General features: G+C 56.3%; 5 protein-coding genes, 1 non-coding gene and 1 pseudogene across 9 annotated transcripts; 3 read left to right on the top strand and 4 right to left on the bottom strand.

Moving 5' to 3' along the window:
• Positions 1 to 213: 213 nt before the first annotated feature.
• Positions 214 to 347, bottom strand: LOC138996492 (U11 spliceosomal RNA). Its single transcript, XR_011468786.1, has one exon. It is a non-coding gene; the product is annotated as a U11 spliceosomal RNA (small nuclear RNA).
• Positions 348 to 1,621: 1,274 nt separating this feature from the next.
• On the bottom strand, positions 1,622 to 8,886 carry GNAT2 (G protein subunit alpha transducin 2). 2 transcript variants are annotated; one of them, XM_070397698.1, is made up of 8 exons: positions 8,769 to 8,886; positions 7,288 to 7,330; positions 6,224 to 6,347; positions 5,144 to 5,316; positions 3,754 to 3,882; positions 3,432 to 3,561; positions 2,456 to 2,609; positions 1,622 to 1,812 (listed from the first exon to the last, which is right to left on the bottom strand). In XM_070397698.1, exons 1-8 carry the CDS (start codon positions 8,884 to 8,886, stop codon positions 1,622 to 1,624), a joined length of 1,062 nt encoding a protein of 353 aa, XP_070253799.1. The 2 variants fall into 2 exon arrangements, with proteins under 2 accessions (XP_070253799.1, XP_070253798.1); XM_070397697.1 differs by having other exon boundaries at positions 5,144 to 5,301; positions 6,206 to 6,347.
• Positions 8,887 to 19,768: 10,882 nt separating this feature from the next.
• On the top strand, positions 19,769 to 34,129 carry AMPD2 (adenosine monophosphate deaminase 2). Of its 2 annotated transcripts, none has more exons than XM_070395983.1 (18): positions 19,769 to 20,162; positions 24,782 to 24,912; positions 25,094 to 25,224; positions 25,925 to 25,993; positions 26,083 to 26,194; positions 26,412 to 26,598; positions 26,834 to 26,975; positions 27,089 to 27,178; positions 27,352 to 27,481; positions 27,624 to 27,818; positions 27,900 to 28,031; positions 28,234 to 28,397; positions 28,665 to 28,791; positions 28,880 to 29,043; positions 29,293 to 29,413; positions 29,648 to 29,821; positions 29,981 to 30,091; positions 30,191 to 34,128. In XM_070395983.1, the coding sequence occupies exons 1-18, from the start codon at positions 20,153 to 20,155 to the stop codon at positions 30,398 to 30,400; spliced, it is 2,400 nt and encodes a 799-aa protein (XP_070252084.1). In that variant the 5' UTR covers positions 19,769 to 20,152; the 3' UTR covers positions 30,401 to 34,128. The 2 variants fall into 2 exon arrangements, with proteins under 2 accessions (XP_070252084.1, XP_070252085.1); XM_070395984.1 differs by lacking the exon at positions 19,769 to 20,162 and adding an exon at positions 20,968 to 21,097 and having other exon boundaries at positions 30,191 to 34,129.
• Positions 34,130 to 36,451: 2,322 nt separating this feature from the next.
• On the top strand, positions 36,452 to 42,735 carry LOC138995773 (glutathione S-transferase Mu 1). Its single transcript, XM_070396473.1, has 8 exons — positions 36,452 to 36,547; positions 36,840 to 36,915; positions 37,333 to 37,397; positions 37,675 to 37,756; positions 37,852 to 37,952; positions 38,737 to 38,832; positions 38,917 to 39,027; positions 41,639 to 42,735. Exons 1-8 carry the CDS (start codon positions 36,512 to 36,514, stop codon positions 41,726 to 41,728), a joined length of 657 nt encoding a protein of 218 aa, XP_070252574.1. The 5' UTR covers positions 36,452 to 36,511; the 3' UTR covers positions 41,729 to 42,735.
• A 731-nt stretch (positions 42,736 to 43,466) lies between these two features.
• Positions 43,467 to 49,292, top strand: LOC138995507 (glutathione S-transferase Mu 1-like). Of its 2 annotated transcripts, XM_070396000.1 has the most exons (9): positions 43,467 to 43,575; positions 43,827 to 43,905; positions 44,322 to 44,386; positions 44,666 to 44,747; positions 44,843 to 44,943; positions 46,003 to 46,098; positions 46,183 to 46,293; positions 48,636 to 48,730; positions 49,086 to 49,292. In XM_070396000.1, exons 1-8 carry the CDS (start codon positions 43,540 to 43,542, stop codon positions 48,723 to 48,725), a joined length of 660 nt encoding a protein of 219 aa, XP_070252101.1. In that variant the 5' UTR covers positions 43,467 to 43,539; the 3' UTR covers positions 48,726 to 48,730; positions 49,086 to 49,292. The 2 variants fall into 2 exon arrangements, with proteins under 2 accessions (XP_070252101.1, XP_070252100.1); XM_070395999.1 differs by having other exon boundaries at positions 48,636 to 49,292.
• Positions 49,293 to 55,607: 6,315 nt separating this feature from the next.
• On the bottom strand, positions 55,608 to 57,697 carry LOC138995537 (U4/U6 small nuclear ribonucleoprotein Prp3 pseudogene; annotated as a pseudogene).
• Positions 57,698 to 60,559: 2,862 nt separating this feature from the next.
• On the bottom strand, positions 60,560 to 63,408 carry LOC138995851 (glutathione S-transferase Mu 5). Its single transcript, XM_070396603.1, has 8 exons — positions 63,316 to 63,408; positions 62,912 to 62,987; positions 62,583 to 62,647; positions 61,842 to 61,923; positions 61,650 to 61,750; positions 61,225 to 61,320; positions 61,026 to 61,136; positions 60,560 to 60,757 (listed from the first exon to the last, which is right to left on the bottom strand). Exons 1-8 carry the CDS (start codon positions 63,361 to 63,363, stop codon positions 60,659 to 60,661), a joined length of 678 nt encoding a protein of 225 aa, XP_070252704.1. The 5' UTR covers positions 63,364 to 63,408; the 3' UTR covers positions 60,560 to 60,658.
• Between the last annotated feature and the right edge of the window lie 1,727 nt (positions 63,409 to 65,135).

Here is a 65,135-nt window from a genome sequence, read left to right on the forward strand (position 1 = left end):
TTGATTTGGGAGAGAGAGAGACAGAAACATCAATGATGAGAGAGAATCTTTGATCGGCTGCCAGTGTGGGGGATCGAGCCTGCACCTGGGCATGTGCTCTGACCCGGAATCAAACCGTGATCTCCGGGTTCATAGATGGACGCTCAGCCACTGAGCCACGCCAGCCAGGCTTTGGCTCAAGTTTTTTTGTTTTGTTTTGTTTTGTTTTTTTTTGCGGACGCCAGGACCAGCGATCACCAGCTGCCCAAGTACCAAAAAATTATGCTCCCAAAATCTCTCAATGTCGATTCCGCGCGTAGCCCAATCAGGCTGCTCTACGTGTGCCACTCACGACAAAAGCTCTTTTTTTTTTTTTTGGCTTAAGTTTTTAAGTGGCAGTAGGCAGAGTAGTTTTCCTTCATTCCCCCAAGTTGGTTTCTTTTCAAGGATTCAGACTAGTGAATGAATCCAATTTTAACAGCTGCAGTGTCGTCTTCAGTGTGTTTCAAGCTCATATGGTTCCCTAGTATCAACATTGCTGGTAGCAGCCTCAGTGTGAATGTGTGCTTCTGGCAAAGAGTGTATTTTCATTTTAATTGACACGTTCTTCGAGATACTAAATCTTGCTGCCAAGAGCCTTCCTCACTGGTGGTTGTAAGAATGCTAAATCCATCCTTCACCGCTCCTGTCAAGACAAATGCAAGCTTCGCCTCCCCTCAAAGGAGTTCAGAGGAATAATTTGCTTAGTGGTCTGTTTGGGAAGATGTTTTCAGCCAGACGTTACATGGACCCACCCAACTGCAAAGATGTTTATTGTCTAAAGCAAGATCCGCTGCCTTTTTTATTATGAAACAAATAGCAGTTGAAATGAGAATTTTAGGATTGCTCACTTGTTCTAGATTCTATGGTAGAGGAGTAGCAGCAATAAAATTATTAATACTCCAAGCTTACTTAGAAAGTGCCCTGAATAGCTGAGAAACAGTTACCTATAGATAAAGGGAACTCGGTCTTTTGGGGGGCAGAGGGGTAGTCTGGTTAATAAAATGATTGTTCCTCTATATGTGCCTTCAAAACTAACACCTCTACTCAGTGATCTGGATGTCTGAGCTAAGGCACATAGAGGTCTGTTAGTGAAAAGGGGTGGTAGGGTTATAAGGTTTTGTTTTTCATTGATTTTTGCTGTTTTGCTGGGGCTAGTTCATCAAAAAACCTGGTATTGATTGTCATAAATGGCAGCGTTCACATAGGATTTCTTTCTGTGACTCTAACCACAGAGCCTTCTGTGCCTTCCCTGCAGTTAGGTCTGTGATCATCAGGAGAGCCCCGTGAAGTAGTAGAGGAGTTCCCTTCACTTTACAGGTGAGGGACTGAGGCCTGAGAAATGAAATGTTTACGTTTTGCAGTGAGTTGCAGAACCGGTCCCGGAGCCTGGGTCTTCTGGCTCCTGGCCTCGGGCTCTTTAAACTCACTGGCTACCCTGCTTTGAAAAGAATGTGAGAGACCGTCCAGGCATGTATACCTCACCTCCAAGGGAGCACGCATTCATTCCCCATCTCATGGTGTCGTGACCGGACATTTTCTGCTCAAAATCGCCCAGATTCCAAGCCTGTTCGTGGAAGATACACGTGGGAAATGATGGAGATCAGAAGAGCCCGCAGTCCTTGAGGTTTTCTTTGATGATAATATCTGTAACTGCGTCAAAGACAAATTTGACGTTTTGCGTGTCCGTAGCGCAGGTCATGTGACTGTAGATTTCTTTGACATCTTTTCGCATGTTGAGGTCAAGGAACTGGCTCTTGATATAATTCCCTGCATCCTCATAAGAGTTGTTCCCTGATTTTCCAGAAAAACAGTGAAGAAATGGGATAAATTAACCCTTAGTTGCTCACTTGCTTTTTAGGTGACTGACCCTCAGAGTGTTACGAGTGAAAACAAACGCCGTTTTGAAGGCAAGGCCCCTCCTGTACTGCACTCCCGTGTTTCTCACTCAAGTTGAGCAAAGAAATCGAGGTGAGAGGTGCCTGTGTCTCCACCCTAGGTTTCTGGTAGATTCCGTTGGGATAGGCAGTCGGTGGCTCTCCTGCATCTGACATCTGCTCTGTTCCAGAGACACCTGAATGTAAACCTAGCTCTATCCACTGAGCTAACCAGCTAGGGCGACGATTCTTTCTCGTCATTGAGGTTTCTAACTCTCCCTCCCTCTCCCTTCCTCTCTCAAAGCAATAAAAAATAAACTTGAACAACCTGGAACTGGATGCCCAAGTGTCTCAGCCGAGACAGCCAAGTGTCACTTGGACATCACAGAGCTCCCAAGAGGAAGGAGAGCTAAGGGAGAAGGAGTCATCAAGTTGGCACAGGCCGGGGGTTTACTGAGTGCGCCTCAGAGACAAGTTCCTCCCTGTCTCCTTGGTGTGGGGAATGGCACCACCAGTCATCACTGGGAAAGCCTTACCCTGTCCCCAGCCCTGACACTTACCATCATACTCTGGGAAGCAAATGCTGAGATGCACCTTCTTGATTTTCTCCTCAAAGAGGTCCTTCTTGTTGAGAAAGAGGACAATGGACGTGGCCGCGAAGAACTTGTGGTTGCAGATGCTGTTGAACAGGTGCAAGGACTCATGCATACGGTTCTAGGGGAGGAAATACAGCAGAGACAGCAGGCTGGGCTTATGGGATGGGTGTGTGCCTCCTGCTCTGGGAGACACGAGTGCCACAGGCCAAAAGCAAGATAGGGAACAGCTTCTCTCTCTAGAACAGCCAACAGACTCTGGCTTCCTCCTGCTCTTCCTATCGTGGCCGTGTGACGGGAAGGATCATCGCGCTTTTCTGGGTCTGTCTCCCTATCTCGTAGGGTTATTACACAGGTTAAACGAGGTCATGTATGGAACGTGCCCGTGATCGTGAAGGCCAAGAATGTCACACAGGTCTTTGGGAGCCAGGGCACACTAAGGATTGTGACATCCACACACGCTACTGACCCAGGGTTGAGACTGGGCCCTTGTTAGCGTGTGCCCATTTGCGTCTCCAGGGTGGTTTTGATGGGCTTCTGTGATGGGGTCCCGGGTCTCAGTTTGGGCAGGAATGTAAATGGTGCCGAATGCTGAGGGCGGGAGAGCCCGGTGCCACACCACAAGCACTTATGCCATTTCCTTCTCTGAGCGGGCCCGGGCCAGCCTGGTCTCGGGGAGCAGGCCATTGGGGTCTTGAAGGATGCTCTTAGCTAACTTGGCTCCATCTTTTCATCTAATGAGAAATAAAACAAACGTAATGTGCAGCCTTTTGTCATTGCTAAGACTCCTGCAAAACCCTGTCAGACCTCGTAGACTTGAAGAGGTCTTGGGAAATGAGCGGCCCCGTGAGACGTTTCGCTAGAAGGTATCTAGGGTGCCCGGATGGAACGTGATCTAAGGAGAAGGGAGAGAACCTGGAGCAGGGGCTAGGAGGCCACTCACCACCTCGTCGTCTTCCACCAGCACCATGTCGTAGGCGCTGAGGGCCGCACAGAAAATGATGCACGTGACTCCCTCAAAGCAGTGGATCCACTTCTTCCTCTCCGACCTCTGCCCTCCCACATCGAACATCCTGAGGGCGGAAAGCTGTCCTCCAGGCATGTGCGGGGATGGCCCCCAGGTCTGGTGTCCACCCCCAGGGAGGCGGCCGGTGGCAGTGAGAGGGCCAGGGAAGGACACTGATTCAGGTGGGCTTTAGTGAAGGTCAGGACGCACGCCCATGCCCTCTGATGTCAGAGGTGCTTTCAGGGTACCACGTTCTCACCTGAAGTTCAAGTCTTTGACGGAAAACTTGGTCTCGATGATGCCTGTGGTTTTGACTCTGGATCGTAGCACATCTTGCTCATTGGGGAGGTAGTCGGGGGCCGTAATCCGGTCTAATTGGTTCAGGTAGCTAGAGAAAAGTGGTTGGCATCGGTGACATTACATTTTCACAGCGAAGGCCAAGAAAGGTCAAGAATCTTACCCAAAGGCATACAACTGACTTGGCGGTAGAACCAGGACTAGAATCCAGATTGTTAAAGCCAGGGTTCTTCCCTTCAGGTCCTCGGTCTCCTCACAAGAGACAGTGTGGCGTGGGCTGGGGGCCACGTCCGTTTGAGGCAGCGGTTCCGCCCCATTGAAGTCACGTCAGGTAACTTCCATGCATTTCCCCTGGCTAAAGGGTTTTCTAGACTCCCGAATGAGGTTTGGCGGTTTTAAAGGTGCCAGGAGTTCCATCAAAAACATAGGAGTGGGTTAAGAAACTAGCACACGTGAGACGCGAGTCACTGCAACGTTTATATCCTGAATCGAGTTGGGGGAACCGTTGACATATTGGGGAAACTTGAATGAACACTGACTTGGCTACTTGATGACATTAAGGAATTTTAAATATTTAGTTGTAGTGATTATGTTGTGATTTGTTTTTAAAAAGAGCCCTTATTTTTAGAGATACATAATGAAATGTTTAGGATGAAATGATAGGATATCTGGGATTTACTTCAATATAATCCAGTGGGGGATGAAGATAAAATGAAAAAAGAGTGGCCATGAGTTGATAACAGTGAAAGCCTGGTGATGCAGTGTATATTCTACTTTTGTATATGTTTGCCAGTTACCATTTTTTTTAAAGTTCAAAAAAGAAGGTGGTGGCAGGAGGAAGGCAGATGTGAAGTGAAGGGACCGAGAGAAAGAGAGAAGGAAAGTTAACACCGGTTCCTACTGTATGCCAGGAATTTCACATTCTCATTTGAACCTGACTGGCGTGGCTCAGTAGTTGAGTGTTGACCTATGAACCAGAGGTCATGGTTTGATTCCTGGTCAGGACACATGCCTGGGTTGGGGGTTTGATCTCCAGTGTGGGGCGTGCAGAAGGCAGCCGATCCATGCTTCTCTCTCATCATTGATGTTCTATCTCTCCCTCTGCCTTCCTCTCTGAAATCAGTAATAAATAAATAAATTAAGCAGTAGGGAGCGTGGGAGCTGTGGCCCATGTCCTGACCTAAAGGCATTCAGTTCCGAGCACAAGTAAAATACCACTGAGGCCCAACAGGCAACAGGCCAGCTTCAGTCCCTGGGTCTCCCAGCTTTCAGTGCCTGGAACTTCAGGCCAGTGTGATGTCTCCTAGAAGGTGACGGACGCCTCATCCCGCCCCGTCCCCCGCGAGCCTTACTAGGCCGCCGAGTCGTTGAGCTGGTACTCTGCCGCTCTGTCGAAGCAGGCTTGCACCCCGCCGTCCTGCCACAGCCTCCTGATTACCTCCACCAGCTCGGGGGGCATGGTGCCCTCCTCCAGGGAGTCGGCCAGGTTGTTGAGCTGCCGCCCGTCATCCTGTAAGGCAGAACCCTGGCTGAGAACCACAGGGAGTCCTGGCTTCCCAGGAGGCCTCTGGGAATTCTGCTGGAAGGGCAGCACTTGGCATCGCTCCCAAAGCCTCCTGAGCCGGAGGCAGTGTCCAGGGGAGAGTCCACCTAAGAAAACACTAATTTCTGAGTGGGCTTCCGAGATGCAGAGGGTGGCCACGCACCCAGTCCTGGGGTGCCCGGCAGAGGGCCCTGGGGCTTTCTCTGGGTGTCTCCATCCTCCACCCTTAGGCCAGAGCATGCGCCCCAGCACGTGCCCTCTGCTTCATGGAGACCGCGAGTTCGCAGAGCAGACTGACGGAGAGGTGGGCATGACGGAAGGCAGCGACCTGTCACCTTTGTGAGGTGTAGGAAAAGGCCAACCCTGGAACGAGGGATCGAGCTTGTCACAGTCCCACGGCCGGGCGAGGAGCCCAAGGAGCTATTTAAATGGTAAAGTAAGGCAGAGAAAACATTACAGTAAAGGTAGGGCTTGCAGCCCAGCTGGCGTGGCTCAGGGATTGAGTGTTGACCTAGGAACCATGAGGTCACGGTTCGATTCCCGGTCACGGCACATGCCCGGGTGGTGGGCTCAATCCCCAATGTGAGGCCTGCAGGAGGCAGCCAATCAATCATTCTCATCATGGATGTTTCTCTCTCTCTCCCTTACCCTCTGAAATCAATAAAAACACATTTTTAAAAAAGGCAGAATTGCATGCTTCTCCAGATGTGCACCCGCCTTCCGAACTAAAAAGATTGGAAACTCAGCAGGTGGGATTCTAGTTACACCAACTTTTCGGACCTGTGGTTTCTCCCAGCCTGTTGGCCGCTGGTCTGCTCCTTGTTAGCCTACCTCTCCCTCCAGGCTTACCCCCATCCCGTCAGGCACGTACCGCACAGCTCAGCTGGGCATAGTCGATGCCCAAGGTGGACATGGCGCGGACGATGGCCAGGATGGACTGCAGCACGTTGCCGTAGATGACAGACTTGTACTCCAGGCATTCCTCCGGCGAGTAGCCGTCCTGGTGAATGATCCTGCAGGGAGTGCTCCCGGTCCTCAGCGGGGCCTGAGCAGCCAGGCCTAGGGGCTGCGGATCTGGGAGGCTCTACAGCAGTGGTTCCCAGTGTGGGCACACGCCCCACAGCGGGGCAATTCGAGAATGGGGTATTCACAGTGAATTTTTCATTTCTTATGGTTCTAGGGGCCTCATATACAGTATATAAATATATATATATTGTGCCCTGGCCGGTTTGGCTCAGTGGATAGAGTGTCAGCCTGCAGACTGAAGGGTCCCAGGTTTGATTCTGGTCAAGGCCACATGCCTGGGTTGCGGGCTCGATCCCCAGTAAGGGGCGTGCAGGAGGCAGCCAATCAGTGATTCTCTCTCATCATTGATGTTTCTATCTCTCTCCCTTCCTCTCTAAAATCAATAAAAATATATAAAATATATGTATATATAGTATTGTGATATATTTATGCATTTCAGTTCTCTATTATATGTTTTGAAACTTTGCTATTTTTTCAAATCACTTCATATTTTTTTAAACAATTTTTAGGGCTTTCTTCCTCAGTACTTCAGCTGTCCTTTTGTTTTTTTATTTTTGTCTTTCATGGGTGTCATGTTCTTTGGAAGCTTGTTTAGACCAAGTGAATGACCTTTTAGGCTTCCTCCACATGAGTAGGATTCACTTTTTGAATAGTAAGAATTGTATGTCGGGGTGGGGGGGCATCAGGGTTTTAGAGATGATTAGGTGGGGCGTGGCCAGAAAAGGCTTGGAACCACTGCTCTAAAGGTTCATAAGAACCTGATCTCTGTTCCAAAGTGGAGAGTTAGAGGCAAGGGGTGCAGAGGAGGGGCGTGGGTCCCTTCTATTCTTGACATCAGGGTTCCTTAAGGCCCAGGCGCCCCTCCTCCCCTCTGCCTGCTCTGCCACTCCCTCGCCCACCCGGTCCTTCAGGGCTTCCCTCACTCACTTCATCTGCTTGACGATGGTGCTCTTCCCCGACTCCCCGGCCCCTGCGGGAGAAGTGCTCTTGCTCCAGATGTGCACCCGGCCCCCCCCCCCATCCCCCCCCACACACACACACACAGGGCACAGCACGGGGAGGAGGGCCTGCCAGCCTGAGCTCAGGCCATGCACAGCGGGGTCCTCAGCTCTGCATGGTGGGCGTCTGGGCTGGGGCTTCTTGGTTGGGGAGGGGTCTCCCGCGCATTGAGAGTGTCCAGCAGGGTTCCTGGCCACCACCCGCTGGCCGTCAGTGGCACTCCATGCTGACAGTCGTGACAGCCACACGTGCCACCAGACATTTCCAGATGTCTCCATGGGTGTGGGCTGGGGTGGGGGCAGCCTCCTTGAACCCGGAGAATCGGGGAATTCCTTGACCACCCTCTTCTCTCCCACCCTTTCACTCAGGAGCGAGAACTCGGGCAGGATTGGAGGGAGCTGGATCTCTTCACTGAAATGCTGTTTTTTTTCCATCGTGGTGTTTCCTTTATTGACAAAAATGCCCTAATATCCTCCTTCACGCTCCGCTCTCCCTCCATCGACACCCACAACCCTCTGGCCCTCCCCCAGCCTGGGCTGCTCGCTCTAGTCTAAGCGGCTTATCCTGAAGGTGGAAGAAACTGATTAGGCTTAAAAGATCCCAGCTGGCCACGCTCTTCCCCTGCCTCCCTCCTCGGGGCCCAGGGACAGAGGTGTGCTCCTCCAGGGTGGCCCCAGGGCCAGGCCACACGCCCGCAGGGTGGGGCGGGCCTGGGCTTGCACACCCGCCCAGCTCCCTCCGCACAGCCCCACCCGCCGGCGGCCACTGTGGTTTTCCTGAGCCAGGTGGCCGAGCTCTACTGTCTTGGTTCTATTTACAGCCGAGACTAGTGTCTGACTGACCACCCAGGTGCTGTCTCTCCAGCCCAAACCCCTCATCTGCTTAGGAGCTCTTCAGGGTAGGAGCCTCCAGCTGAAGGCCCAGCCTCCCCTCGGGGCGCCTGCTTCTGCTGTTTTTACCAAGAGCGAGAAGGAGCCGGGCCTCGGCCACGTCCCTGCACCTACATGACACCGATGGTACACAAGGCAGGCCTTGCACGTCCGCCATCCTCTGGAGTCCTGGACTCCGAGTCCTCTGGCTGCGTGTGGGGCCCCGTCCGCAAGCCCCGGGTGCATGGTATGGCCAAGCCCCGAGGTGTTGGGTTCGGTTAGGTTCAGAGATGGGCGGGGCCATCCTGGCCCTGGTTCTGCTCCTGGTCCAAGGACTAGCAGAACCATCCCAGTGGAGCTTTGGCACTTGCATCTAGAGCTCCTGACCCCCCAGCCCGAGACTGGAATGGGAGCGGGACAGGGACCTGCCTGTCCTCCCCCCGCCTGTGGGCTGGGCTGGAGCCCATCTCCGCCCAGACTCCGGCTAAGCTGGACGGAGCGGGCCTTCTCCTTCCCCGGATCATCTCCCCACCGCCTCACCCAACAGCAGCAGCTTGACGGTCTTGGCCTCCTTGTCTGCGTCCTCCTGCAGCTTCCGTTCTAGCTCCTTGGACCGCTTGGCCAGCTGTCTGTCCTCAGCACTGACTCCGCTCCCCATCGCCCGCTGTCTCCTCTGGCGGCTTCTCCTCTAGGGTCTCCGGGTCTGGGAGGAGGAAGGTAAGGGAGCAGTAAACTGGGGTGGAGTGTCAGATCCACAGGCCTGAGAGGCGGGTCTGCAGGGGCCTGGGGAGGGAGCCCGCTCCACGTCTCGTCCCTGCCCCAGCTGGAGAGCTGCTTAGTCTGGGGATTGCGGCCTTTACATCCAGCGCTGTGATGGCCAAGCCAATTAAGAGCTCAGTATGACAAAGGGCAAAGACTCCCTGTTTCTGTGACCAGGGAGGTGGCCTGCTGGGTTCGGACACAGGAGAACAGGGTGTGGGTGCTGGGGATCTGGAGTGAGATAGCGACTGCCCCTCCTTTTCAGGGGCTGACCCCCTAAAAGTCTCTTTCACAGAGACTCTGGGTCTTATTTCAAGGCACCGAAGCACACCCCTCTGTCCTCCATCACCGCAGGCGGCCCTGGCGAGGGCTTTTTGTTTGGGGTGCTGCCCTTCCTTGGGAAGATTAGAAATGTTTTTTCCAGCCCGGCTGGCGTGGCTCAGTGGTTGAGCCTTGATCTATGAACCAGGAGGTCAAGGTTCGGTTCAATTCCGGGTCAGGGCATATGCCCGGGTTATGAGCTCAATCCCCAGTGGGAGGCATGCAGGAGGCAGCCGATCAATGATTCTCTCTCATCATTGATGTTTCTCTCTCCTTCTCCCTTCCTCTCTGTAAAAAATCAATAAAATATATTTAAAAAAAGAAAGAAATGTAGACACTGAGGCCTTACCCCAGACCTTCTCAGAAGTTCCCTTTTTGGCAGGATCGCAAGTGATTTGAAGGACAGGGAAGTGCCCCCCGGGGAGGCCAGGGCCTTGGTGTTCCCTCGCACCTGCCTAATGATGTGACTCACCTGAGTGCTTGTATTTCATCAGAACCCCGGTGCCACCGATGGGAAGGAGATCATCTGATTTCAAAGATGTTCAAATGTTATACGTTTTTAAAAGGGTGTGCTTTAGGATCCATAAGTTCCAGTAATAATGCCAATTCCAGAGCCTGAGCAACTGTATTTTACACTAATATAAGGAGTTATCGTCACATAGCAAGTTTGAAAAGCCCTGATCCAGAACAGTGGTTCTCAACTTTTGGTGTGCATTGGAGTTGACGTAAAGAGCTTTTTAAAATAAAAAAAAAATTACTGATTTAATTGGTCTGGAATGCAGTCCAGACATGAAGATTTTTCTTTCCTTTTTTTAAAAAATATTTTTTTATGGATTTCAGAGAGGAAGGGAGAGAAAGAGAGAGAGATTGAAGAGAATCATTGATCGGCTGCATCCTGCATGCCCGCCACCCCCCCCCCCCCGCCCCCCACTCTCCCCACTGGGGATCGAGCCCGCAATCTGGCCATGTGCCCTGACCGGAAATTGAGCCTTGACCTCCTGGTTCATAGGTTGACGCTCAACCACTGAGCCACGCCGGCTGGGCCAGGCATGAAGATCTTTAAATTGTCTCTATGATTCTAATGTGCAGCCAAAGCAGGGAACCATTGAGCTCAAAGGATTTCACTTTCTCTGTCCTTTTAGAGCTGGGACAGTGCAGCGGTGGCCTGTGGGACTGAGAGAGGGGGAGGTAGGACCTCGGTCTCCCACCTGCCAGGAACCCTGAGCACCTGCCGACCATCTTGCTCCTCCTGCAGCTGCGTATCTGGGGATCTGAGAAGCACTGGGCCTGGGCCCAGACTCTCGGGGCTGATGGAGAACTAGGCAGCCACCAAGGTGCCGTCCACGGTGACCGTGTTTTCCCAGTCAAAAATGGACACGTGCTCAGCGACAAGGGAAAACAGGAGAGTGCCCTTGAAATGGTGACTGTCCTGGAATCTTGGCTATAAGGTTTCAGTAATACCTGCCCTAGCCTACCAACAATATTGGTAACTTACACCGGGGCCAGAGCTGTGCTGTGCCCTGCACTATTCACAGCAAGGAGCAGCCAGGGACTGTACTAAACAGTTTATGGGGCTCAGATCAATTCATTCTCACAGGAACTTCAAGCTGAGTGCTCTTGTCCCCATTTTACAGGCCGGATAACTGAGACTTGGGGGTTAAGTCACTTGTTCAAGGTCACAAAGCTTAGTAAACAGACATACCTACCACGTTCTCTTTCTATTGCCCTCGAATAAGCGGCCAAAGAAAGAACACTTGAAAAAAAAAAAAAAGAAGAAGAACACGGGCAAAACAGGCAAACGCAGGATCTTAATCACAGCTGCCCGTGCCTTGTTAAAGGAACCTGACTTGTTTCACAACCAGGGAAAATGCTTAGCTTGTTCCTTTTTCAGCTGCCACCTCTGCAAACTTCCGTGCTGCTTCTGCATGCTTCCTGCTTGCTGGCTCCCCTTCCCCACGACTAAGCTGAGCAGGGGAACTCCTGATCCTCACCTGGTCTGCTTGCACAGACTCCCTACTGCGCATGCACCACGCGGATGCCAGCGGCCTGCCTCGGCCTCCAGCTCCTGTGCCTTCCCTGTGGCAGCTCCTTTATCATCGCATTTGGGTTCAGTGCCCTGGTGGAGTCGTTAGAGCATGTAGGTGCCATTCCCATTTCAGAGGGGAGTCAACAGAAGCAGAGAAAGGTGATCCTCATAGTGCTAATGGCATTGGGGTTTGGGGGTTCTCCAAGATAGAAATCGAGAGGAAACCCCAGGGAAATTTCCAGACAGATTTTATTAAGCTTACACTTGAGCACAAGGGAAGCAGTACGGAGCTGGCTTCATGGCTGGCTCTGTTTGGTCGCTTTTATAAGCTGGGGACAAAGCGGGCTTGTGCAAAAAGAAAGTCGGGCTTGCTGGAAAAGGCGGCTTGTGAAGGGTCAGGGGGTGGAATTTAACTTGTCAGGGTGGGGTTACTTCCTCCTTCTTTTGGGTTGCTTGGCAACTATCTCTGGCCTGTGCTGTGGGGGCAAGATGGTGGTGTTGCTCATTATCGCCACCGCTGGAAGGTTGCATAGCGCACAAACCTTGATCAACTGAGCATGCTCCAGATGTGGTTTTGACATCGTCTGGCCACCTGGTCTTAACTTGTCTTCCTGGCCATCTGGTATTTTTTCATTCCTGGGCCCAAGTCCTTATCCTGCCTCTTTTCCCCCGGGAGGTTTTATCCTCCTTATTCTGAAGGGATTAGGGTCAGAGGTCTCCGGTGACTGCTTCCTGCTGAGCGAGGGAGGAATACAATTCTCTCGCTGTCTCATTTGAAGAGCAGCGAGGGCTCAGGCTTTCCTTGTCTGGGATGGGCTGGCAGCCTGGCATGACCATCAGCTTCATGAACATGGAACTGTTGCCATCTGGAGGAGACAAACTACGAGAAGGTTAAAGAGACAAGGCCCAAATACCAGTGGGAGTAGAAGGACCGTCGGGGCACAGAGGGGAAAGCCAGGTAAGTGAAGGCAGGTCACCATGAATGGATTCCCAGATTTGATGTGGATTGTGCTTTTTTTTTTCTTTTTTTAGCAAGATTTTGCATTTATTTTCAGTTTTGAGTGGTTACTTGCAACCAAATGAACAAATGTTTTCAAAATACCGAGAGCTTTATGTTGGGCAGGTCCTCAGTGTTAACACCATTTATTTCTGCTCTGGAGCCTCTCAGCAGCCGTTACAGCAGCATTGTGTTCTGATTGAGTGCTGGTGTTCAGGGTATACTCCTTTTTAAAAAAAATATTTTCATTGACTTCAGAGGGGAAGGGAGGGGGCAGAGAGATAGAAACAGTTATGATGAGAGAGAATCATTGATCGGCTGCCTCCTGCACGCCCCCCACTAGGGATAGAGATAACAACCCAGGCATGTGGTCCCGACCGGGAATCGAACCATGACTTCCTGGTTCATAGGTCAGAGTTCAACCACTGAGCCACACTGGCCGGGCCAGGGTATACTCCTTTTAACCAGGTAGCCTGTTGTGGTGGTTTCTCTGAAGTGTACAGGGTGTTGTCCAGTTGCAGTCTGTAATTGCAAGGCTCAGAAAGAAATAGTATTAGTTCTCAGTAATCCCAAGGCAAAGGGTGGGAGGACAATTGGAAACATGTTTGGAGAGTCACGGGCAGATATTGGAGGAAACTGGAAGAATTCAGGATCTAGTCCAGTTTATAAGTCGCACATGAAAGCAAACCCAAACAACAACAAACAGCACTAGGATCTGATATCTACAAAGATATATTACAGTTTCTATTAAAACGTATTTTTTTCTCTCTACAATCACCCCCATTTTATCAAAGATAGCCAAGTGAAGACCAATTCACTGTATAAGCCGAGTTTTAATAAATTTGGCCTGGTGTTTTCATAAGTGCAACAAGAATAGCATTTGAGCCCAGCCGGCGTGGCTCAGCAGTTGAGTGTCGACCTATAAACCAGGAGGTCACGGTTCGATTCCCGGTCTGGGCATGAGCTCGATCCCGTGTGGGGCGTGCAGGAGGCAGCTGATCCATGATTCTCTCTCATCATTGATGTTTCTATCTCTCTCCCTCTCCCTTCCTCTCTGAAATCAATAAAAATGTATTAAAAAAAAAAAAAAAAAGGATAGCATTTGACCATAGGCTCTGTTGCAATCTGCTTAGCTGGACTTTCATGAGGAATCTCCTGACTGAGATTTAATAGCCTCTTGGGGCTAAGAAGCCAAGCCACACAGCTGCCATCCGCACTTCCCTGTGGTACCCAGCAATGTGGGCGACCTCCTCAGGCTCTCCCAGTGCCCTCAGGTTCTTCTTTGCCATTTCCCAGGAAAGCTAACTTGGTTGTTCACCTGGAAAGACGGCTGGGACCCATGTAAGCAAGGGACCCGGCTGCTTGCCGAGTGGCCTTTACCAGCCTCCAAAGTCAATCTTACATCCTTCCAGCTCTTTGGCGAGATCCAGAGTCTATGTGTGTCTCTTTTAAACATGACATTCCAGTCAAAGCCTCTTCAAAACTTTCCAATTGTGTCCCATTATAAAGAGAACAGATTCCTATAGGATTTATGCCAGCAACCATATTCCCATGAAAATAATGATACTCATTCAGAATTTCCAAACTTCTGTGGGATTAGGTAGAGAGAAAAATATAAATGTTTCACTATTGTCTACAGAGATATAATTTACCAAACTGTTGTAAGTCATAGGTAGTTTAAGAGAAAACAAGCTTTCTTATACCTGGAAAACAAAAAGGTTAAAAATCAATATTTCCAACAAAAAGTTATAAAAATTACAATCATTTTCAGTTCATTCAGCCCCATAGAATTAATTCTTGTTTATTTGGTCACCTGCCCGTGTTCCCTAGCGTTCTATAAATCCTCATCCAGTGTAAAGATCTGATCCAAAAATTCTTAGAAACCTGAATTTTAAAATAAGCCAGAGTCCTCTCCATGTATCTTCCTGGAGATGAAATATATTTGCAAAAGCATCAGACTCAACAATGACTGTCATTAAAGGACAAACATGTTCATGAGGTGGTAACAGAACCCAGGGAGGTGTGGGTTGAACTCTGACCCTTTGCCATGTGACAGAGGCAGCCCCCACAGGCTCCCACGGCCAGCTGTCTGCCATGTCCCATGAAAGCCCCCGGAGGAGTGTGTGAAGTCCCCAGGCCCCTGGGAACTTGCTCCAGGGACGCTGGGGAGAGAGCTTGGGGGTCAGAAGGCTCTCACAAAGGAGTGTGAGTGGTCACCAAGAAGCGTAAAAGTCAAACCATTTAAAACAAATAACAGAAACAAACAACATATTTCACTCACATGCATACCTGCATTCACACCCCCACCCCCAAACAGTCAATACTTTCAGGTTTCATTTGCCAGCTTTAGATCAAATCTAAAACCAGTTTCAAGTTAAAAACAAAAGTCTACTACAGCCTGGTTGAGACACAGACTTAACAAATAACAGATACAGTTCCAGGATCAATTACCTCCTTTTCTCACCGTAAAATGAAAGCCCTGTTGGTTAGCCTGCAGGGTCAGCGGGGAGCACGCAGGTCCGGCTCTGGCACAGTCAGCTCAGGAGAACCTGGACGGTCGCCACTGGCCAGGGTCACTCAACTGCGGGCCGAGCGCTCACTCGGGACTACATCCCTTCATAGCTACCATTCAAAAAAATTTCTTTAAAATATATTTTTATTGATTTCAGAGAAGAAGGGGGGGGAGAGAGAGAGAGAGAGAAAACATCACAGATGAGAGAATCATTGATCCGGCCTCCCACAATTCCCCACTGGGGATCAAGCCCACAACCTGGGCACGTGCTCTCAACGGGAATCAAACCTGGGACCCTTCAGTCTGCAGGCTGACCGCTCTATCCACTGAGCCAAACCAGCTAGGGCCATCGTTACCATTCTTTTTGATCCCCAAGAGAATATTGGGGCCAGACCACATTGCAAAAGAAAACCAGTATTGAATTTTTTTAGTGTTGAATAGAGTAGCCCAGCAAGTAGCCAGGGTGTCAGTAAGTCCATCTCTTTGTGTGGAAACAGGTACACAAACAGAACACAAAACAATGTGTTATCTAACCTGAGCCCCTGTGGGCGGACAGAGGGGAGCAATCTGTCTGCCCACCAGTATAGCTCCAGGGGGACTTGAACCCACTTTCAGGAACGCAAGGACAAGACAAAACAATCACCAGGGGAGAGCAAAGGACAAACTGGCCAGAGGAGCGGCCTGGGAGCATCGGAGACAGACTCAAAGGCCCAGGTTTGACCCCTCGTGACTTGTGCTCTGGCTCTGTCCTGCTGCTGTAGGGACACGAGGGGTCCTGCTGAGTTGCCACGAAATGTTACCAGTGTTGAGGTTCTCAGATTCCCCAAGACAGAAATTGGGAGGAAACCCCAGAGAAATGTTCAGACAGATTTTATTAAGATCATGCTCGAGCACAGGGGAGGCAGCACAGAGGAAAGGGAGGCCCTCTGACCTGGCTCCAGGCTGGCTCTTCGTGGCCAAACCCGACCAGCTGTGCAGGAGGAACAGTGGTTTTCACATCTTCTGACCACGGTCTCCACTTGGCTTCCGGGCCACTTGGTATTTTTCCATTCCCAGGCCCATGTCCCTGTACGGCCTCAACATCAATAAACAACTTAGCATCAGAATCAGCTAGCGCTCAGGTGTCCTAGTTCACAGCCCTTATAACCAAATCCTTTTCAGTGAAAAAAAGAACCACCATTTCCGAATGGATTTGACCCTGTTTTCTGAGCTGAGGGGCGATCTCAGGATCTTCTTAGACCCCGTGGTGGGGACTTGAGTCCAGCTTTGTCCCAGTTGGAGTGGGACAGGGGAGAGAGAGATGAAGAATGGGGAACTGCCTTCAGGTCCACAGGCAGAGGTGGGGTAAACTCACAAAGAACTTGATTGAAGGAAAACTGTGCAAGCGCTGGAGAATTCAGAGCTGTTGCAAGCTAGTCTCCACCCCGGGAGGAAAGACAGCAATTCACACCGCGGACTGTCCGACTGCTCAATTCTACAGCAGGAGGAAGGAGGGAGTGATGGTAAAGCGAACAGAACACAGTGGAAATGGGGGACAGGCATTTCCGGGAGAGGAGAGAGCGTGAGAAAAGGAAGGCATGAGGCCCAGGGTACACAGTGTGCTCAGAGAAGCCTGGGAAAGCCCTCGCCGGTCTGGCTCAGTGGATAGAGTGTTGGCCTGCGGACTGAAGGGTCCTGGGTTCGGTTGATCCCTAGTCGGGGCTGTGCAGAGGCAGCTGATCATCACTGATGTTTCTATCTCTTTCTCCCTCTCCCTTCCTCTCTGAAATCAATAAAAAAATATTTTTTTAAAAAAGAGAGAAGCCTAGGAGGTCTGATGTGACTGGATGGAGGAAAAGAGTGAGGTGGAGGGGAGGCTGGAGCTTCGGACAGGAAAGGGAAATTGGGGCTAGCCAGTGAGGGCCTTGAAGGACAAAGTGTTTGGCTAAAACTCGTGGGAGACTTATAAACAAGCGCAAATGGACACAGCTGCATGGTGCCATAAACAATGCCGGGTGCCTGGGATGGGGGTGGGCAGCTGCTGGGACAAGCCGGGAAACTGGAGCTGAATAGCTTGGTTCCAGAAGGATCTAGGCATGGAGTATGGTTTGAGAGATGGTGCTGGCCCAGGATCTTCTTGAGGCCGAACGTGTTCTCTGCCGAGTCTCATATTTGCAGAGAGTGGTCAGCCCAGACGGAAGGCTGAGGTCACACTGAGCCCAGGCCAGATGGAGCTCAGAGAAGCAGGTCTTGGGGGAATGAAGGAGCACACCGTCAGGGGGGCCTGGGGCGCGGGGAAGCCATGTAAGGAGCCATCTGGTGAACGGGCTAGGAGGGGAGGAAGCTGTGTTTAGAGCTGGGGTGAGATCCCAGAGGCGCCAAGACAACATTGACGCCCCAACATGAAAAAAGCCCGGGCGATAGGGGATGGCTCACTCCTTCACTTCCCAAACTCTGTTCCACGCAGACAGGGACACCCCACGGAGATTCTTGCTAGTGTGTGTAGGTGGGGAGATTGATGCTTAGCTGTAATCAGGGCAGACTTCCTAGCAGAGACAGCTTACCAGATGGCCTGGAAATGGGGAGGGTGACAGGGTGAAGGGTGTGTTGCACATGGGACTAGGGAGGAGCGTGAAGGGACTAGTGAACCGGTTTGCCTGGGTAGGTGGAGGCAGGGATTGTAAACTATGGGCTGGTTAGGTAGGTAGGTCTGGATTAAGGGGGAATCCTAAAGAGACCTGGCCCAATGCAAGGTACCACCCCTTAAAACTATGTCGAAATTTGCATTGTATCAGAATATAGTTGGCATTCTACGGGGTCACCTGGTGCTTGATTTTTAATTTTAAAACGTGTTTTACTATTTATTGTTGGGAGCCCAACAGCCTTGAAATGCCTAAGGGCTCCAAGACCAGTTTAGTTTGGGGTTGAGACTCAGGAGAGTCAGTTGGGAGTGGGGGATGGAGGCTGTTAAAGATTGTTACAGACTTGGTTTTTATTCCCTTTCCCTTGATTATAAAAGTAATGAATATGATCATTTTTAAAATGCAGATAAGTATAAAGAAGAAAATAAATATAAGCCATAATTCTGCCACTCACAGGGAATCATTTGTGAATGTTTTGGTGCGTTTATTTCCTATGTCACGCAATTAGGGCCATACCATGTGCACCGATTTTAACATCCATTTTTTCATTTCACTTTACATTGCACACATTTCCAGCTGGGTAAGACATTCCCTGAGAAGCATTTGTGATGGCTGTATTTCACTGTATGTCTGTGACCTATTTGAACATCCCTTTACTGTCCTGCCTTTAAGTGGCCAGCCCTTCGTGTGATAACCATTGCAGTGACTAACAACTTCATGCATGTTTTTCTGGCAGCTCTTTTTATTTTTATTATTTTTTAAAAAAATATATTTTTTATTAATTTCAGAGAGGGATAGAGAGACAGAGACATCAATGATGCCTTCTACTGGGGCATGTGCCCTGCCTGGAAACCCGATCTGCGGGTTCATAGGTCGATGCTCAACCCTCAACCACTGAGCCACACCGGCCAGGCACTGGCAGCTCTTTTTAGAAGCACAATCCCCTGGAAAAGGAGATTACTGGGTCAAACAAATGAATTTTTAAAAGGTTCTTGATCTTACATTACGAAATGGCTTTTAGAAGATTCCATCAATGTTTATGCCCCCAGCAGTGTATGTGTGTCTCTCGGCTCACTAACTACTCTTGCTACGTCAGGACTTCCCCCCTTCACCTTTCCTGATTCAGTGGGTGAACCTGCTCTCTCCTGGTCCTATTTTTAGTCCTATTGATTCTTTGTGAGGTGAGTTTTCTCCCCCATGTGTACTGAGGCCTTTTTTTTTTCCGTTTGTCCAGCGTGGGGAGCAGTAGGCAGGGGTCAGCGGAAGTGAGGCCAGTTGCAGGCAGGCTAGGTTCAGTGTCCAGCCTGCAGCCTGCACAGAGATGGGGCAGCAGAGTCTGGGAAGGAATTTGGCTGTGGGGATGGTGAGAACTGGGAGGAGCTGGACAAGCAGCTTTAGTACAACTGGGTGTGGGGGGCAAAGGGCTCCCACAAGGTGGAGAAATCGGAAAAAGACAATCGCCTCTAATACACTTAATTACGCCCAGTGACGTCCTGGGGACATTCCCCAGCAAGTCCCTTTAGGTAGGACTCTGGGCCAGTTGGGAGTGAGGGTGCTGGTTGTGGGGTGTGTGTGTGTGTGTGTCTGTAGTTCCCCAAACAGCCCAAGTCTACTTGTTTGTGAGCTGCGAGGTGAATCAACCCGTGGGAGTGTTAACAGGGAACCAACGCCAAGGCCAAAGCCATAAAACACAAATATTAACGGGGTATAACTGCAGGCCAGGCCCCTGTGCTAAGCGCTTACATCAGCTCGTTTATCCCAACCTCCAGCCTAGAAAGCGGGGTCTCTTCCCCTCGCTCTACAGACGAAAATAGTTCAGCTAAGTTAAGTAACTTTCCCGAAGGCGGCCAGGAAGCAGGCGGGGGAGTCCGGAATGGAGCCCAGGCGTGCTGGCCACACAGCCCCAGCTCGTAACCTACAAATATAGAACTAAATGTGGGAAGGGGAGCCAGGACGCAGGGCACACCCTGCCCGCCTCCGCCTGCCAGGAGAAAACAGACACCCGGGGTGAGAGGGTGAGAATGCCGGGGGCAGGGCTCCCGCTCGCCGCGGGCCCGGGACCGGAGGAAGGGCCGTCTCGCGCTGGGTGTGGACTTGGTGCAATCGCGCCTCGAGTGAGGTCGTGCGATTGCTCCATCCCGGTTCCCGGCGCGGAGCTGACGCACGGAACTCGCACTGAGCCCCGCGGGGCGGACTGCGGGGCCGCAGCCCACGTGGTGCCGGCAGCACAGCCGATGGCGGGGGCGGGGCCGGCCGCGCGGGGGCGGGGCCGGGGCTGCGGGGACGCGGGACGGCGCGGGCCGGGTTTCGGTGGGGTCGCACCTGTTGCGTCAGTCCCCGGAGGTCCGCTGCGGGGGGCCGCCCCTCGGACACCCAGAGCGCGCGCCGAGCAGCCCAGGCGAGTCCCGCCCCGCTCGGCCGGGAGCACGTGGCCCGCCCGGCTCTGCTGCGGGGCCGGGGGTCTCCCAGGCCAGTGCAGCCGCCCGGGTCCGCGGGGGTCCGCCCCCTGCCAGCTGGCAGTTTTGAAAGACCAGCCTTCCCACCCCCATCTCGGTGCCGGGGCAGGGGCTCCTGGAGCGACTTGGCCGGGGTCTGGGCTCCAGCTGCCGTCCCCTCCCTCGCGACCCGCGCTTCCCGGCGGTGCAGACCCCGGCTGGCGGCCTCCGGGTCCGCTCCGGGCGCGGCGGCATGGCCTCGGGTGAGTGTGTGTCTGTGCCGGGGGAAGGGTCTCCGGGATGGAGACGTGCAGTGGCCGGGGCGACGCGAGGATGGGGACCCGGGGAAGGCGGCCAGCGCCCCGCGGGGCCGGCCTGGTGCGCAGAGACGGAGGGAAAACGAGGGGAGATACCGCGTCTCCTTCCCAGACCCCCGGGAAGCCCGCCCCGCCCCCGGCCTCCCCGCCTTCCGAGAAGGTAGCTGGGCCGGGCCGTGGAATTTCCCCAGGACGGGCCCCTCCCCACCGGACCGGGGTTCTGGGTTCTACCCCTTCCTCCCAGAGCTGGCGGCCCCGGGGCTGGGGCTCAGGGAGAGAAGGAAAACCCGGGGACTCTGGCCCGGAGGCTGGGGGTTCCGGACTGCGCCCGCCCTGAGCCAAATGCGCTCTGAGCGCGGACCGGGTTATTGTTTATTTTTAATTTTTTCTCTCCCAGGCGGGCTGGACCAGCTCGCTGGACTTTGAGTCCTGGCCCCGGCGCCCTGGCAGGGGACGCGGGCTCCGGAGGGGGTTGGCGGCGTGCTGGGGGCCGGCCCTTCCCGGTCGTGTTCTCACCTCCACACCCCGGGCCCACGTCACCCCAGGGATGAGGAAGGGAGGGGAGGGGAGCGGAGGGGGGAGGAGGGATCGCGGGCGGGATGGCGGCCCCCCTCCGGAGGTTGCCTAGACAACACGAGGAATCGTGGCCGGGGCCTCTTCCGCCGGCGGGGCCGCGCTTCCTGCATCAGTCACTCCCGCCGGGGGCGGGGCGGAGGAAGGGGTTGGATGTGGCCGAGGCTGGCCCAGCCGGTGCGGCTCTGACTCCCCCGCCATCACCGCGGCCAGAGCCATGGCATCCTATCCCTCCGGCCCGGGCAAACCCAAGGCCAGATATCCCTTCAAGAAGCGTGCCAACCCGCAGGCCGCCTCTGCAGGACCAGGTGAGGGTGCGCATCCGCCGGCTCCGCTCCACCGCCTCGCGCCCGGCCACTGGCCCCTCGGAGCGAGGAGGCCCCCTGCACCCTCTCTGCGGGGATGCGCCTTGTCCTCAGCCCCAGCTGGCGTGGGCGGGGTGTGGGGAGAGGTGGGGTGGGGGGCCGCCGGTTCCCGTGCCAGGGACGCCGTCCTCTCACAGGGAGTGGGTGTGGGTGTGGGTGCAGCAAGAGGTGTATTTGCACACGTGTCAGCATGGACAGTGCTCGGACTGTTTGCATGTGGAGTGATTGAGCGGAGTGGGGGGGGGGGGGGTGTGGACTGGCCAAGCTGCTGGCGGCTGGGCCTTTGCCAGGCAGGCGCAGGCTGTCTTCCTGAGGCTCGGCCCTCTTGCCAGGACCCCAGATCTCAGCCCCCCTCCCTGGGGGGCTGGCGTTAAGGCCCACACATTGCTGCCGGGAGTCCCAGGGCTGGGGCTCAACGGTATGGATCGTTGGTCGTGTGCTCATTCATGGTCGTCTTGTGAGCTTCCTCAGAAGTGTGGGGTGTCCTTGGGCTGGGCCGTGGGGGCTCAGGCCGGCTGTTGCCCAACGGCTGCGCTCCGCACCCTTTGGTTCGGCTCCCGCTCTGGTAGGCGTCTCTGCACCATTTGGAGCAGGCAGTGGTGCGGCTGCCTGGGCTGTGCTTGCTGAGGGATACCTGCCTGCTCTTTGCCGTCCCCAGGCCTTGTGGCTAAGGAAAGACCACCCCCACTTTGTGACCAGGTCAAGCCAGGCCCCCCTCCCCCCCCCCCACCTCCCCAGCAGCTGTCTGTACCTGTAGCCTGGCCATCCACCTTCCTGTTTTCTTAGTCTCGGAGGATGCTGGCCCAGTCTGTCCTGAGGGTCTGTGTTCTCTGTGCTCAGGTCTCTGCAATCGGAGGGTGACCCTGGGGCGAGGTCTGTATACCTTGGAGTGGTCACACGGGGCAGCATCTGCTACGTGTAGGTCAAAGCCTCTGGCACCTTTCTGCCCACGGAGGCAGTCTTTGCAGTGAGTGAGGGCCTCCCGGTTAAGAGGGTGGGCGGGATGCCAAGGCTCTTGGAGTTGGTGGAGTGGCTGGCTTTTGGTTGACCCCCCAACCCCATGAGAGGGTATGTGACATACGGTGCCGTGGCTCAGACGCTGGGAGAAGGGACCAGCGCGCACTGGGTCTTCCGGGCCTGGCCTCAGGGAGTGCGGAGGTCACTGTCTGTCACCTCCAGTGGACCCCGGCCGCCCTGTGCGGTGGCCTGGCAGGAACCGGTCCTGGTTACCCGCAGCGTTTCTGTGGGGCCTGGGCCACCCCACTAGGAGAGGAGGGGGAGATTGGGGCCTGTGACTCACTCCTGCGGACCCCTCACAGACCACCCCCGGGCCTGTGGTTGGCCTCCCTGGAGGGGTTAGAGATGGGGAGCTGTGTAGGGTCAGAGTTCGTGGGCAGGCAAGGACCTTAGGCTCTTACATCTGGGGGCGGGACAGGTGCCTGTCTTCCCTCCTCTTCCTGCTCTGCCCCCTTCCAAGTTAGAGATAGTGTCTCCCCCGCCCCCATCTCTACCCCTGGCAAGTGTGTCCCCTGCTGTCATTCACTGCTCAGTTGCCTTGGCCTGCGCTGGGCCCAAGAACCCCCCCCCTCCCCAGTGGGTGGGACTGCGTGTGGGACGTGTTTGGAGGGTCCCAGGGGTTGCTAATCGCAGATCAGGGTGCAGCGTATCTCTGCGAGCCTTATGGCAGCTGTGGCCGACAGGACATGGCCCGCTATCACCCCCTTATAGACAGGACTGAAGCCTGCGGGAGGTAGAGACTTGTGAATAAGCCGGAACAGTCAGACTCAAGTTCTCCAAATCCTAACCCCCTTCTTCCAAACCTCTCTCCCGTCCTGGGCTTGGCACAGGGGGTCGGAGGTCCGCTGGGCATCGGGGAGGCTCAGCGACTTTCCTGCCTGGACTGAACTGCTTCCCCAGGCCAGGCCTGTCTCCCCAGGGACCCCAGAGCTGGGCCCCAGAGGACAGTGGTTAGGAAAACGGCCACTGGGCAGAGGAGGCTGGGTGTGGAGATGGAGGCTGCTTGCCCCCATTCTTTGCCCCCCCCCTTCCTTGGGGTAGCCAGGTCCCACCCACTCACTCACTCTACCCCAGGGCAGTGCATTTTAAGGAGACTTGGCCCCTCCCTGCCAGCCTCTCCTGCCCGTATCAGCCCACCCTGCTCCTCCCCTTGGGGGCCCCACTTTGGGCTGGGCCCTGTGAAGGCCCTGTTTGGTTCTAAGGTTCCTCTTAGCCCCAAACTTTGATGATGCTCCTTCCCTTGATTTCCGGGCTCCCCTGAGCTCCCCCAGCCCCTGCTCACCGGCATCCCAGGGTCTCCCCTGCCTGCAGCTGCACTTGGTACAGCCCGTGCCGGCCCCTGAGCCGTCCTGGGGGACTGGCTGCAGCTCCACTCAGCAAACAGGCCGGCCAGGGGCACAGGCCTGCTGGCCACTCAGAAGACAGGCCCGCACGGGGCGCAGGGCTGCTGCCTGCACGGCCTGAACTCTGCAGGTAGGACCCAGGCAGGCGTGAGGCTGAGTGGGGGCTGGGTCCTGGATCGGGCAGGCACCTCCTCTTCCCTTTGTCCAGTCCTGGGACTCTGGGGCATCGGGGAGGGGCCTGGAGACTGGAAGGCGCTCTACCTGGGCAGAGCCTCGGACTGTCCCTCAGTCACCGGGCAGCGGGGGAGGGGAGTGCTGGAGAGGAGGACCCTGGGCTGGGAGAGCCCATTTGGGTGTGGAGAGCTTCCTGCCTGGAGGGTGGGGCTGGGAGCCCAGGAGGTGGGCTGGGAGCTCCAGCCCCTCTGGACCAGCAGCTCAAGGCCTTCCTTGTCAGCCTCCTAGTGGTACAGCTGAGTTCTGCCTCGGGGAGAGACCCTGCTCTCTGGCTCTCTCTTCCCCGGCCCTTCCCGGGGCCTCCCGCCCAGATCCCTGGCCTCTGAGTGGCGCAGACTGTTTGTGGCAGCTCCCTTTAGAGGGGCAGCCAGCAGTGGGAGGGGCAGGCGGGGCCAGGCCTCCTCTTGGCAGCCCTGGGGTCCTGGGAGAGAGGGCAGGCCTCCGGGGAGGCAGTAGGGTTCCTGCTGCAACCAGGTCCAACCGCCTGCACCTCCTCTTCCCTGGAGGGCTGGTCCCAGGTGGGAGCTGAGTGGTGGCTCTGTAGGTCCGGGACATCGGGTGTGGGCCCTGCCCTCCGAGAGGACGTGCCGTCCAGAGGCAGGTCTGATCCCCACCTTGGCCCTGGGAGCTGCGGGCTGAGGGTCGCCTGTGTTGGCCCCAGGTCCTTCTGAGCTGCTGGGGCGTGTGCACCCGTGTGTGCATGTGTGTGTGTGTGCATGTGTGTGTGCAGACACACTTGTGCCTGTCTGTCGGAGGTTCATGGGGAGGTTCTCATGGCCCCTAGTCTAGCACTAGATTCTGTTTCCTGGAGAGAATGAATCACTTGGTCTAGGGGCAGACTTGGGACTCCCACCCCCACGCCTGGAATGGGTGAAGGGTCCCTGGACTGAAGGTGAAGGTGAGGTCCTTTGGAGCCTCACACAGGCTTGCCAGCTCCTCAGCCTCTGACACTGGGGAGTGGGGCTGGCCCCGGGCTTCCAGTGCACCCCTGTGCTGCCCTGCTCCCCGTGACCCTGGTGTCCTGTCTCCACAGAGGCTCGGGGTGGGCTGGGGGCCCCTCCGCTGCAGTCAGCCCGGTCCCTGCCAGGCCCCGCCCCCTGCCTCAAGCACTTCCCGCTGGACCTGCGCACATCTATGGATGGCAAATGCAAGGAGATAGCCGAGGTATCACACGCCTGGCACCTCACCCTCTGTCCCCCACACTGTCCCCACGCTTGGCTGTGCCCTGGCCCCTAGCCTCTTCCTGGTACCCCAGCTCCTGCCACCCTCACCTCCTCCCAGACTCTGCAAGGGAGGGCCCAAGGCTGAGGGCCCGGCCTCGCTGATCCCTCCTTCCTGCCGCCAGGAGCTGTTCAGTCGCTCCCTGGCTGAGAGCGAGCTCCGCAGCGCCCCGTACGAGTTCCCCGAGGAGAGCCCCATCGAGCAGCTGGAGGAGCGGAGGCAGCGCCTGGAGCGGCAGATCAGCCAGGATGTCAAGTGAGCCCGGGCCCAGCCCTGCAGGCAGGCAGCCTGGGGTGGGGGAGGTATAGCCAGGCAGCCTGGGGTGGGGGGCTCAGCCAGGCAGCTGTGTGTGTGTGTGTGTGTAGGGGGGCTCAGCCAGGAAGCTGTGTGTGTGTGGGGGGCAGGGGGCGCAGCCAGGCAGGTGTGTGTGTGTGTGTGTGTGTGTGGCGCAGGCAGGAAGCTGTGTGTGTGGGGCGAGGGGGCGGGGCAGGGGGCGCAGCCAGGCAGCTGTGTGTGTGTGTGTGTGTGTGTGTGTGTGTGTGGTGCAGGCAGGAAGCTGTGTGTGTGTGTGTTTGGGGGGAGGGCGCAGCCAGGCAGCCTCCAGTGGGGGGCACAGCCAGGCAGCTGTGTGTGTTTTGGGGGGGCATGCTCTCTGAGCTCCGTCTCTGTCCCTCTCCCACTCCGTCCCCATTTGGGGCCCATGGGGAGGCAGCACAGGGCTGTGGGGTGAAGCACAGGCCTTGGGGTCAGGCTGCGGGTGCTGGTCTGCCTCCTGCCGTCAGCGTGGCCTGGAAGTCGGTGCTGAACATCTGGGTGGGTGTTCGTTCTCATCCCAACCTGGGGCCCGGACAGCACGTGCAGCGTGGTGACAGCACACGCACTGCACCTCGCTGGGGCAGGGGCCCGGGAGCCAGGGCCGTCCCGCGTCATCTGACCTCTCACCCCTCACCTCCAGGCTGGAGCCAGACATCCTGCTTCGGGCCAAGCAAGATTTCCTGAAGACGGACAGTGAATCGGACCTCCAGTGAGGAGGGCAGAGGGCGGGCACACGGGGGCACGGGCTGGGGCCTGTCCCACTGCTGCTCCAACCCCTTCCTGTCCCCCTCCCGGTAGGCTCTACAAGGAGCAGGCTGAGGGGCAGGGAGACTGGGGCCTGCGGGAGCGCGACGCAGTGCTGGAGCGGGAATTCCAGCGTGTCTCCATCTCCGGGGAGGAGAAGTGCGGGGTGAGTGGGCCGGGCTGGGGGCCAGGGGCTCCCTCAGTTTGGGGAGCTGGGGGTGAGGCTAGAGAGGGTGCTTCTCTCTCCGGAAGCTGCAGGGGCGGAAGGTCTGGGAGGAGCAGCAAGGGCTCAGCGTTTCAAGGTCAGGCCTCCGGGAACAGGTGGGAGTGAGCCTGGCCCGGGTGTGAGCCGGAGGGCAGTGCCCGCACGTCCTTGTCTGCAGGTGCCCTTCACAGACCTGCTGGACGCGGCCAAGAGCGTGGTGCGGGCGCTCTTCATCCGGGAGAAGTACATGGCGCTGGCGCTGCAGAGCTTCTGCCCCACCACCCGCCGGCACCTGCAGCAGCTGGCGGAGAAGCCTCTGGAGACGCGGACCTACGAGCCGGGCCCCGACACCCCTGTGTCTGCCGGTGGGACCCCCAATCCTGCCCAGTGCCCTGGTGTCCCCAGCTCCCGGAGCTCAGAGCCCAGGAACCTCTGCCCCACCTGCTCCTTCCCGTACCCAGCCTCGTGCCAGCCTCTCGGCGCGGGGGTGGAGGCAGGGGCGGGATCCATCCTGCTGGGGCCTTGCCGTCTCTCCCTTCTGCGGGCCCCTGGGCTGGGCGTGTGTGGTGGCCCTGACTCTATTCTTCCCCCTTCCCCCAGATGCCCCGGTGCACCCCCCGGCGCTGGAGCAGCACCCGTACGAGCACTGTGAGCCGAGCACCATGCCCGGGGACCTGGGCTTGGGGCTGCGCATGGTGCGGGGCGTGGTGCACGTCTACACCCGCAGGGAGCCTGATGAACAGTAAGAGGGGGTGGGGAGGGCTGGGGAAATGGGGGCGGGCGCTGCATTGGCTGGGGGGGCCTGCAGGGCCCGCTTGGCTTGCTCTCCTCACCCAAGCTCCCCCCACGTGCCAGGTGCTCAGAGGTGGAGCTGCCGTACCCTGACCTGCAGGAGTTTGTGGCTGACGTCAACGTGCTGATGGCCCTGATTATCAACGGCCCCATGTGAGTCCCCACGGTCCCCTCCCAGCCCTGCCCGACACCTGTCGCTGGTCTTCCTCAAAGTCGCCGAGTCCTAGACTCCCTTCGTGTGCTGCCCCCTTGGCAGCCTCTGCCCTGCACCCTCCCAGTGCCTCCCCGCAGGCCCTGAGCCGCCCCCCCCCTCCCCCATCCTGCAGAAAGTCGTTCTGCTACCGCCGGCTGCAGTACCTCAGCTCCAAGTTCCAGATGCACGTGCTGCTCAACGAGATGAAGGAGCTGGCCGCCCAGAAGAAGGTGCCGCACCGAGATTTCTACAACATCCGAAAGGTGGGTCCTCACCTGGGGCCGGGCCCGCACTCTGCCCAGCCTCCCCCCATCCAGTACCAGGTAGGAGAGGCCTCTCCATCCCGCCACCCGGGCCCTCGGCCTTCCCCGCCTCCCGGACCCAGCAGCCCCCGCTCCCCCCCAGGTGGACACGCACATCCACGCCTCGTCCTGCATGAACCAGAAGCACCTGCTGCGCTTCATCAAGCGGGCGATGAAGCGGCACCTGGAGGAGATCGTGCACGTGGAGCAGGGCCGCGAGCAGACGCTGCGCGAGGTCTTCCAGAGCATGAACCTCACGGCCTACGACCTGAGCGTGGACACCCTCGACATGCACGCGGTCTGTCCCAGCGGCGGGGGCCGGGGGGGCTGGGTCGGCATGCAGGCGAGGGGCCAGGGGTGACCTGCCCGTCTCCCCCAGGACAGGAATACCTTCCATCGCTTTGACAAGTTCAATGCCAAATACAACCCCATCGGGGAGTCTGTCCTCCGAGAGATCTTCATCAAGACGGACAACAGGGTTTCTGGGAAGTACTTCGCTCACATCATCAAGGTGAGGCGCTGTGGCTGCCAGGGCCCAGCCATGGGGGCGGCCCTCCCCCTGCCCGAGCGAGAGCCTGGGTATCTGCAGCTTCCGGTGGGTGAGGCGGGTGGGTCAGGGGCTTGAGGAGGCCTGGGTGAGCACGCGTGGTAGTGGGTGCGGACGGGGGCAGCTGGAAGCCCGAGTGTGACAGCTGCCCCACGCGTGTCTCTAGGAGGTGATGTCGGACCTGGAGGAGAGCAAATACCAGAACGCGGAGCTGCGGCTCTCCATCTACGGGCGCTCGAGGGACGAGTGGGACAAGCTGGCACGCTGGGCCGTCACGCACCGCGTGCACTCCCCCAACGTGCGCTGGCTCGTGCAGGTGCCCCGTCTCTTGTGAGTGCCTTGGAAGTGGGCGGGAAGATGGGGCAGAGACCAAGGGCGAGGGCCTGCCCCCTGGGATGGCAGACAGTCTCCTGTCCCTGCTGAGCCCTCTCAGTAGGAGGCCCTTCCTGCGTCTGCTCACGGTCTGCCCAGCCCGGCCCACCCCGTAGGTCCACGTGTGCTTCTGTGGTCTCGGGCTGGGCTCCGGCCCTTCCTGGCTGCTGGTGCCTTCACCTGACCTGCCCTGCCCGCCCCTGTGTGCCCCTGCCTCGCCTGCAGTGACGTGTACCGTACGAAGGGCCAGCTGGCCAACTTCCAGGAGATGCTGGAGAACATCTTCCTGCCGCTGTTCGAGGCCACCGTGCACCCCGCCAGCCACCCGGAGCTGCACCTCTTCTTGGAGCATGTGAGGGGGCGCACGGCTGGGTGTCGGGGGAGATGGCCTGCCCCAGGCCCGGGGCAGCTCGGGCCTGACCCCGGGGGTCCCGTGCCAGGTGGACGGCTTTGACAGCGTGGACGACGAGTCCAAGCCCGAGAACCACGTCTTCAACCTGGAGAGCCCCCTCCCCGAGGCGTGGGTGGAGGAGGACAACCCGCCCTACGCCTACTACCTGTACTACACCTTCGCCAACATGGCCACGCTGAACCACCTGCGCAGGTGCGCTCCGCGGGGCCTCCCCGCCGCTCACCCCGCGGGCCTGCCTGGGGCCGGGACCCCAACACTGACCCACCTCTGGGCCCACACATGGACCTGCGGCTGCTTCCCTGCCCTCGGGGCTCCATGGCAGTCGCCCGACAGCAGAAATCTAGCCCCCGGTCCCAGGCCCTCGGTCTCGGGTGGGGACTGGGAGCCCAGCGAGCTCGGGGCACAGGGAGCCGGGAGCTGACTCTGTCTTCGTGCCCCCAGGCAGAGGGGCTTCCACACATTCGTGCTGCGGCCGCACTGCGGGGAGGCCGGGCCCATCCACCACCTGGTGTCTGCCTTCATGCTGGCCGAGAACATCTCGCACGGGCTGCTTCTGCGCAAGGTCCGGGCTGCACCCCAGCCTCCCTCCCAGGGGGCCCCCTTCCCCGACCCTTTGGGCCCCCTCCCCTCCGCAGCCTCCGCACTGAGGCCCCAGCCTGGATCCTGGCAGTAACTGACCCTCCACTGACCAGGCCCCGCCGGGACTCCCCCAACACGCCTGCAGCCTGTGTCCCCAGAACCTGGTGCCCCCCAGCCCTGAGGCACCTGACCGGACTCCCTCCCTGTCGCCGCCCAGGCCCCGGTCCTGCAGTACCTGTACTACCTGGCCCAGATCGGCATCGCCATGTCGCCGCTCAGCAACAACAGCCTCTTCCTCAGCTACCACCGCAACCCGCTGCCCGAGTACCTGTCCCGTGGCCTCATGGTCTCACTGTCCACCGACGACCCCCTGCAGTTCCACTTCACCAAGGTCAGACCCCAGGGCGGCAGGCAGGGACACCCCCGCTCTGGGCTCTCAGGGCTGGTGCTGCCCCCTGCTGGAGGAGCGCAGCAGGCCAGGGCGAGTCCCCGGGGAGGGCTGGTGCCACAGGGCCTGGGGCCGCCAGTCTGAGGGAGCCTGCCTGTGCAGGAGCCGCTGATGGAGGAATACAGCATCGCCACCCAGGTGTGGAAGCTCAGCTCCTGCGACATGTGTGAGCTGGCCCGCAACAGCGTGCTCATGAGCGGCTTCTCCCACAAGGTACCACCCCCCTCCCCGCCTCCGCTGGGAAGTCCCAGGGTCCTGGGGCATGGCCCCCCAGAGCTGGCTGCAGCCTGCCGCTCCCCCCTCCCCCTGCAGGTGAAGAGCCACTGGCTGGGACCCAACTACACCAAAGAGGGCCCTGAGGGCAACGACATCCGCCGCACCAACGTGCCCGACATCCGCGTGGGCTACCGGCACGAGACCCTGTGCCAGGAGCTGGCGCTCATCACGCAGGCCGTGCAGAGTGAGATGCTGGAGACCATCCCGGAGGAGCCGGGCCTCACCATGAGCCCGGGGCCTCAGTGAGCCCGGCCACAGGGTGCCCGCATCCCAGCGCCTTGACCACGTTCTGTCCTCGGACCCCCCCCACCTGTCGTGGCCTCTGCATGTGTTCGTTCTCCTCTGTTGCCCTGCATGTCTCCGTCCTCTGTCTCCGTGCCTCCCCCGGAAGCGGGGCCCAGGATGCGCTCGCCCTTTCTTGGCTCAGGTGGCACCCCATGGCCCAAGTTTGAGGGCCGCCCTGTTGGTGGCCCGGTCCCCAGACCCTCTGAAGCCTGGCCAGGGCTGGTTGTGAGGGGCTGGCCCCTCCGGCCTTTGGAGTCCTGCCTGGGCAAGTCTGAGCGTTGGCCAGGGGTGGAGTTGACCCCCCGTCTTGTTTACGTGGCTGAAGTCCAAGGTGGGGCTTGTGCACATCTGCTGTGGGCACGGGGGGCTCCGGCGGGGGTTAGCACTGGGCGGAGAGCAGGCGGAGCCCTGGCATCCTGGGCTTCGGCCTGGCGGCGTGGGACCACCACCTCTGCCCAGTCGGTGCCTGGCAGCCTTCTCCGTCCTTCCTCCGGGCCCTGTGCTCTGCCGTCCGCTTCCTGGGCCATGTCTGGGGCCAGTGCCGCTGGAGGCTCCTGGTTCTGCCACCGGCCCTGGGGGTGGCCCCTCCAATGTGGTCCTTAGAGTTCTGACCAGACCTGAGTCCTGGCTGGTCCCCTGTGCTGTTGTGTGGACTGAGGCCTTCGCTGTGAAATGCAGTGTTTCATACAATCCCGTCCCTCCTAGTGCATGAGAAATAAAGAGTATTTAAGTAAAGAGGCAGGTGGGGTCTCTGTGGGGAGAGGGGCAGCTGGGTCCGTGGCTGAGGTCAAGCCAGGAGCACTGTGGAGGGAAGGACGGGATTCCTAGGGGAGCGACGGGGCCTGGCCGATGTGTGTGCTGGTGCACACGGAAGCTGTGGGAGGGAGAAGAGGCCCACGGGGGGGATCCGCCTGCCATCACAGGCCTTGTCCAGCCTGGCCTCTCTGAAGCGACACTGCCCATCTGCTGCAGCCCCATGGCACCGCCTGGGAGATGTGGGCCTGTGCACTGACAAGCAGACCTAGGCCGTGGGCCTCACACTCTGACGCTTGCACGTTTGGGGAGCTTGTTTAAAATGCCACTTCCAGGCCCCACCCTCCGATCCCCATTTAGCGAGCGGAGGGTGCAGCGTGGAAATTGAACCAGCTCGGCTTCTGTCCCGAGTTTAACACACAACATCTGGAGCGCCTGCAGGGAGGGAAGCGAGTGTGCCCTGTGCCGGGTAGGGTCCCCAGTTGGCGCCGAGAAGCCTGTCCCTGCTGCTGCTGAGTGGGGCGGATGACGGGCTGGCTGTTTCGGAAGCAATTAGCCCGAGAACAGCGCGATCCGGGTAATTGAAGGCCTGGTGAAAGCTGGCTTCCTCCTCCCCTCTTGTCAGCTTGCTTGGCCCAGCCTGCGGCGTCTGTGCCAGCCACCTCCTGGCATGACACTCGCCCAGTGTCCCCGGGCAGAAGCTCTCCTCGTGCCCTTGCCTCTGGAGGGCCAGGCCTGCCCCTGGCCAAGACCCAGGTCCTCCAGTCTCCAGAAGGCTCTTGTCGGTTTCCTGTCGCCGCGTCAGGGCTGGCTGAGGAGCTAGAGGCTGGACAGCTCTGGCTCATTTCTGTTGGGGAAACAGCAGGTGCAAGTGGCCGGTGGCAGAACCAGGACGGAAGCCAGGGGAGCTCAGCACCCAGGCTCCTCCACCCCACGCTGGGTCCCCTCTGCCTGAAGGGTGAGGGGAGCTCCTTTCCAAGGCGTTCCATCCATTTCATAATAAAAACGTGCTCTGTCTTCGTTTGCAAAACAAGGGAGCAGGATTGGAGGATCTTTCTAGAAGGTTCCTTGAAAGGAAGAATTGCCTGCTTCATGTGCCAGCATCAGGACAGCAAGGACTCTATGTTTACTCACTGGGTTTGTCGTGTGATAGAAGCCTTCATGCCATTTTCTCGTCCTCTGTACAGTCTTCTTGTGTGTGCGGAGACCCAGCCCTGAGAACACTACCAATTCCAAGCGTTTCTTTGCAAGCTCCCCACTATTTTTTTTTTTAAACAACTTGCTTCTGGATTTTTTTGGTTCTCTGAAATCTCTTTCAAACATTTATTGAGAGAAAATATTTTTAAAACAGTCAGGCCTTAATACTTTTTCCTACCTGGAAAGGAAATAATTTTCATCACAGAAATTTGGAAAATATACAAAAATTGGAACAACAGCAAAAAGCCCACTGGTTGACTTAATAGCAACAAATATTTGCTGATCATCTGCATGCCTGCGATGTACGTTTTAAAACATATTATACATATCTTTCAGTTATTTTTAAAGAAGGTATTTTTGAGTTGAGATATATGTATAATTTTGTGGTTTTCAAATACTTTAACAGATCTTTCCATATTTCATTAAAGTATTTATATAAATCTTAATTCCTGTTCACTGGCCTATGGTGAGCCTCACCATCCCTTGCCATCATAGCTCTTTTTGGTTGAGAACAACTATGGCCCAATGTTGTGAGTGACTTCACTCTGGAGCCACACACTGCTTTCTGGCTGTGCGCCCTTGGGCAAGTTACTTCCCCTCTCTGTGCCTCCAGGGGGCCGGGGAGGATCCAAGTGCCCTGGCTTCTCTCCAGGGGCCAGGGCCTACGTCAAAGGCCTGGGAAATGGTGAAGACCTGAGAGAAAAACTTTGGGGGCTGCAAAATATGAAAGGGACAGTGTCACAATTGATAAGTGTTTGAATGCCTTCCGAACGCTGAGCTGCACGTCAACTTTAATCTTTGTTAAGTTCAGTATCCACATTATATTTGAAAACAATTTGTAAATTGGGTTTTTGGCAAGAGTTCCAGACTATGCAGGATGATTGAAGAGAAATCATAAGGCCAAAAAAGAAAAATAAATCCTAGCCAATAGTAAACTAAATGAGTTACTCATCGTCAAGTAATTTCAAAAGCAAATTCATAAAAGCCCTTGTACGATGAAAGCCAAGAAGAGTTCTATTTGATGAGGGAATGTGGGTGCATTTTAACTTCTGTTCCGAGGAGAGAGGGGTCGTGGGGCATCCGGGGTGGGGTCTGTGAAGGGCTGAAAATGGCCCAGCCATCAGCTCTGCCTGTGGTCTAGCCGGGCCCCTTTCTCCCGCTGCCTCCCTAACATTGGGCAGGTTCAGAGCGCCTAGGCGGAGGTCTGTGCAACCCTCGTGTGGCTGGAGGTTCTGGCTCCAGTTAGAGAAGAAGCTGCCCTGGATTTGAAACCTGAGTGTTTCCCGGGGCAAGCCCCCCTCCCCAACTTGCCAGGTTTGGGGTGCTGTGCAAAGGAGAGAGAGTGCAGCCCATTTCCAGCCTTGCATGCAGAGCTAGGGTTCAAATCTAAGTCCACTGGACTCCAGATCCCAAGCGGACGCACAGGCGTGCGGCTCTGGAGGACCGGCAAACCCCAGAATCTTGAAAGACCATGCTGTCTGGGAGATCCGAATCCCACATCATCCGAGACGCGGTGAGCGCCACCCGCTGAGATGACAGGCCTTTTGGTCTCGTCAAAGGGAAGAAAAGCCGAAATCTGCCAACAGGCTGCCCGTGTCAGTCCCGGGTAGCCTGCAGGACCAATAGCCTGCATGTTCTTTTCTGCTGGGAGAGCAGGGCCACCCCGTGTATAGCACCAGCCACTGGTGAGGGTGAACCTGAAGAACTGTCTAATAAAGTCATGTGCACTCTCCTAGCCTCTTTGTCCTTATCAGGCAGCTCCCCTGCCCCTGCCCACCCTCCGGCTTCTGCCACGTCTCTGATCGTCCCCACTGGTCCCTCCTTCCAAGGCCAGTTCTCTGTGTTCTCTGATATTTCAGAAGCCCGTCAACTGCTCCTGTTTCCGGAAAATTTCTTGCCTCCGCGTGGGTCGAACCCACTCCCACTGGTCCTATTTCCTTGCTGTCTCCATCTCCACCCTCATGGGGCCCAATGCCTGCTACTGCTCTGCTCACAGCCCAGAGTCAGGGAGGATTTGGGGACAGAGGCCTGTGCAGGGCAGAGGTGGGGGAGAGGAGCGGAGGGGAAGCTCCTTTGCGGTTCTCCCTGGGCCTCAGTGGGTAAACGTATTAGCAGAGGTCAAACTGCAGATGGAGGCAGTGCTCACTGGCTGCTGGGGGAGGAGGCGGCCCTGCAGGCCACAGCCTCCATCTGTCACCGCAGCCAGCGATGACCCGGCAGTGAAACTGACCCCCTCTGACCCACTCACAGGAGATGCTACTTACAAACCTACATCAGGGAATCAAAACTCCAAGCACAGGATTTTCCCAAAGGCCCCCAGCAGTGGCTTGGGAGCGGGGAGTTGGAACAAGTGCCCTAACCCTAACCCTAACCCTAGCCCTAAACCTACCTCTATCCCTATCCCTATCCCTAACCCTAATCTTGTGCCTTTGCCCTAGCCCCAACCCTAATCCTAAGGCTGGGGAGCACAGCTTGGCAAGCAGAGTTCGGGCTGGGGTTTGGTCCCTGATGACCTGGAGGCTGTCAGTGCACATCCTGCCTAATGTAGGTGACGGCCTGGCCCTGGGGCCCCTGGCACCTGCAGCCTAAGGGTGCGCGTGCAGCTGCGTTGTCACCGATGTACTGGCTCTCGCAGCTGGGAGGTCTTGGCGGCATCCTACAGGCCCATATACATCAGATCAAGGCACAGTCACTCCTGCTCCGTTCCTGGCCTGTCCGGTAGCTGAACAAGGCTCTGTGCCCACAGAGCTGCTGAGTGCCTCCGTGCTGTTGGGGGTGGTGGTTTAGGTGTTCATGCCTAGGTATCCTGTGTGTCTTGGGTGCTGCAGCCCCCACTGTGAAGCATCCAGATGCGTGGCTCGCTCCTTCCCGCCCTGCCACATCCTGTCTTTGTGCACAGGTACCTGGCCGGGCTGCGTGGGCACCTGGGTCACGTACAAACCCAGGACTGATGCTCATCGGCGTGCCGCCTTTGTGTGAGTTAGGAAAAGGTGGGCCCTCTGAGAAGACACAGCCCTGTTAACTCACAGAACCGATGGCATCGTTGGGGAGAGAAAAGTGTGTCCCTTCCTCCAGGTGGTGCAGCTGTGCTAGATCAAGTTCCTGGGTGCAGGCTGCATTTCAGCTTCCATTTGCCCCTTGACTGGTAGCCTTTTGCAGTTCCCAACTTGTCCATAGGGTGGCGGTACTGAGACCTTAGACTTCTGCCTCAGCTGCTGGCTGGGCTGATGGGGTACTCTCTCCAAGCATCCAAGCTCACCTTCTTTCATCCAGTCCCCTCCTCCTCTCTCCCCTCTGACCTCCGTCAGTCTGTTCCATGTTCCAATACTTGAATTGTCTTATTTCATGCCTATGAAATGGTATCCCATGCCTATACCACAAATATTGTTTAAGGTTAGCTTTAAAAAATACGTTTTCTCAGTGGACTCCAGGAATGTTTCTGTTCCAAGCTCAAGATGTGTAAAAAAAAAAAAAGTGTACTCAGAGTGGCAAATCCTAATGACAAATATTAGAGGGCTATTTAGAAGGCCAGCACCTGTGTGTGTGCATGGCCAACATGGAGTCAGGATTCTAAAGTCTTGGAGGAGCTTTCAGACTGCCTGGTCTACCAGCGACAGGTGCCCATTGAAATTCGATTAGAGGCCACTCTGCGTATAATTGCAGTCTGAGCCTCCCTGAGCCCTGGGGACTCTGCAGCCCAGGGGGGTGGCTGAGCGATGCCTGGAGGGGAAGGGAAGGAAGGGAAGGGAGAGGAGCCTCTTTTTTTGCGACTCAGATTTGTTTCCCGAGCGCACTGTCCACTCTCTCTGACCGGCCGAGGTCTGAACGCGGACGGGGAACCAGGCGAGCCCAGCCCGGCGTTCGGCGCCCCGGCGCCCAGACCTCCGCACTGCAATCCCCGCGGCTCGGGGCGGAAATGCGCTGTGCCAGTCGCTCGCCGCGCTTCAGCCTCCCGGCGTCGCGTCATCAGGAGACCGCGGGGATTGGGTAATTGGTGGGGCGGGGGCGGGGCGCAGAGGGCGAGGGGGCGGGGCCTCCATCAGGCCCCACCCGCGACCCGGGCCCTGGACCAACTTGCAGCCCCGCTCTGCTTGAGTGCCCTGCAGGCAGGAAACGCTGACCATGGCCATGACTCTGGGTTATTGGGACATCCGAGGGGTGAGCGAGGCTCCCCCGGCGGGTGGGGTGGAGCCGGCGGGCGGGCGGGGAGGTGCTGAGCAGCAGGAGTCGGTTCCACCTGAAGGTTCCCCAGGGCTGCCTGGAGCCCAGCCCCCTTCCCCCATCACCACCTATCCTCTGACGGGTCAGGGCCAGAGCTAGGGCGCCGGCGCGTGCGCCGGGATGTCTGTGTGTTGCGGGGAGAAGATGGGGGTTGGAGTTGGAGCAGAGCGAGCCCCGAGTCGGGCCCTGGGTCTCTGACCTCTGTCCCTCCGTCCCTCTGTCCGTCCAGCTGGCTCACGCCATCCGCCTGCTCCTGGAGTACACAGACTCCAACTACGAGGAGAAGAAGTACACGATGGGGGACGGTAATGGCATCCCCGTCGCGTTCCGACTTCGGCCCAACTCCTGCTGATTTGGTCCCGAGAACCCGTGCCCGGCCACCTGTGGCTTCCCTCTGCCGCCCTCCACTGGCCGGAGCAGGCCCTGCCTCTTCCTTCACCCTCTGAGGGTGGACCTTGGCCTTAGGCAGGGCATGAGGAGGCCGGCTGGGCCCCTGTGTCAGTAACCGCGATGGCACCCTGGGTTTGCCCGCACTCATGGAAGCCTGGTCCATGGGGTGCCTGGGACTGCTCTGCGTTCTTTCCCCCAAACCCTGAAGAGAGACTCCGTGCTCACCTTCCAGACTCCCCTGCTCAGGGGCCTGGCCCCCCACTCTCTGGTGGGCCCCGGGGAGAGAGGGCTGGGCTGGGGGTGGTCCCTTCACTCCATATTCTCCACCACAGCTCCCGACTATGACAGAAGCCAGTGGCTGAGTGAGAAGTTCAAGCTGGGCCTGGACTTCCCCAATGTAGGTGCAGGGAGTGGGGGGCGGTGGGCGTGGGGAACCTGCCTCTACTCTGAGGCTCCTTTCCCGGCTTAGACAGAGGCTTTGGGACCCAGGGCCTCTGCTCAGCCCCCCAGCTCCCTGGTTCTTGTTGCTGCTTCCCCATGAGGCTGTGTGTGCAGCTCATTCCTTCATGTGACAGACACTGGGCCCAGGTTTCATCTCTGCGCCTCCCCCCCCCATGCAGGGAGGGGCTTCAGGGTGGCCCATGGCCTCCTAACCTGCCTCTGTCCCCCCGCAGCTGCCCTACCTGATTGACGGGGCTCACAGGCTCACCCAGAGCAACGCCATCCTTCGCTACCTTGCGCGCAAGCACAACCTCTGTGAGTGGGGCTGTGGTGGGTGCAGGGGGACGGGCGGCCCTGGCCCTGGGCTGGTGGGGTGGGAGGCTGAGGCGGAGCCCCTGTTGTGTCAACAGGCGGGGAGACGGAAGAAGAGAAGATCCGCGTGGACATGTTGGAGAACGAGGCTATGGACACGGCCAATCAGCTGGCAAGGGTCTGCTACAGCCCTGACTTCGTGAGTTGCCTCCTGCTGAACGGGTGGGCAGGCTTTGATAGGAGCTTCGACACTTTTGTCACATCTGCATGTCCTGTTTGCCATTGAACTCCTTGGAGCTTCTGGTCCTCCACGCTGGTCCCTGTCCTGTCAGCAGAGTGGCCCTCAGGATCCCTAATGCCTCAAATGAAATCTCTGACTCAGTTCCCCTCAATCTTCGCACAGAGTGCAGACTCCCGCGGTCGAGGTTTAGTTCCTACCGGTGTGTGCAGCTCGTTAGCCCCGCCCCGCCTCCTTGACACCTTTGGGCATCAGCACACTTTCCCAGGAGGCGGCGTGGGCACCCACAGGGCCTGCGTGCCCCTCACTCCTTCCTTTCAGTCTCTCAGGTTCTCCCCGTCTGTCCAGAAAGTGCTCACATATCCTTGTGTCACCCACCAGCTGGGATGCCCTTCCCTGGGCCATTTTAGCTCTTTGCTTCTTTCAATCTGCCTGCCGTGGGGTCCAGGCTGTGCAGGTTCCCCGGCGCCTGGGTCTGGCCCAGGCAGGGTGTGGAGATGAGTGGAGACAGGGTCAGGCACAGGCTGGTATCTCTCTGTGCTTCCCAGCTGCCTGTCCCAGCGGGAGGTGGTACCCAGGAGGAGTGCAATGACCACAGGTTGGATTAAATTATAACCTGGGCATTGACCCAGGTGCAGCTGAGGACATGGCTGCCCATTGTGGCAGCTGGGGCACAGCCCTGGGAGGCCTGCCCTCTGCCCAGGGAGTCCCTGGCTCGGGTGGTGACCGCCATTTTGTGCCTCAGGAGAAGCAGAAGCCTGAGTACTTGAAGGTGATCCCTGAAAAGATGAAGCTCTTCTCACAGTTCCTGGGGAAGAAGTCTTGGTTTGCAGGGGACAAGGTACGGGGAAGGCTTTGGGGTGGGGGAGTGGACACGCTCCTCGTTTCAGAGTTTGGTGCCCATTCACCCTGTGTCTGCCCGCAGCTCACCTACGTGGACTTCCTGGCCTACGACGTTCTAGACCTGCACCGAACGTTTGAGCCCAAGTGCCTGGATGCGTTCCCGAACCTGAAAGACTTCGTCGTCCGCATAGAGGTGATCCCACTGATCCTCTTACTATGTTACCACTTTAGTCTCCTCTTATTCTTTTTTAAAAATACATTTTTATTAATTTCAGAGACGAAGGGAGAGGGAGAGAGAGAAAAATATCAATGATGAGAATCATTGATCAGCTGCCTCCTGCACACCCCATACTGAGGATCGAGCCCACAACCCAGGCATGTGCCCTGACCTGGAATTGAACTGTGACCTCCTGGTTCATAGGTGGTTGCTCAACTAGTGAGCCACGCCGGCCCAGCTCCCCCTTATTCTTGATGCTTCTCTAGTCCTGGAGCTAAAATGAAGCTTAACTAGCATTCATGGAGGACTTGCTTTATGCCAGGATCTGTGCACAGCGTGTTACATATATTGAGTTTAATTTAACCTTTAGAACATTCCTACATGGTAGAAGATTTATTACCTCCCTTTAACAGATAATGACATGAAATGAGGCTGAAAGGGTAAGTCGTTTGCTCAAGGTCACAGAGCCAGTCCGCTGGGTCACAGCCCAGGCACTGGTGCGGGGCTCCCAGTCGGCGGGGGCTTCCATGGGCAGCAGGCAGAGGCCCCCCTTTCCTGTGCCAGGAAGGTGAGCTCAGGCCCTCCTCCAGCCTGCATGTCGCAGCTCCGGACTTTGTGGAGGAAGCAGAACTTTCCAGAGTGTGTATGTAGGGAATGAGTAGAGCTGGGATGTGGTAGGATGACATGAAGTACCAAAGACAGTGTTTCCTCCCTGTCTCCAGACAGCTCTGCAGCCTGGGGTGCCCTCTGGGCAGTGCTGAGACCTCCGGGCTGTCGCCAGCGCTGGGGTCTGCAGTGCGGTTGCCACTGCAGAAGGATTTTACCTTGGCACCTGTGGTGGGCACTTTCCTTCCCAGCCCTCTCACCGTCTCTGCAGTTACACAAAGAACTGTCTCAGAGATGAGGTGGTTCATTTATTCTCGGCTGTATTCACTGATGTGCCCCTCTCCTCTGTATGAGGCACTGTGACAGGCTCAGTGAGGATGCAGAGGTGACCTAGCCGCCCCCCCCTCCCCCCGGTCCCGTCCCTCCCCTAGACCTCCTGGGTCTCAGTGAGGAAGTGCAGGAGGAGTCCTGCTCTGTGGTCCTGCGGTTCTGCCCAGGTGGTGGTGGTGCACGGCCTAAATCTCATCTCACAGCTCATCATTGGTTACCTTAGTGAACTCACAGATGATCAATAAAGTCCGCTTTGCCTGGTGGCGTGGCTCAGTGGTTGAGCGTTGACCTATGAACCTGGAGGTCGTGGTTTGATTTCCAGCCAGGGCACATGTCCAGGTTGCGGGCTGGGTCACCTGTGGGCAGTATGTGGGAGGCAGCCCATCACTGATTCTCATCATCAATGTTTCTATCTCTCCCTCTCCCTTTTTCTCTGAAATCAATACAAATATATTAAAAACAAACAAAGTGGGCTTCATCACAGATGTGGGAGCTTGAGGCATCCTTAGGCCCAGACTTTTCAGCTCACAGTCTGTTTCCCTTTCCCCTCCCCATCAAGAGATCTGCTTAGTCAGCCAGTTCCCATCGGCTCTGGTTCGGGTCCAGGGCTATCAGCCTTGGATATTATGCAAGAGCCGGCGGACTGACTGGCTGGGAGGGATGGGGCACAGCTGTGGGCTGCAGCCTGCGGCCTGTGGGGGCCAGGCCTTGGTTACAGGCAGTTCCAGGCCCTTCGAATCCTGTAGAAGTTACTGGACACGCTCTGTCGTGGGAACATGGTGCTCACACACACCGTGTGTCCAGGGCCTGGTTGGCTGCAGGTGGACAGGGATGAGGCAGGTCGGGGCCCGGTGAGATTGGGCTCAGGAACCAGGCCAAGCAGCTGGACTTTCTCCTTTGAGGGGACTCGTAGGGCCCGGCTCTGCTGCTCCACACCCTCCTATCAGCTTTCACCCCCGTTTTGCTGAGTCATGGGTGAGCCCTGGCCTGCTCTGCAAGCTGCACAGGCACATTCTGAGCCCGTTGTTCTGCCTGGGGTCCCTCCTGGGCCCGGGAAGCGGGAGCCTCCCTGTGAGAAAGGAGACAGTCTGTACAGACGGGGAGGGTCAAGGCCTCCTGTGTGGGCGGGAGGAAGGGAGGAAGGGAGAGCAGCAGAGCACAGGGTGGGAGGGAGAGCCAGGCTGCCTTCCAGCCCTGCCCCCCTACAGCTGTGTGAGCGTTTGGCAGGGGCTTCAGCGCTGTGTGCCTCAGTTTCCCTCCTGATAAACGGTGAGAGCAGAACCTATCCTGTAGGCTAAGAATGTCAAACTTGCAGCCTGCAGGCCGCATGCCATGTTTATTTAGCTCTTGAGTTTGACATGCTTGCTGTAGGCAGTTGTGTGGAATGTTGTAAACCTGTTTCACAGTCTCTAATGGCTATGAGGCCCCTAGCACAGTGTGGTCTCATATGTGGGAACTGTGCCTAAGATATCACACCAGTTACAGGAAACTGGAAGAGTTAACTCAGCAGAACTGGGACCCCAGGAAGGCCGTCTTATGCCAGGATCCTGAACTTGGAGTGTCTGGAGTAGGGCTGTGTGAGCTCCGGGGGCGGGGGGGCAGCAGACCCTGAGGTCTGGCCTCTCTCCCTTCCCTACCCCCCACCCCCCAGGGCCTGGAGAAGATTGCTGCCTACGTGAAGTCCAGCCGCTTCCTCCCAGCGCCTATTTACACGAAGATCGCCGTGTGGGGCAACAAGTAGTGCCCGGAAGTGCAGGGCAGGGCACGGGAGCGAGGAGCACACCGGGACTCGAGAGCAGCTGGACCTCCCTGAACCCTCGGAACCAGCTGTCTTGTTCTTTTCTCCTTTTCTTTCCTTCACCCCCACTCAGGACCCCCAATCCCAGCTCCCCAGGATTTTAGAGCTCTGCAGCACCCCTTGTTCCTGCACAAAGCCAATCGGACGGACCGTCCTTTCGGTGATTGCTCCGTTTGGAGGAGCCCGACCGGACCCCCGGCCTGTGGAGCTCAGCCCTGAGCTCCCACCTCTGCTCTGCAGACCAGGACTGCCTGGGGGTGTGCAGGCCCTGCTCCCCCTCGTGGCCCCTGCCCAGCTGCTGAGCCCCAGTGAAGCCTGATCGCACCTGCTGTGTCCTGTCTTATTCCCTCCTGGCCACCGAGCTCACTCTCCAACAGGCCCTGCTGGGCCCCAGCATCTGACTGGTGATGCTGGCAGTGGGGATCCTGGGTGAGACATCTTGTTCCCATTTCTGACACCTTTGGAGCTGGACACGTCATGGCTCTCTGTCGGACATATTCTTGTGGAGGTGGTGCTACAGGCCACCGATCACAGAGGGACCTCAAAAGCCGCCTGAGCCACTCATACCCCGAAGCACATGTGTGTCAGGATCCAGGGTCGGGGCTGGAATCCGTGGGCCTGGACAGCTGGGGGTCTGCAAGGCCCACACTGCGGTCCTGCGGGGAGTGCCCTGGCTCCTGGCGGAGCTCCCACCCCTGCGTCTGATGCCTCTGCAGCAGCACAGGCGGCTGGGCCCTCAGAGGCCACCTCTTCCCGCTGCACTCGCGCCACTACACTCACCCCCACGCCCTGTGTGACTACTGTGCTCCCGGTTCTGTTCCGGTCAGCATCGGGGACACCTCGCTGGAGGGCAGGCCATTTCTGGGGCTGCGCTCAATACCCTGCCTCTTTGCAGGGGCTGGTTCTGGATTTTAACAACTGCGATCATAAAGCCAATTGATTAATTTTCATTTGATTCTTGTTCAGTTTTTTAAATTCCAAAGGGAGGAAGGGAGAGGGAGAGAGAGAAACATCAGTGATAAGAGGGAATCATTGATCGGCTGCCTCCTGCACGCCCCCCCCCACCCCGCCCCAAGAGCCTGAAACCCAGGCATGTGCCCTGATGGGGAATCCAACCGGGACCTCCTGGTTCACAGGTCGCTGCTCAACCACTGAGCCACACCAGCTGGGCTTCATTGGATTCTTATCTCTTAGACACAAGACTTAAGAGCTGGGTCCTTCCAAGTGCAAGATGGGGAACACGGAGGCCCCATCTCCTCCCCTGTCCTTGCCCTGGGTGTTCCCACCCCGAGAGGGAGGTCTGCAGGGCGGCCGGGTTTCCGAGGCCCTGGAGGCGCTGCAGCCCAGGGGGAGGGCGGGGGGGTGCGCGGTGCCTGGAGCGGGACAGGGGTGCGGGGGGGAGAAGGGGGAGGACCCTTGTGTTTTTGTGATTCAGACTTGTCTCCCAAGCGCACTGCCCACTCCCTCGGCCCCGCCGGCCGAGGTCTGAACGCGGGCGCGGAGCCCTTCCGCGTCCTGGCGCCCAGGCTGTGTCCCCCAACTTCCACGGCTGGGTGGCGGGCACGTGCTGTCTCACTGCGTCTCCGGGTTGGGGTGGGGTGGGGTGTGGGCGGGGCTGGGGGCGGGGACCAGGGACGGAAACCAGGGGGCTGTGTGCACGGCAGGCCCCGCCCCGCCCCTCCTCCCGGCCTGAGCTTAATACGCGAGTCCCGCTTCCAAAGGGCCCCTCCGCTCAGAGCGCGAGAACCAGCACCATGGCCATGACTCTGGGTTACTGGGACGTCCGAGGGGTGAGCGAGGGGTCCCCCGCGGGGGTGGGGGGTGATGTGGAGCCGGGGGCGGGCGGGGAGGTGCGGAGCCGCCGGGGCCGTTCTATCTGAAGGTCCCCAGGACCGCCTGGTGCCCAGCCCCCTCCCGCCGCCTGTCCCCGGGTGGGCGCGGGCCCGGGTGTCTGTGTGTTGGGGGGAGAGGATGGGGGTTGGAGTTGGGGCAGAGCGAGTCGGGCCCTGGGTCTCTGACCTCCGTCCCTCCGACCCTCCAGCTGGCTCACGCCATCCGCCTGCTCCTGGAGTACACAGACTCCAAATACGAGGAGAAGAAGTACACGTTGAAGGGGGAAGGTAATGGCATCCCCGTCGCGTTCCGACTTCGGCCCAACTCCTGCTGATTTGGTCCCGAGAACCCGTGCCCGGCCACCTGTGGCTTCCCTCTGCCGCCCTCCACTGGCCGGAGCAGGCCCTGCCTCTTCCTTCACCCTCTGAGGGTGGACCTTGGCCTCAGGCAGGGCATGAGGAGGCCGGCTGGGCCCCTGTGTCAGTAACCGTGATGGCCCCCTGGGTTTGCCCGCACTCATGGAAGCCTGGTCCGTGGGGTGCCTGGGACTGCTCTGCGTTCTTTCTCCCAAACCCTGGAGAGAGACTCCGTGCTCACCTTCCAGACTCCCCTGCTCAGGGGCCGGGCCCCTGACTCTCTGGTGGGCCCCGGGGAGAGAGGGCTGGGCTGGGGGTGGTCCCTTCACTCGTCTTCTCCACCACAGCTCCCGACTATGACAGAAGCCAGTGGCTGAGTGAGAAGTTCAAGCTGGGCCTGGACTTCCCCAATGTAGGTGCAGGGAGTGAGGGGCAGTGGTTGTGGGGAACCTGCCTCTACTCTGAGGCTCCTTTCCCGGCTTAGACAGAGGCTTTGGGACCCAGGGCCTCTGCTCAGCGCCCCAGCTCCCTGGTTCTTGTCGCTGCTTCCCCACGATGCTCTGTGTGCAGCTCATTCCTTCATGTGACAGACACTGGGCCCAGGTTTCATCTCTGCCCCCCCCCCCCCCCCATGCAGGGAGGGGCTTCAGGGTGGCCCATGGCCTCCTAACCTGCCTCTGTCCCCCCGCAGCTGCCCTACCTGATTGACGGGGCTCACAGGCTCACCCAGAGCAACGCCATCCTTCGCTACCTTGCGCGCAAGCACAACCTCTGTGAGTGGGGCTGTGGTGGGTGCTGGGGGACGGGTGGCCCTGGCCCTGGGCTGGTGGGGTGGGAGGCTGAGGCGGAGCCCCTGTTGTGTCGACAGGCGGGGAGACGGAAGAGGAGAAGATCCGCGTGGACATGTTGGAGAACGAGGTGATGGACCTCCGGATGTTCCACATCAGGACCTGCTACAGCCCTGACTATGTGAGCTCCCTCCCGGAGGGCAGGGCTGCGTAGGTGTTGGTCGGAGGCTGGACTTTGGCGTCCCCTCCGTGCATGTCCTGTTTGCCATTGAACTCCTTGGAGCTTCTGGTCCTCCACGCTGGTCCCTGTCCTGTCAGCAGAGTGGCCCTCAGGACCCCTAGTCCTCAAATGAAATCTCTGACTCAGTTCCCCTCAATCTTCGCACAGAGTGCAGACTCCCGCGGTCGAGGTTTAGTTCCTACCGGTGTGTGCAGCTCCTTAGCCCCGCCTCCTTGACACCTTTGGGCATCAGCACACTTTCCCAGGAGGCGGCGTGGGCACCCACAGGGCCTGCGTGCCCCTCACTCCTTCCTTTCAGTCTCTCAGGTTCTCCCCATCTGTCCAGAAAGTGCTCACGGGTCCTTCTGTCACCCATCAGCTGGCACTTATTATTTTTATTTATTTCTTTATCCTCACCTGAGGATATTTTCCCATTGATTTTTAGAGAGAGTGGAAGGGAGAGGGAGAGGGAGAGACAGAGAGAAACACAGATGTGAGAGCGGCCCATCCATTGGTTGCCTCCCGCATGCCCTGACCAGGGCCGGCAGCCTACAACCGAGGTACGTGCTCTTGACTGGAATCGAAGCCAGGACCCTTCAGTCCCCAGGTGGACCCTCTATCCACAGAGCCAAAGGGCTGGGGCACCAGTTGGAACATGTGGTTCCCGCCCCTGGGCCATTTTAGCTCTTTGCTTCTTTCAATCTGCCTGCCGTCTGGGTCCAGGCTCTGCAGGTTCCCCAGCGCCTGGGTCTGGCCCAGGCAGGGTGCGGAGAAGAGTGGAGACAGGGTCAGGCACAGGCTGGTATCTCTCTGTGCTTCCCAGCTGCCTGTCCCAGCAGGAGGTGGTACCCAGGAGGAGTGCAATGACCACAGGTTGGATTAAATTATAACCTGGGCATTGACTCAGGTGCAGCTGAGGACATGGCTGCCCACCATGGCAGCTGGGGCACAGCCCTGGGAGGCCTGCCCTCTGCCCAGGGAGTCCCTGGCTCGGGTGGTGACTGCCATTTTGTGCCTCAGGAGAAGCAGAAACCCGAGTTTTTGAAGGTGCTCCCTGAAAAGCTGAAGCTCTTCTCAGAGTTCCTGGGGAAGAAGTCTTGGTTTGCAGGGGACAAGGTACGGGGAAGGCTTTGGGGTGGGGGAGTGGACATGCTCCCTGCTTCAGAGTTTGGTGCCCATTCACCCTGTGCCTGCCCGCAGCTCACCTACGTGGACTTCCTGGCCTATGACCTGCTGGGCGTGCTGCGCATGTTTGAGCCCAAGTGCCTGGACGCGTTCCCGAACCTGAAGGACTTCTTGGGTCGCTTTGAGGTGAACCCACTGATCCTCCTACTGTTTTGTGTGTTTTGTCTCCTTCGTTTCCCTGACGCTTCTTTCGTCCTGGAGCTCAAATGAGGCTTAACCGGCATTCACGGAGGACTAGCTTAATGCCAGGATCTGTGCTTAGCGTGATGCTAACAGTTGGTGAAATGTAATCTTTCAGACATTCCTACATGGAAACATTTTTCACGTCCATGTTAGGAAATGGAACTGAAAGGGTGGGTCGTTTGCTCAAGGTCACAGAGCCAGTCCGCTGGGTCACAGCCCCGGCACTGGTGCGGGGGGCCCCTAGTCGGCGGGGGCTTCCATGGGCAGCAGGCAGAGGCCCCCCTTTCCTGTGCCGGGAAGGCGAGCTCAGGCCCTCCTCCAGCCTGCATGTCGCAGCTCCGGACTTTGTGGAGGAAGCAGAACTTTCCAGAGTGTGTATGTAGGAAATGAGTAGAGCTGGGATGCGGTGGGGATGACATGAAGTACCAAAGACAGTGTTTCCTCCCTGTCTCCAGACAGCTCTGCAGCCTGGGGTGCCCTCTGGGCAGTGCTGAGACCTCCGGGCTGTTGGTGCTGGGATCTGAGTACACATGTGGGGGCCCCTGCAGAAGCAGGTTTTTGTTGTTAACCCTCACCCTAGGATAGTTTTTCCATTGAATTTTAGAGAGGGTGGGAGGGAGGGAGGGAGAGAGAGAGAGAGAGAGAAACATCATGTGAGAGAGGCACATTGATTGGTTGCACCCTGACCGGGGCTGGGGATCAAACCTGCAACCCAGGTACATGCCCTTGATGGGAATGGAATCTGAGACCCTTCGGGATGTGGGCCGACGCTCTAACCACTAAGCTCACCAGCCAGGCAGACAGATTTCATCCTCACATCTTCTGTGGACCCTTCCCTTCCCTAACTGTCTCCTTTTCCTTCTTTCCAATGACCCAGGACATTGTCTCGGAGATGAGGTGGTACATTGACTTTCAGTCGTATTCACGGACGTTCCTCTTCCCCCTCCTGGGTGCAGGAGTCCCCGCTGTGTGGTCCTGCGGTCCCACGTGGGTGGTGGGGGTGCACGGCCTGAACTTCACCTCTCAGCTCATCATCCGTTACCTTAGCCAACTCACAGATGAACAGGGTCGGCTTTATCACAGATGTGGGAGCTTGAGGCATCCTTAGGCCCAGACTTTTCAGCTCACAGTCTGTTTCCCTTTTCCCTCCCCATCAAGAGGTCTCCTTTGTCAGCCAGTTCCCATCGCCTCCCAGGAGGCGGCGTGGGGCACCCACAGGGCCTTCGTGCCCCTCACTCCTTCCTTTCAGTCTCTCAGGGTCTCCCCATCCAGAAAGTGCTCACGGGTCCTTCTGTCACCCACCAGCTGGCACTTATTTTTTATTTCTTTATCCTTTGTGTGTTTTGACTCTGGTTCGGGTCCAGGACCATCAGCCTTGGATATTATGCAAGAGCCGGCGGACTGACTGGCTGGGAGGGATGGGGTACAGCTGTGGGCTGCAGCCGCCGCCTGTGGGGGCCAGGCCTTGGTTACAGGCAGTTCCAGGCCCTTCGAATCCTGTAGAAGTTACTGGACACGCTCTGTCATGGGAACATGGTGCTCACACACACCGTGTGTCCAGGGCCTGGTTGGCTGCAGGTGGACAGGGATGAGGCAGGTCGGGGCCCGGTGAGATTGGGCTCAGGAACCAGGCCAAGCAGCTGGACTTTCTCCTTTGAGGGGACTTGTAGGGCCTGGCTCTGCTGCTCCACACCCTCCTATCAGCTTTCACCCCCATTTTGCTGAGTCATGGGTGAGCCCTGGCCTGCTCTGCAAGCTGCTCAGGCACATTCTGAGCCCGTTGTTCTGCCTGGGGTCCCTCCTGGGCAGCCTCTGGGAAGCAGGAGCCTCCCTGTGAGAAAGGAGACAGTCTGTACAGACAGGGAGGGCCAAGGCCTCCTGTGTGGGCGGGAGGAAGGGAGGAAGGGAGAGCAGCAGAGCACAGGGTGGGAGGGAGAGCCAGGCTGCCTTCCAGCCCTGCCCCCCTACAGCTGTGTGAGTGTTTGGCAGGGGCTTCAGCGCTGTGTGCCTCAGTTTCCCTCCTGATAAACGGTGAGAGCAGAACCTATCCTGTAGGCAGTTGTGTGGAGGCTGTAAACCTGTTTCACAATCTCTGATGCCTGTAAGACCCCTGGCACAGTGTAGAGTAACTGTGACTAAGAAAACACGGTTACAGGAAATTGCAAGCGTTAACTTGGCAGAACTGCCAAGGAAGCCTTGCCAGGATCCTGAACTTGGAGCGTCTGGAGTGGGGCTGGGTGAGCCCAGCAGACCCTGAGGTCTGGCCTTCTTCCCTCCCTCCCCAGGGCCTGAAGAAGATCGCCGCCTACATGAAGACCGGCCGCTTCCTCCCCACACCCGTGTACTCCAAGGCTGCCATGTGGGGCAACAAGTAGTGCCCGTAAGTGCAGGACGCGGGAGCGAGGAGCACCGGGGCCTGCAGGGCAGCTGGGCGTTCTGCATTCTTTCTGCTTCTTCCCCCCGCACCCCCCACATGCCCATTGGCCCTTGTCTGCTCCCAACCGCGTGGTCCCCCCCTGCCTGCCTGAGCCCCAGCAAAGCCTGGTCGTACCTGCTTGTCTTGTCATTCCCTCCTGGCCACTGGACTCAGGACTGACTGTGCTGGTGTTTGGGGGTGTCCATTTCCCCCCTGTTGTCCGCAGTGGCTGGGTTGTAGGGATGTATATGTGGGGTGATGACAGGTAGGATTGTAAGGTTTCTTACTCATTTCTGTCTTCATGTTCCATGTGCCTCAGCCTGGGGTCTGCATTTGTGGAGTGCCTCCTGTAAGCCTGCGGGACTCAGTGTCATGGTTCAGGGGCCCTTGGGGTGGGGAAGGGGGTTGAGCCGTCCGCTGGGATCCGAGTGGCCTACCTTCTGTCACCTTTCCCAGAAGTGTTCCTTGCCCTATACCTTTCCTCCGTGCTCTTACGACATATCTCAATAAAACGCACCCCACTGCATTGTGATTGCCGTTTCACTTGCTCTCCGACTCGATCGGAAATTCATTGAGGATCCACGTCTTATTGGACTTTTTACCTCTGACATCGATCACACTGCCTGAACACTTACTCAACGAAAGTTAGAGATTTGATCTCTAATAAGACCCTGGCAAACCCTATAACCATTCTTGGGATGAGAGCTCTGGATATAGTTCATCTCAGCCGCCAGAGGCACAGAAGGAAGAACAGAAGACTTTAAATGCACGGGCCTGGGAGAAGGCGCCTGAGCTCTTTCTAACGCAGTGGTTCTCAACCTTGGCTGCACATTAGAATCACCTGGGAATCTTTTTAAAATCCTGATTTCTGGGCCTCATCCTCCGGAAATTCTGTTTCTTTGTTACTAATGTTGTGGCCCCACCCCATAACAAACTCGCAACCGGAGGAGCTCTGAAGTGTCTTGTTGGGCTTCCGTCCCGGTGATCTCTGCCTGCAACTGTACTTCTTGCAGTTACGTAAATAAAAAGGGAGCCATGGGAATCACGTGCCAGGTCATGAAGAAATCAATGATTAACTTAAAAAGATAAAGCTGGTCAGATAAAAGCTCAGCAAAGCTAACGAAAGCTTACGAAGTGGATAAGATAAAAGTTAAACCAAAAGCTTGCTAAGCTTTACTTAAGCAGGGAGGGGTAAGGATGAAAAAGAGAAAGAAATGGAAATTTGGAGTGACACTACGATAAAAGATAAGCAGATTAAAAGATAAAAGATTTATTAACATAATGAAAATGTTAAATCCGAGTAAAACAGTTGTAGGTCCAGAACAGGTGCTGGCACATGTTCTCTGGAGAGGCCTAGATAGTAAATATTTTTGGCTTTTTGGCTTTCTGGCTCTTGTGGTCTCAGTCAATTACTCATCATTGTAGTGTGAAAGCCGACATCGCCGGTACAGAAGTGAATGGGTGGGCCCGGGTTCCAACACAGATGGTCTGCTTGCCGACTCCTGATCTAGAAGTGCAGATGAAAAGGAATACCTATACTAAAGTCTAAATATTAGCTCTGAAATGTAAAAGAACAAAAGAACTCAATCCTTAACAAAGAGGGAAGAGCCCTGGCCGGCGTGGCTTGACTGAGCATCCTCCCATGCACTGAGGTTGCCGGTGGGTTCCTGGTCAGGGCACATGCCCAGGTTGCAGGCTCTATCCTTAGTCGGGGGCGTGCAAGAGGCAGCAAATCTATGTTTCACTCTCTCCCTCTCCCGCCCTCTCTAAAAATCAATTTTTAAATCTTAAAAAAAAGAAAAGAGGGAAGATGTGGTAGCGAAGGAAACGGTCACAAATGAAAACTATTTGCTAAACATTGTGGTCAAAATGACAAAAGCTAAGCATTTTAAAGTGCGGGGCAGAAACAGCAGAATGTATGGACTTCACACAGTTGGCGCTGCGGGCATGACACCAGGTGTTAGACCGTGGGGTGGGGGTGGGGGTGGGGAGGGAGGTGTCAGACCAGATCTGGGTGCAGCAACCTCGGTACTTGAGTTCTGGCTAGGAAATCACTCAGAACCAAGACTCAAACTACAAAAGAACATTTGTTTATAAAATCACAGAGGTGGAAGCAGTAATTCAGAAGAAATGGGCCTAGGAAACGAGTTACGGAGGCAAAGGAAGGGCCCTTGGGGCTTAGAAGTGGGGAAAGTAAAGGTAACTTGCCTGGAGGAAGGGGAGGGGGAGGGGAGAGGCCCTGGGGTGCTCCTGGGAGAGGGTGCTGGGTCCTGTCCTAAGGTTTTTAGGGGGGTCCCAGGGGAAGATCACAATAGAATATTCCGCAGCTTTCCAGGTGGGTCCTTTCAGGGTCTAAGTCTCCATTCATGGATTGGTCCACGCCCTGGCAGGCGGGTCATTATCCAATGCAGCTGGTCCTGAGGTCAGCCCTGGGGTCACTAGTCTGATTTTACTGCTTTTCTGGAGCTGGAGCTGAAATATAACAGGCCTAGAGGTTATCTCTAGGGAAGAAAGGTCAGGGGTCCAAACCGCAGGGCCAGCGCTGTGCTGGGGAGCAAAGGTCGCCCCCAGAGGTCCCACCTGCAATAGTCCATTGCTAGGTACCCGAGCTTTCCCCCTGGAGGCCTGTGCCTGGTCCATCGTCCTTGCTCTGCTCACGTCTACCCCGAAACGGAGGCAACTAAAAGGTGATTTGATTGTAGCTGGACCCGGCAGAGATCTCAGGACTTGGGGTTCTTTGGTGCCTGGTGACAGTGCTCAGATGTCGTTGAGGGTGTACGTCCCTTTCTAGAATGGGGACACAAGCCACACTGAGAAGGGGGCACTGGTGTCCCCCGCGTGGGTCTGTGATCTCCTGTGTTAATGACAAGCTCCCTGCCTAGGGTTCCTCCGCTGCTATCGTAGTAGCAGAGAAAGGCAAAGCTGATGGAGGCCTCAAGACAGCAGTTTCTAGAAAAGGGAGTTTGTTCTTTCAGGTTCCACGGCCAAGAGTCCGAGTGTTATGGGCGGTGAGCCAGACAGGAGCAGAGCAAGGAGAGAAACTCTCCAGGCACAGACCTCGCCGGGGGCAGAAAGCCCCCCCCCCCCCCCTTCCCGCCTAGCAGGGGGCAAAACTGGAAAAACAAGACTCACAGCCCCGGGGTGACCTTTCCTCCCCTAGCTCATCGCTTGGACACCCTGACTTTTTCCTCCCTAACGGTAACATCTGGGCCTCAGTTGTTTTCCAGCTCCGGGCCCAGAAAAGCAAAAAAACCAAGTAAATGGCTGCCTCAGGCCCAGCTGCATTGACTAATGACCCCTGCCCTGCACTGACCAATCGGGAGACCATGACCCCGAAAGAGCACACCTGCGAAGCTGCTCAATCTTCTCTTAGACCTTCCCCTGGGCCTCCCCTAAGGTTCCCACCTGCAGGAAAGAGATAAATACGCACAGGATGAAGGACCCAGCGCACATGCTCTCCCTCTGAGGAGTTTGCCCCTGCTAGTCCCCCACAGGCACGTATCCCCTAACCTCTAAGGGACTCCACGAGACCTGCAACCAGGGGAGCAGTGGGCAGCAGCAGCTCGTCCTGGGAAACCCCCCTGAGCCTGTCTCCAAGGCCCCCTTTTCTCTGACTTTCCCGTGAGCCAAAGCGGCCCCACCTCGGAGCTCCTGTTGCTTCTTCTAAGCCCTTCCTCTGTCACTGTCCTAAGTATAAATTCTTACTTTCCCACACTCTGTCTCTGGATTGAAATCTTTCCTTCAAAAAGACAAAGCCCTACCTGGTTTGGGTCAGAGATAGAGCGTCGGCCTACGGACTGAAGGGTCTGGGGTTTGATTCCAGTTGAGGGCACATGCCCGGATTGCGGGCTTGATTCCCAATAGGAGGCCTGCAGGAGGCAGCCGATCAATGATTCTCTCTTCTCTCTCATCATCGATGTTTCTATCTCTCTCTCCCTCTCCCTTCCTCTCTGAAATCAGTAAAAATATACATTTTTTAAAAAAAAGACAAGAACAGCCCCAGCCAGTTTGGCTCAGTGTCGGCCCGTGGGCTGAAGAGTCCCGGGGTTGAGTCCTGTCAAAGGCTTGTACATTGGTTGCAGGCCTGACCCCCGGCCCTAGTTGGGTGGTGCAGAAGGCAACCAATTGATGTCTCTCTCTCATATCAATATTTCTGTCTCTCCCCCTCCCTTCCACTCTCTCTAAAAAAAATTAATGGGGAAAATATCCTCAGGTGAGGATTAAAAAAAAAAAAAAAGAAAGAAAGAGAGACAAGAACTAAGGTCTCACAGTCTCCCCGGCAACAAAGGCTGTTGGGCAGCCCTGGTCCCTGAAGTTACACGGGACGAGGCCCCTTCCTTCCTTCTTGTGGCTCCTATGTCTCACAGGGTGTTTCCCGTCTCTGGTGGAAGCTGTGTCATGAGCCTGTGAAGAAAACTAGAGGAAAAACCCGTGGAAACAATGTGCTCTTTGCAAGTGAGGCCAGAGTTGCATAGGTCACAGTTGTTCACAGTCTGTTCGTGAGGTTCCCACGTGTGGCTCTACTTGGACACAGGGGTAGACCCACGTTTCAAAAGAATGCATTTAGGTGGCCAGCTGCAGTCCCTCCCACACCCAGAGAAGGTATAAAAATTAAGCCCCAGGTTAGAGGAGACCTTGGAGTTAAACCAGCAGCTTAAGCCTGTAGGATAGAGGCTAAGGTATTCAAGATAAGATCTTATTCTCAGATACACCCCAGGGGAGGGGCAAATCACTTCCTTGTTGCTGAAACAGGAAAAGCAGAATCCCTGGGGGGCCTGGGGCATGGCCAGGGAGGGTGGGCAGCCAGGAGGTGGGCCTACCTGCTGGTTGGGAACAGACACCCACCGGAGGTCCTCCCCTGACACGTGGTATGGGGTGCGAGTGCCTCACCACTGCTGCCTCTGAAATCCTGACCCGCACCAGAAAACCACTTCCCAGGGCCTGCTCCTTTAAGACCAAAGTGCAGCACCCTTGTGTGCAATTCAGGAATTCAGAGCCTGCAGGCCTGTGCCTGAGCCACGGGGAGGGGAGGCAGCACAGGTGAATTTAGGTGAATTAGCGAGGATTACGTTCTGCTGGGTGTGAGTATGGCTGAATAATAACAGACGCTTATTTCTCTTGTAAGGACAGATCTGAAGGTGGACAGTTAGGCACCGGTAATGCGGGCTCTATAGGAGCCTTAAGGACTCGGCTTCGGAACTGCCTGCTCCCTGTGGGGAACATTCAGGTCGGGATTTTGAAAACGACAGGCTAAAAGCATAATGTGGATGAACCCCAATTCATCCGACAGAAGATGCTAAGGGAAGGGGAATGGAAAAAGGGAAAAGGAGATGAGCTCTGTGATGTAGTAGGAAGCAGCCTGCGCGCAGACTTGCAGAGGAAGTGTCTTGCATTTATTTGCTAAGCTGATGGGGTGCCCTCCTTTGGTGAGATGATTCAGAAGAGATGTTGGGGAAGAAGACTCTTCTTTTTATTGACATCAGCCGATCTCTGGGTTGGCTCTTGTCTCCGTCCCTCTGGTGACCGCACTTTCAGGTTGTTAGCCGCTGTCTTTCTAACTCCTGCGGCTTCATGGAGAGACCTTTACTGATGACAGTCACAGAGACACCTGCCGGCTGCCGCCTGGTAACTCAGGACTTGGAAGCAGAGAAGAGGAGGAGGGGCGGGTCCTGATGGATCCCAACTCCTACTGTAAATGCCGATGGTCATCCTCCTCCTTTAGCAGACCTGGTTGTTCCCACCTTGTGGGGTAGCCCCAACAGCCCCCCGATAAAGCAGAGTCCTGTCCGAAAGGCCCACCTTCTGTGGCTCGTCCCGTTTGAAACAAACTTTGGAAACGTTATTCTGCAGAAGATAAAATACAGACCTATCCTCATGTCCTCAGACGTTTACAACGACACACGTGGTCCTGTGGGTGCATTTCCATCCCTCCGCACCCTAGGGACTCGCCCTTCCCATGGCTTCCGCTTGGCCCTCTGTCCCCACGTGGGGCCACACAGCAGCGCCTGCTCGCTTGAAATTCAATCACACACGCATTCATTTAATCTCTTGTTCTGGATTTATTATTTTTTTCTACAAGGAAAAAGGATTTAATTCTACAAATTTACAAGCCAAGACAAAATAGAAACAAAATGTGGAAAACGAGGCCAGCAGTTCAACTGGAGGCCACGTCACCGCAGCCCGGGCCCCAGCAGCCCATCATTCAGGCAGGACCGGGTCTGACCCACAGGCTCCCACTGCTCCTTCTGCTGCTCAGGCAGCCTGCACTCCCACTCCCGCTCCCTTTCCAGCTGCTCCAGGCGGCCCCTCTCTCTCCTGGATGCCCTCTCGCCATCTCCCACTTCTCCTACACCCGGCGAGCTTAGTCCTGCTCCTCTCGGTGCTGCTTCCGGCGCTCCTGCTCTCTCTCCTTCCCCTTCACTCTGGCGTGCTTGCCCCCTTCTGCTGAATGACTAGATGCCTATGTTTCTCTTTTCTCTTCTCATCTTCCCTGTGATGAGCTTTCACTTTCCGTGACATTTGCTGGGGTGGTTTGATAGCCAAAGAATCATTGTCCTCTCATCTGTCCTCCATGGAGTCCTCCCTCCAGTAGGGCGAGTTCCTGATGGTGATCTCCATGTGGTTGCCCCCTCAGCTCCCCCTCCTCAAGGGAATCCCGCTTGGAGTCCCGGTCATCAGAATTTTTTTTTTAAAGTGACTCTTTAATCATATGCACACAAGGCTGACAGGGGAAGAGAGCAACGTGTTCTCCCTTCGTCCCAGTGTCAGCGTGGCACCGTTCTGAGATCACACACACAAGTGGGCTGGGCGGGGAAGTAGAATAAGGGAGAACCTGAAGAGACATAGGCGAGAGGGCGGAGGCAAGGGCTGGCAGTAGCCTCAGTCAGTAGACTCCAACACCGATTCGCTTAGCGCGAGGCCCCAGTAGTGTTCAGCCCCATGCTTTCTGAAATGCTCCCGAGCCATGTTCTCTGTAGGGCACTGTTTGAACTTCATGTCCCCAAAGCTCCGGTCTTTGGCTGTACCCTCCCAGGCTAGTACACATTTGTTGGTTTTCTTCACAGCTTCCTCATCGGATTCCTCCTCATCCTCTCCCTTTGTGGTAGATGTCTGTTCATCCCACTTTATCCGACGCAGCATAAGATGCTTAAATTTCTTCTGGGACTTGGGGCCCCCTTCCACTACCACCACATTGACATTCTTGTGCAGTAGCACCACCCCTGTCAGGTACAGTTGCCCAGCATTGGCCTCAATCTTGAACTTCTTGGCTGGGTTGCTCAAATTTCGAACTCTATATACAGATATGTGTACCCCCTGTGAAATGTCTTCTTTAAGCTTTTTAATTTTCTTGACCTTTCCCTGTTCTGCTGTAAGTTTTCGGGCAGCGTTGGCCTCTTCATGCGCCTTCTGTCTTTTTGCCATCTGAGCTCTGACATGGGCTTCTACCTTCGTGGGGTCTTGAACAGCTTCTGTTCCTAATACTCGCATGAGATTAGAAATTCTCACTTTGGTTTCCGGAGGAGGCATCAGGCCCAGCCTGACTTTCTCTTGTAGCTCCTTCTGTGCTTCCCTCCTTGTTTGCCTTCGAAGTTTCTTCTGTTCCTTCTTGGTAAGATATACTCCCAGAGTCACTGGTGTGTCACTGTGGACTGGAGGGTTGAGCTGGGCTGGATGTTCAACAAGATTTGTGATTCCAAAATAATCATCTCTCTTGGGATTTTGCTCTGTAAGGTCAAAGCCATGGGGGATGATATAAGAATCCCACCACTCAATTTCAGGAATATCTCCTTCCTTTAACTCCTCCTTGGGAGCAATGAGAGCCAGCCTAGTTGAAGTATGGATGCCTGTTTTTCGAGCTGCTTGTGAGATCTCTGCCTGCAGCTTTTCCAGTTGAGCCTTTGTCCGTAACCGCTGGGCAATCTTCTCAAACTTGCCCTTGTCATGGAATTTAAAAGTGCGTCTCTGCCGCTGGGAAGGGGCAACTGAAACTCGGGGGACAAAAAAGGTATTGGATTCCACGTCTTCTGATGACTTTTCTTTAAGCTGTTGCTTGAATTGTTCCCTCTTCACCGCACGAATATTGGCCTTCAGAGTAGGCATTCAGCGTGTCAGCTCAATCTCCTTGCCTGTTGCGTCTACAGTGCGACCTTGCTCATCGAGAATCAGTGGTGTAGGTTTAGTTTGATCTTTTAATTCAACCTTCGGGGTAGCAATGCCCATGGCATGAAGATTGGCCAGGCCCACCATATTGGCATTGCCAATGAGCCCTGGCTTCAGTGCCAGCTAGGCTTGGATGCGGGCTTGTAGTTCAGCTGCTTTCCTTGCCTTCTCCATGGCATCATTCATGAAAGTGGCGGCCTGGGAGGGCTGAATAGTGCTGCCAATTGGAAGTCGCTCTGGTTGGGAGGAAGAAGGAGTCTCTGGCTGAGCTGTAGGGGGGCTCATGCAACTCAGTTGTTTCTTCCTCTCCTCGATTTATGGTGCTGCTGCCTCCATCATCTGTTTGACCTGGAGCTTGGTCAGCATGCCCGGGCTCTCTGAAGGAGGCCCAGGCATCACTTCCGGCTCCTCGTCTACCTCCTCAACACGGGGTATCTGTCGCTTCTTCCATCCTGAGGATTCCTTGGAGATCTCAGAGTCATCACCAAACACGTCCTTCAGCTCTCGCTTTCTGCTCCTGTCACTGGTAGACTTGGAATGTCTAGAGCTTCGGCCTTCCTCTACAGCCTCAAACAGTTTGTCCACGAATCGGAGAGTAGAATCATCAAGAAAAGGCTTCAGATGGTCAGCTGCCTTCTCCTTGTCCATGCCCTTCCCCACACAGTTCAGCGCTGCTGCGACCACTGTGGGCTCTGAGAAACCTAGTACCCTCTTCACCGTCTCCCCTACCCATGGTTTTAGCTCCTCCAGCTCCCTCTTGGACAGCGCCATTCTTCTGGAAAAGGACGACAGCTCAAAGGGAGTTCTATCCCGCACCTCCCCAACCTCAGCCCCTGAGACGGAGCCTGAAGGTTACCGATCGATCGGAATGTTTTGAGCGCTTTGTCTCTGCCTTCTCCTCTTGCTCCTGCCGTCGCTTCTTTTCCTGGAGAATCTCATGTAAGGTCTTCACTTTCCAAGAGTCCTTTTCATCACGCAGTTGAGTGAAGCCACCCTGCGCCGACACCACCGCCTTCGCTGGTCCGGAGCCTGAAGAGAAACTGCGCCCTGAGTGTGCCCAGAGCCTGGTTTTGTCCTGCGTCGGCGCAGGATGATGACTTATTCTCCAGGTTTTGGCTGGAGAATAGGGCCCTGTGTGTCACTTCTGGCTTTGGTGTTCTGATGACACAGATGGTGGGGCCAGTAGGGGGCGTCCTGCCCAGTTGTCCCTTGTGGCCTGTCCTCTCTGGTGCCCCCTGGCGGCTCTTCCCCTGCAGTGTGGACAGGAGCCCGCTGCTCCTTACACAGAGCAAGGCCACCCAGCCAGGTGGTCAGTGGTTAGAGTGCAGTGCTCTGTCCCGGGGCTGGGTGTGTGGTGATTTCGGGTTGGATTCTGGGTCGGTTGGGGGCAGAACCACAGGAGGCAGCCAGTGGTTCAGTCCCACATCAATGTTTCTCTCTCTTCCTCTCTTCAAAAATCAATTTAAAAATACGGTGGGGTTGGGGGGGCAGCCCTAGCTGGTTTGACTCAGTGGATAGAGCATCGGCCTGTGGACTGAAAGGTCCCGGGTTCGATTCCAGTCAAGGGCACATGCCCTGTTGGGGTCCAACTCCAGGAGGTCCAGGGGTTCCCAAAGGTGTGGATGGAGTTGGCGAAGAAGGAATGACACAAAGACAATGTTCAGTTGATCAGCAGCCTAGCAAGGTTCTCTAGCCGGGTTCCAGCCAGGATGTCCAGCCAGGTTCTGTCTTTTATTGTCTTGTTACATCTGTATTTATACCAGTTGATTTTAATCCTATCAATTTCTATTCCAAAGGTTAGGGTGTTCCTTATCTCCATTCCAGGGAGTTAAGATTATGTAGCTTAAGCGTGATTGTTCGTAGTTAAAGTGATTAACTACCCGCCTGGCACTTAGTTAAGGGGTTTTATTCCCTTTCTAACTTCAGGGAAAAATCCCTACCTGGGGAAACAACCTTTCTCAGAGAGGTGACCTTGGTTAAAACACATAGCGCCAAGAAGGGGAGCAAACATATGAAGAACAGTATGCCATATCCGCCAGGTCCCTTGAGACATATGCTGTGCAGATGTTTCTTCCCTGCAGTGACTGTGTCAAGCAGCAAGGGTGGAACGGCTTCCGGCAATACCCGGGTTGTGGGCTTGATCCCCAGTGTTTTTGGCCTGCAGGAGGCTGCTGATCAATAGTTCTCTCTTGTCTCTCATTGTTCATATTTCTATTTCTCTCTCCCTCTTCCTCTCTAAAATTAATCTATATATATATTGGCCTGAGGAGCCGGGGGAATGTTGGTCAGGATCCAACAAATCTCAGTGGCTTAATACACGGGTTTTACAAATTCGAACTTCAGGTCCCAGGTGGTTAGCAGGGGCCCTGCTGTCAGGTGTGTGGGAGACCTAGACTGAAGGAGGCCTCAACCGGGCACCTGTGAGCTGAGTCATAACTGTGGGAAGCTGCTGTGGCGGTGCTTTTGGATAACTTGTTTATAAGTTTACATAACACAGGTCTGTTCTAGGCGCTGTAGGCAGAGTGGCTTACTTCTCATGACAACCGGTGAGGGAAGAGGGTTCATTGGTCAGAGGAGGCACGAGGTCCAGGGGCCAGCCTATCGTGGCAGAGCCAGGATGTCCAGCACCCTGCAGCCCCCGGGGAATTCAGAAAGGCTGGAACGGGGCCCCAGGTAGGGGCAGGTGGCACTACTAAGAGAGGTAGCTGGACAGGAAGTGGAGCGATTTGAAGGAGTTTGTAAACTGGAGGAGACTGCGTCCTTCCCCAGAGGATTAAGAATCCCTTGATTGTACTTAAGTAGGAGAGTGACACGAGCAAATTTGCAGATTGGAAAAATCACTGGCTAACCCCCAATGCTCTCCTCCCCCACATCCCTCCGAACCCCCAAACCCGTTTATCAGTGTGGTTCATTGCTCAACCTAGTCCTGCCGCTGAAGGATAAGGGCTGTACAATTTCTCCTCTGAGGCCAGGCTCCGGTGCTGAGCCCTAAGCTGGCTTGAGAGGCAGACCCATGTCCACACACGTCACGGCCCCCACTCCACCCTCCCATCAGTGACATTCGCTGCAGCTCGTCTGAGTCACATAAGCGATTGCCTTCTGAACTGGAAATGCTTTAATCCAGTTGCTCAACCCTCAACAATGAATACAAATGAGCATCTCTAGTGCTTTTTGGGGAACGGCTCCTAACACAAGTTTTTTTGTGTGTTTTTTTAATCCTCACCCAAGGATATTTTTTCCATTGATTTTTTGGGGGAGAGTGGAAGAGAGAAACACAGAAACATCAATGTGAGAAAAACACATCGACTGGTTGCCTCCTGCATGTGCCCCAACCAGGGCCTGGGCCTGGGAGGAGCCCGCACCTGAGGCTGGTGCCTTTGGCCAGAATTGAACCTGGAATCCTTTGGTCCCCAGGCCAACGCTCTAGCCACTGAGCCAAACAGGCCAGGGCTCACCTTTCTTTCTAGTGCTCACCCTCAAGGCTTGGGCAAGACCCTGTATAGTAGCCATTGAACACACTGGGGGATGGGAGTGTCAGTGTTGCAGGGACTGAGCCACATCTTGGTAATAATTCTCCCGCATCCTCACTCTCCTCCGGCCTCTCCTCCCCAGAGAAATCCAGTGGGGCACCAGTAGCCTAAGGGCTATTTATTGAGCAGAGCAGAGAAGAAAGCACACAGGTCCCCCGGGGGCAGGAGGAGGCAGAGGAAGCGGTGGGAGGCAGCCTCCTGCTCAACATATTCTCTTGCAGCCCCACAGGGCCATCTTGTTGTTGACGGGCATCTTGAAGAAGCGGTCGGACTGCATGTAGGCCGCGATCTTCTCCAAAGCCTGCAGGGGAAGCACGCCAAGCCTCAGAGACCAGCACAGCCTGAAGGCCCGTTTCTAACCAGTGGCACTCACAGCTGCCTGGCCCCACCCCCCTTTGGGGTACAGTAGCTGGACCCTTCCCAAGATGGAAAGGTCTGGAGGTGCCCAACCACGGATCCCTTGAGGCAAAAGCTGGTGTTGGGCAAGACCCACCACAATGGGGTCCCTGGGGTCCCAGGGAGCCTGTGAGTGTTTTCTGTAAGAGAAAGGTGTAGGGAGCATCCATCACCTCAAAACGGCACATGAAAGCCTTCAGGTTTGGAAATTCATCCAGGCACTTGGGCTCAAACATACGGTTCTGATCCAAGACATCGTAGGTGAGGAAATCCACAAAGGTGAGCTAGAGACACAGTAAGATGGTGAGGTCGGGGGAGTTCATGAGCACCTGCAGCGACAGAGAGCAATCCTCTCCCTTCCCCTCCTCCTACCTTTTCCCCTGCAAACCACGAGAATTTCCCCAGGAACAGGGAGAACTGTTTCAGTTGTCCAGGGAGCTGTTCCAAGTACTGGGGCTTCAGCTTTTCCTGGGGCAGGGAAGGGGGGAGCGGGGAGGAGAAAGAGAGAGAGAGAGAGAATAGCTGTCATCATGTTCACACCTAACTGGGGCTCAGGGCCCCTTCCCCAGGCACCTTCCTCTCCAGGTGCCTCAGGTTGGGATGGCGGGATGCACAGGAGGGGTTTGGAACGGAAGAGGGCCAACACCACAGTTTATGACAAACAAACCCCCACCAAGTCAGAGTTCTGCTTCCTATTCCGACAGCTGGGGTTGGTGGGAAGGTGGCAGGGGAATGGGGACTTGACCTTGGGTTCCTAAGGCTCCTTCCCCTCATGCCTGCCTGCCGGGGAGACTCACATGGTCCGAGTTGTAGCAGATTCGAACCAGTTGCATGCGGAAATCCATGATCTGGTTCTCCATGATGTCCACGCGGATCTTTTCTTCCTCAGTATCCCCACCTGGAGGCCAGGTGACAAGCAATCACCCTGGGCATATCCACCCCGCAGAGAGCGGCCAGCCTTGTCCCCGTCCCCAGCCCTACCCACTCACACATGTTGTGCTTGCGTGCGATGTAGCGCAAGATGGCGTTGCTCTGGGTGATCTTGTTCTTGCCGTCCATGAGGTAGGGCAGCTGGAAGGAAGAGATGAAATGAACAACCTGCCTGTCTCCTGGGGCAGGTGAGAATTGCAGGGACATGAACAGTAGAGAGGAGATGCCCTGTCAGCAGGAAGAAGCACATAAGTAGAAGGTGGAGATTGGGCCCCCACCTGAATTTAGGCAGGTGTGTGTGTGTGTGTGTGTATGCCATGGACCCTTCTTGCAGAAGTTTTTTAAAGGCATAAAGCAAATTACACATATTTACACAATTTATAAAAACATTAAGAAAACAAAATTGTAACAGTATGTGCCTATTAGTGAATTAAATAACAAGCAGGGGTAATAATTACCACAATGTCCAAGTATGATGGATGTACATATTTATTTACAATACCTACCACATATCCAATAGAATATGAAAATACCTGATTTCTACTAGTGACAAAGCCACAAACATGGCCCATAACCAGCGTCACTTACTGCTCATATGCACAATAGAAGCAACTGGTAACTTGAGTTCGTGCTTTGTGGAAGTGAGAATAACTCTTCCCTCCAAGTTCTTGAGCCCCTGAAGGCTGTTTATTCTATCCAGGCGAAGAGCCCCTGCTGTAGATGCCCCCCAGGCCAGAGAGGGAAGAAGTGAGGGTCCAGGTGACGCCTTCCCTCTGGGCCCTTTCTCCTAAACCACCTACGTTGGGAAAGTCCAGGTCCAGCTTGAATTTCACGTCCAGCCATTGGCTTTTATCAAAGTCAGGAGCTGCAAGAGAGAACGAAGTTGGACCCGACCTCCTTAACTTCCCGCCCGAGGGCGGTGGGCAGAGCTGGGGAAAGAGCCTGTCCCAGGAGCGCATCCCCAGGCCCCCCTGCCTGACCTCTTCATCGCTGGGGCCGCGCTGGTGGAGGGTGAGGACGGGGTTGGGCGGAGAGAGAGCCCAGCTGCAGGTGAGCGCTTCCAGGTGACGGGGCACCCCTCGCCCTGGGCTGGGAGCGATGCCGCCCCCGGGGCACGGACGCGCCTTACCTCCCCCGCAGGTGTACCGTTTCTCCTCGTAGCAGGTGCCGGTGAACTCCAGGAGCAGGCGGATGGCGTGCGCCAGCTGGGGGGACAGCCGGGTCGGCGCCTGCGCAGCCCCCTCGCCACCCCATCCCACCCGCCAACGTCCCCGCCCGGGCTGCCGAGCCCCGCGTCCCGCCCGGTGGTCGTTAAGCTGCCCTCCCACCCCCTTTCCCGCCATCCGCCGGCGGCTGGCCGTCCTCGGCCTCTCTCCGCCGGCCCGGGTCCCAGGGGACTCGGCGGGGCTGGGGTCGCGGGAGCGCGGCTGGGCTCCGAGGACAGCGCTTCCGTGGGGGCCGTTGGCCGGAGCCCCCGGCGCCTCTGCGTCCGTCTCCCCGACCCAGCGGCTGGGCCGTGGAGAGCACACTCACCCCGCGGATATCCCAGTACCCGAGGACCATGGACTTAGAGCACGACATGGTGATGCCCTTTCCGTGCCTTTCGGAGGGAGGCGGGCGCGGGAGCGGGCGGCACTTTATACCCGAGGTGGTGGGCGGGGCCAACGCGAGAGCCTGACTCCGCCCCCCTCCGGGTTCCCTCCTAACGTGTCCCCTGGGCCACGCGCGGGCTCGGCTTCTGCAGTCCCGAGGCCCCGGGAGGGGTGCAGCGCGCGTGCTGGGGGGCTGGGGGGCTGAGGGCCGGGGGACCTGGGGTTGGGACTCTGCGCTCCCCAAGGGTGGGAGTTGCACTCCGTTAATGGTGCCCACAGCGTGGGAAGGGCGCCCACAGCCGAGCAGTGAGGGTAACCCCGGGAGAGTGAGATATTTACTTGGTTGGGGGGCAGGGAGGGAAGATGGGCAAGGCTGTGGCTCGATCACCCGGGAACCCCACCCTTGTGTGTGCATGTTGGTGGGTGGGCAGGAGGCCGGAGCTCCTCCAAGGTTCCGGGCCCCAGGGTCTACCCAGCCCCGGCCGCTTAGGACCCCAAACCTTTTCCTGCCTCGCCCGGATGTGGGAAATCCTATTTCTCCATTAGTCTGGCCGAAGCAAGGTTGGGACTTTTTAAAAGGACATTTCACTAACAAGAAGAAAGCAAAAAAGTGCAACACACAGGGACAGATACATTCATAATGGCTGAATCTCTCCTCCCACGATAACAAACGGCCAGTCACAAATTCGCCTGAGGTATAGGACTAACGTTCAGTCACTTCCTATGAAATGCCAGGCAGTCATCCAGGTACTTCATATATGTTAAGCTTCACAACTTTTCGAAGTAGATTTTATGCCCGTTTCACAGAAGGAGATAAAGGAGGCCTGGAGGGCTTGGGTGAGTTGCCATTCTAAGCTCTCAAATTCTCATGAGAGTTTGAGGTCTGTCTAACAGCACAGCTCATGTTAGTTCCACTGAACTGGACATCCGGGCAGCCCCTCACCTTGTCTCAGTCTTTGTTGGGAAATCTGGGGGACACGGTGCTAAAACTCCTTTTTCCTGGTCCTGGAGTGTGTCCCTTTTCCTAGGACGCCTGCAGGTCCACCGGCCCAGAGGACAGTGGCTTAATATCTCCTCCCCATCCCACACATTAACTTTCTGATTAACTTTTGCCCTTGAGTGTCAGACCCTGAGGGTCTCGCCTGTTTTCGCTTGAGGGAAAAGAGATGATATTCTGAGGCTGGAAACTCGAGGGAGTGACGTAGGCGGTCTGCACCTCGGGTGATCTGGGGCCTTAGCCATGTTAAGGTCCTAGACAAATCCAGCTAAGAGATACTTACAGAAACCTCTAAGAACCCAGGGTGCCTCTAGCTGGTTTGGCTCAGTGGTTGGAGCATCGGCCTGAGAACTGAAGGGTCCCGAGTTCGATTTCGGTCAAGGGCAACGTACCTTGGTTGCAGGCTCAATCCCCGGTCCCGGTTGGGGCATGTGCAGGAGGCAGCCAATTGATGTGTCTCTCTCACATTGACTTTCTGTCTTTCCCCCTTCCTTCCACTCAATCTCAATAAAAATCAATGGGAAAAATATCCTTGGGTGAGGAGTAACAAAAAAAAAAAAAAAAAGAAAAAGAAAAAAAAAGAAAAGAAAAAGAACTCCAGGGGCCCTTGATCCACAGTACATCAGGCCTTATGTGTAGATGGAATCCGTAGAAGTGCCTGTGCTGTGGACCTTCAATCCTAGAAGCCACATTAGTGCTGAAGCTCTTCACTAATCTTTGAGAAAATAGGGCCCAGAGAGTGAGGTGCCTTGCCAGCCAGTTGG

Source organism: Myotis yumanensis, unplaced genomic scaffold, assembly GCF_028538775.1.
Source record: "Myotis yumanensis isolate MYYU_CA2020_CCGP unplaced genomic scaffold, mMyoYum1.0.hap1 SCAF_17, whole genome shotgun sequence".
Lineage (NCBI taxonomy): Eukaryota > Metazoa > Chordata > Mammalia > Chiroptera > Vespertilionidae > Myotis > Myotis yumanensis.

Coding starts and splice junctions, on each gene's coding strand:
- AMPD2 (XM_070395984.1), top strand. CDS start 21,007: ATGGCATCCTATCCCTCCGGCCCGGGCAAACCCAAGGCCAGATATCCC. Junction 26,195..26,411: donor CCGGGGAGGAGAAGTGCGGG/GTGAGTGGGCCG, acceptor CCTTGTCTGCAG/GTGCCCTTCACAGACCTGCT. Junction 27,482..27,623: donor ATTTCTACAACATCCGAAAG/GTGGGTCCTCAC, acceptor GCTCCCCCCCAG/GTGGACACGCACATCCACGC.
- LOC138995773 (XM_070396473.1), top strand. CDS start 36,512: ATGGCCATGACTCTGGGTTATTGGGACATCCGAGGG. Junction 37,757..37,851: donor TGCGCGCAAGCACAACCTCT/GTGAGTGGGGCT, acceptor TTGTGTCAACAG/GCGGGGAGACGGAAGAAGAG. Junction 37,953..38,736: donor TCTGCTACAGCCCTGACTTC/GTGAGTTGCCTC, acceptor TTTGTGCCTCAG/GAGAAGCAGAAGCCTGAGTA.
- GNAT2 (XM_070397697.1), bottom strand. CDS start 8,886: ATGGGGAGCGGAGTCAGTGCTGAGGACAGACAGCTGGCCAAGCGGTCC. Junction 3,562..3,753: donor GTCAAAGACTTGAACTTCAG/GTGAGAACGTGG, acceptor TTCCGCCCTCAG/GATGTTCGATGTGGGAGGGC. Junction 2,610..3,431: donor TGGTGGAAGACGACGAGGTG/GTGAGTGGCCTC, acceptor TTCCTCCCCTAG/AACCGTATGCATGAGTCCTT.
- LOC138995851 (XM_070396603.1), bottom strand. CDS start 63,363: ATGTCGTGCTCTAAGTCCATGGTCCTCGGGTACTGGGATATCCGCGGG. Junction 61,751..61,841: donor CGCACGCAAGCACAACATGT/GTGAGTGGGTAG, acceptor CCTGGCCTCCAG/GTGGGGATACTGAGGAAGAA. Junction 60,758..61,025: donor CTTTCATGTGCCGTTTTGAG/GTGATGGATGCT, acceptor CTTCCCCTGCAG/GCTTTGGAGAAGATCGCGGC.
- LOC138995507 (XM_070395999.1), top strand. CDS start 43,540: ATGGCCATGACTCTGGGTTACTGGGACGTCCGAGGG. Junction 43,906..44,321: donor GTACACGTTGAAGGGGGAAG/GTAATGGCATCC, acceptor TCTCCACCACAG/CTCCCGACTATGACAGAAGC. Junction 46,099..46,182: donor CTTGGTTTGCAGGGGACAAG/GTACGGGGAAGG, acceptor GCCTGCCCGCAG/CTCACCTACGTGGACTTCCT.